This window comes from Triticum dicoccoides, chromosome 7B, assembly GCF_002162155.2.
Source record: "Triticum dicoccoides isolate Atlit2015 ecotype Zavitan chromosome 7B, WEW_v2.0, whole genome shotgun sequence".
NCBI classification, from domain to species: Eukaryota; Viridiplantae; Streptophyta; class Magnoliopsida; order Poales; family Poaceae; genus Triticum; species Triticum dicoccoides.
In genome coordinates, this window is record NC_041393.1 from 504,278,687 (window position 1) to 504,350,775 (window position 72,089).

The 72,089-nt window shown below is 45.3% G+C and overlaps 1 protein-coding gene, 1 long non-coding RNA gene and 2 pseudogenes across 3 annotated transcripts; 2 read left to right on the forward strand and 2 right to left on the reverse strand.

Annotated features, from left to right (window-relative positions):
- The first annotated feature begins 19,148 nt into the window (after positions 1–19,148).
- On the forward strand, positions 19,149–19,237 carry LOC119342373 (annotated as a pseudogene).
- An 8,875-nt stretch (positions 19,238–28,112) lies between these two features.
- LOC119339289 lies at positions 28,113–30,306 on the reverse strand. Of its 2 annotated transcripts, none has more exons than XR_005164165.1 (3): positions 29,043–30,306; positions 28,669–28,843; positions 28,113–28,582 (listed from the first exon to the last, which is right to left on the reverse strand). It is a non-coding gene; the product is annotated as an uncharacterized LOC119339289 (long non-coding RNA). The 2 variants fall into 2 exon arrangements; XR_005164166.1 differs by having other exon boundaries at positions 28,669–28,891.
- A 1,947-nt stretch (positions 30,307–32,253) lies between these two features.
- On the forward strand, positions 32,254–32,907 carry LOC119336829 (ethylene-responsive transcription factor 13-like). The gene has a single exon (XM_037608910.1). The coding sequence runs from the start codon at positions 32,254–32,256 to the stop codon at positions 32,839–32,841; it is 588 nt and encodes a 195-aa protein (XP_037464807.1). The 3' UTR covers positions 32,842–32,907.
- A 10,818-nt stretch (positions 32,908–43,725) lies between these two features.
- Positions 43,726–45,989, reverse strand: LOC119335698 (annotated as a pseudogene).
- Between the last annotated feature and the right edge of the window lie 26,100 nt (positions 45,990–72,089).

Below are 72,089 nucleotides of genomic sequence, written 5' to 3' on the forward strand. Positions count from 1 at the left end.
GTGCCCGAGGCCATCCGAGGCGACCTAGCACGACGGGTGGAGGACAACGTGGATGCGCTTGTTCGAGCCTTCACCTCTGATGATGACGGGGTGGTTCTCGCTGCAGATGAAGGCGATGTGGTGAACGGCAGCGAAGACGGTGCCAACGACAGCGAGGGTGAGGCCAGCGATAGTGACGGTGGCTCCAGCGACGCCTCTGGCAGCGACCAAGAGGATGCGGTGAGCGACATGTCCGATTGATCCTACGCCCCCCTGCTATTTACCCTGCATAGAAAAAGCTCGGGCGTGACCCTGAAGGTTGTAAGAGCATTTTGGGAGGGGAAGCCCCTCATGTAAAAAGGATTGTTGTCCACGCGTTATCAAGGACAGCACCGAATGGGCGCCTGTATGATGTCATGGTTTCCACAACGAGTTGGTCGCCGTGATTTTACCTTTATCTTGGCGAGTTTCAAGTAGGCTTGCGGCGACCTCCCGGGGGTCCCTCGGGAGACCTGTTGACCATGCGGCGAGAGCCTGGTGAGGGCGAGCGCCGGCCGCGGGATGGCAGGCGCGTGTGCTGGGCCCGGCCCTGCTCGCGAGGGGCTCGCGAGAGGGAGGCGGTTAGTGCGAATTCCAATGTGAGCAGAAAACAGAACACGAGAAAGCACGCGAATAAGACAAGACTCCCCTCCCCGCATACGCAAACACAAATTCAACTTCAACTTTGATCCGAAACGAGAAAGCTTGACCACACAAAAGGAAGCAAAAGCAAAAGGCCGCGTCTGGCACCTAGTCTAGTCTTCGACATCTTCTCACCAGCGCGGAGCTAAGTGCTGCCACTGGGCGTGGGAGGGAGCCCCCGAGGGCCGAGGGCGGCTCTCCGGAGACTCTGGGGCATGTACAACCCCAACTCATTATTACGTGAGAGTGTCACGAGCGGCGAGCTTCACAGGCACTGGGCCTTCTTCATAGGAACCGACCTTGCTTCGTATTGCCAGATGAGGACCCCGCCTTGCGCCTCCCTTGACCACCATTGACGGCGACCGAAAACCAGGACGACACCAACGGGGAAAAGGGGACGCTAGCAGTTCCCCCAACGACCGCGGGTCCTCTGCCGGGGGCAGGCCTTGCGGCACCGCCCCGACAGAGGGCCTACCTCCGAGGGGAGGAGCCTGGCTCCCGGCCCCTCTCCTGCAGCCCCTAGTGCCCTCCTCCTGAGGGGAGGGAGGCAGCAGCACCGGGGCAGCCATCCACTGCAACGACCTGGACTTCCTGCGATCCATGGTTAGCATAAGCTTGCTCCTGAGGGATTAGCGGTACCCGATAACTGCTGCCACTGACGCGACTATCGAGGCTTCCTTGGGGTTCCTGAAAGGGCTCGGCTTCTAGCATCTCTTCCTCCCAACCTGGCCCGAGGAACGAGTCGTGGTCTTCTTCTAGTGCGTACTTTCGATCCACCATGTGGGGCACATAAGCCTCCGGGGTCGCCGCCCCAAAGGCCTCGTTGTAGTGCCCCACGCGCCATGCAGTTCGGCTTGAAGCACCATCCTGGGGGCGGTAGGGCGGAGGCCCGCCCGGGCCGTAGGCAGCGATGCGCATGCCCTCGCTTACTAGGGGCGGTGCCGGTGCATCTTGTCGCCCGGCGCTATCGGCCGAGCTGGTGTTGATGAAGCCCTGAGGTACGCCCGGGGGCGCGTGGTCATGGATGGGCCCGCCGTGTGATCCGCCCGGGGCCTGGGGTGGAAGCTGGACGCAAAACGGAGGTGCCCCTGAAGCAGCGGCATCCAGGAGCTCAGTGACGCGCTCCAGCAACACATCGCGGCCGCTTTCTTGCAGTCTGCACCGTAGCAGTTCTCGAGCCACCGTAAGCGCGCCCTTCATGTTCGCCTGCTCCCGTTGGGTGTGCGGTGCTGTGGCCGTGGCGTGGTTTGAGGCCCTTGCTGCTGCTCGCACCTGCCGTGGGGTGAGGGCAGGTAGTGCTTGGCCGCGTCGCCCACGCCCCATAGTGTTCTACGGAGCGTGGGCTGCCTGAGGTGTGGGATTAAGGTCACCTTGGGCAGGCGGCGCGGCGTGGCGGGCAACACTGCCCAGCGGTCGGCGTTGGCCGTCGGGTCGTCGAACATGGAGACGACGAAGCAGTGGAACACGGGACGGCGTAAGAAAGATTCCGACACACCGCTACCTGGCGCGCCAAATGTCAGATATCGGGTTCTGGCAAAACCCTTAAGGTTCGAACTCTGGGGTGCACGCGAAGATATTCCCCCTACCAATCTATGTCTGAACGCCTCACTGAGAATCTAAGCTAAACGATGAACAACACGAGGGACGCAAGATTTATACTGGTTCGGGCCACCGTTGTGGTGTAATACCCTACTCCAGTGTGTGGTGTGGTGGATTGCCTCAGGGGCTGATGATGAACAGTACAAGGGAAGAACAGCCTCGCGAGAGGTGTTCTTGGGCTGGTGCGATGAACTACTTGGGTGAGTTTGATCGCCTCTGGATATGATGAGGACTCGATGAGATGCCCTCTACTATGGTGGCTAGCTCTATATATATAGGCCCTGGTTCTCTTCCCAAATATTGAGCGGGAAGGGCGCCAACAACGGCCATTTTAAAGGGGAACATCTAGTACAAGTTATCCTGACTAAAGTTGGTCTTCGGCTGCCAAAGGCACTGTCGATGACGCCGTCTTGGGCTCCACAGTGACCTCCGTCCTGCCGCTCTGCTGGTCTTGGTCTCGTTGCACCAAAACGGTAACCTTTGCCTGATGCCTCAGTACTCCACGCATGTGCTTGCCCCCTTTGCACCAAAGAGGAAACAAGGACACTGCACAGGCCGGCGCCCGCCTGGTCCCGATCGTCATGGCTTTCGTCATGAGCACCTCGCGAGGTACCCCTGCCTTGATCTCTCCGCCTCCTCACGAGCCTGCCTGGTGAGGCCGCTCCTGAGGAAACCTTGTGTTATCCACCCCGCGAGGCTTGGCCCCTCGCGAGGGTCTTGAGCTTGAGTTGATGAAGATGGGCCGTACTGGGCCACCACTTGAGCCACGCCGTAGGCCGCAGGTAGGCAAGTCTGGGGACCCACGTTCCCAGAACGCCGACAAATATCGAAAAGGTTGGGGTGAACAATTCTTGATTTGAGATCTTCATTATCTTTTCCAGAAGATTCACCCTTATTCTTAGGAACATAAGTAAACTTGGCAATCTTAGTAGGGGGAAGGTTTTGTGTAGTTTTAATAGAGGAAAAAGCGGAACCCAAATTGGTAATAATATCTTCAAGTTTACCAATTCTAGTAAAATCTTGGTCTATCTATTCATTAGCTATGGGTTCCTTTTCTCTAAGATTCTTTAAAGTAACTCCTATTTTGGATCCATATTCAAAAATCTGATTATGAATCTTTTTATCCAAATTTTCAATCAATTCTAGAGTAGAAATTTTATTCTCAATAATATCAAGCCTTTGCATCACATGTTCCAAGGTTAAAGTAGTTCCATTGATCAAAAGAGGTGGGACTTGACTTCACATAGATCTCCCCGGCAACGTCGCCAAAAATTCTTCCTACTACCTATTGAGCTTGCGTTGGTTTTTCCCTTGAAGAGGAAAGGGTGATGCAGCAAAGTAGAGTAAGTATTTCCCTCAGTTTGAGAACCAAGGTATCAATCCAGTAGGAGATAAGACACAAGTCACTGAATACCTGCACAAACAATCAACAACTTGCACCCAACGCGATAAAGGGGTTGTCAATCCCTTCATGGTTACTTGCAAAAGTGAGATCTGATAGTGATAGATAAATGGTAAAGTAAATATTTTTGGTATTTCTGGTTTATAGATCGAAAAGTAAAAGATTGCAAAATAGTTGATCGGAAACTAGTATCATGTAAAAGAGATTCAATATAATAGAAAATAGATCCGAGGGTCATAGGTTTCATTAGTGGCTTCTCTCAAGATAGCAATTAATACGGTGGGTGAACAAATTACTGCCGAGCAATTGATAGAAGAGCGCAAACTTATGACGATATCTAAGGCAATGATCATGAACATAGGCATCACGTCTGTGTCAAGTAGACCGAAACGATTCTGCATCTCCTACTATTACTCCACACATTGACCGCTATCCAGCATGCATCTAGATTATTAAGTTCATAAAGAACAGAGTAACGCATTAAGTAAGGTGACATGATGTAGAGGAATTAACTCAAGCAATATGATGAAAACCCCATCTTTTTATCCTCGATGGCAACAACACAATACGTGCCTTGCTGCCCTACTGTCACTGGAAAAGGACACCGCAACATTGAACCCAAAGCTAAGCACTTCTCCCATTGCAAGAAAAACCAATCTATTAGGCCAAACTAAACAATAATTCGAAGAGACTTGCAAAGATATCAAATCATGCATATAAGAATTCAAAGAAGACTCAAATAATATTCATAGATAATCTAATCATAAATCCACAATTCATCAAATCTCGGCAAACACACCTCAAAAGAATATTACATCGAATATATCTCCAAGAACATCAAGGAGAACATGGTATTGAGAATCAAAGAGAGAGAAGAAGCCATCTAACTACTAGCTATGGACCCATAGGTCTGTGGTAAACTACTCACGCATCATCGGAGAGGCAATGGTGTTGATGTAGAAGCCCTCTGCGATCGAAGCCCCCTCCGGCAGGATGCCGAAAAATGTCCCTAGATGGGATCTCACGGGTACAGAAGGTTACGGTGGTGGAAAAGTGGTTTCGTGGCTCCCCCCGATGTTTTCAAGGTATAAGAGTATATATAGGCAAAGGAACTAGGTCAGGAGACCCACGAGGGGCCCACGAGGCAGGGGGCACGCCCTACCCCCATGGGCGCACCCTCCACCCTCGTGGCCGCCTTGTTGCGTCTCCGACTTCATCTTCAAGTCTCCTGGTTTGCTTCTGGTCCAAGAAAGATCATCGCGAAAGTTTCATTCCGTTTGGACTCCATTTGATATTCCTTTTCTGCGAAACTCTAAAACAGGCAAAAAAACAGAAACTGGCACTGGGCTCTCGGTTAATAGGTTAGTCCCAATAATAATATAAAATAGCATATAAATGCCTATTAAACATCCAAAACAGATAATATAATAGCATGGAACAATCAAAAATTATAGATACGTTGGAGACGTATCATAAAGTAATATGGAAGTAACAGTAACGGTGGCAAAAGTAATAGTAGCAGTTTCGTAGCAATTGTAGCAGTGGCAACGGAAAAGTAACTAGGCAAAGATCAATATGAAACGGGCTCGTAGGCAATGGATCAATGATTGATAATTATGTCGGATGGCATTCATCATGCAACAGTTATAACATAGGGTGACATAGAACTAGCTCCAATTCATCAATATAATGTAGGCATGTATTCCGAATATAGTCATACGTGCTTATGGAAAAGAACTTGCATGCATCTTTTGTCCTACCCTCCCGTGGCAGCGGGGTCCTATTGGAAACTAAGGGATATTAAGGCCTCCTTTTAATAGAGTACCGGGCCAAAGCATTAGCACTTAGTGAATACATGAACTCCTCAAACTACGGTCATCACCGGGAAGTGTCCTGACTATTGTCACTCCATGGTTGCCAGATCATAACACGCAGTAGGTGATTATAACTTGCAAGATAGGATCAAGAACACACATATATTCATGAAAACATAATAGGTTCAGATCTTAAATCATGGCACTCGGGCCCTAGTGGCAACCATTAAGCATAGCAAAGTCATAGCGACATCAATCTTAGAACATAATGGATACTAGGGAACAAACCCTAACAAAACTAACTCGATTACATGGTAAATCTCATCCAACCCATCACCATCCAGCAAGCCTATGATGGAATTACTCATGCACGGCGGTGAGCATCATGAAATTGGTGATGGGAGATGGTTGATGATGACGACGGCGACAATTTCCCCTCTCCGGAGCACCGAACGGACTCCAGATCTGCCCTCCCGACGAAGAACAGGAGGTTGCGGCGGCTCCGTATCATAAAACGCGATGAATCCTTCTCTATAATTTTTTCTCCCCGAACGTGAATATATGGAGTTGGAGTTGAGGTCGGTGGAGGTCCAGGGGGGGCCACAAGACCAGAGGGCGTGCCCCAGGGGGGTGGGCGCTCCCTCCACCCTTGTGGATAGGGTGTGGGTCCCCTTCGGTTGATTCTTTCACCAATATTTTCTTTATTCCAAAAATGATCTTCATGAAGTTTCAGGTCATTCCGGGAGCTTTCATTTATGCACAAAAGTAACACCATGGCGATTCTTCTGAAAACATCGCCAGTCCGGGTTAGTTCCATTCAAATCATGCAAATTAGAGTCCAAAACAAGGGCAAAAGAGTTTGGAAAAGTAGATACGATGGAGACGTGTCATTTATCATCACCCTTGCCCCTCCAATGATGCATGAGTAGTTTACCACATACCTACGGGTCCGTAGGTAGTAGCCAGATGGCTTCTTCTCTCTTTTTGATCTTCAATACAATGTTCTCGTTGATGTTCCTGGAGATCTATTTGATGTAATAAACTTTTTGCGGTGTGTTTGTTGGGAACCGATGAATTGTGAGTTTATGATAAAATCTATTCATGAATATTATTCAAGTCTTTGTTGAACTCTTTTATGCGTGATTGTTATAGCCTCGTATTACTTCTCCTAAACTTTGGTTTGGTTTGGCCAACTAGATCGCTTTTTCTTGCAATGGGAAGAGGTGCTTTGTGATGGGTTCAATCATGCGGTGCTCATTCTGAGTGACAGAAGGAGAAATGACATGCACGTATTGTTGCCATTAAGTATAAAAAGATGGGGTCTATTCCTACATGAATAGATCTTGTCTACATCATGTCATCGTTCTTATTGCATTACTCCATTTTCCATGAACATAATACACCAGATGCATGCTGGATAGCGGTCGATGCATGGAGTAATAGTAGTAGATGCATGCAGGAGTTGGTCTACTAATCTTGAACGTGATGCCTATATCATGATCATTGCCTTGGATATCGTCATACTTATTTGCTCTTCTAACAATTCCTAATAGTAATTTGTTTACCCACTATATGCTATTTTATTTGGTCGACTGGTCATTAGCGACAGATCCGCACGACTAGTTCCTACGTGATCATTATCATCCCACGCTCGCTTCCACTGATTTTTTTCCTTCTCTCAAAAACCGTAGATGGAAATAATAAATCGCTAGTGGCTTTTTTGGGTTTTTCGCTGCATAATATGAGAAGAAAATAAAAGTGCTTGAAAGAGGATTCGAACCCAGGTCAATGCAATAGCTATTGAACTGAATAGCCAACTTAGCCACCTTTAGTTGTTGTCTTTTGTAGATAAACAACGTTATTTGAACCTTTGTTATTTCTGCCATATCAGAAAAATAATAAACTTTGCCTTGGTAACTTTGGCATGACCAGTGTGATAACTATGGTATGAGCAACATGACAACTATATCATGATAGGGCTGATAACTACAGTACGAGAAGGTTACAACATGATAACTTTAGCATGGGGAAGTATGATAATTTAACATAGAAATTACCGGTGAATGTTTCAAAAACTTTTTCCCTTGGATGAAAGATACCATGATGTTTAAACGTAAGATAGCAGGTCTGTCATGCATAGAATTTTCATAAACTTACATGGAAGTTATCGGAGGAGTTATGTTTCAACGTTTTTTCCTCGAAGTCAAAAGTTAACATGGTGGTTGAACGTAAGTTATAATGTCTTCGATAACATGGTGGTTGAACGTAAGTTATGAGGTCCGCGGTGCATAAATATCATGTCAAAGTACCATGGTCCTAGAAAGTTACCATGGGGGGTACATAAGTTATCATGTCTTCGATATGTAAAATATCATGTCATTTGCACAGAAGTTACCGTGATATGTTTCAACAACTCCCCACCCCACCTAGGTCGCCAAAGTTTCTTGGACCGGGGTACATATGTTATCAAGTGTGCGGTGTGCGAGTTACCATGCTATTCACACAAAAGTTACCGAGAGGATATTTCATCAACTCACCCCCCCCCCACCCATGTCGCCAAAATTATCATGACCGGGGTACATAAGTTATCATGTTTGCAATGAGTGAGTTACCGCGCTATTAACATTAAAGTTATCGTGGGTACATTTTATCACCCCCTCGCCAAGGTTATTAGCACCGAGGCACATAGGTTATCAGGTCTGTGATGTGTGAGTTACCATACTATTCACGCAAAAGTTACCTGGGGATATTTCATCAACCCCTCCCCCCATGCCAAAAAGTTATCAAAGACCGAGGTACATAAGTTATCAGGTCTGCAATGTGTGAGCTACCATGTTATTCACATAAAAGTTATCAGGGGGATATTTCATCAACCACCCCTCCCCCCACACCCCCCACGCGCCAAATTAATCAGGACCGGGGTACATAAGTTATCAGGTCTGTGGTGTGTAAGTTACCATGCTATGCACAAGAAAGTTACTAGGAGTTTGTTTCATTAACCCTGCCTCCCCCCCTGCCTCCTCCGAGGTAGTGGAGGGAGCGGCCCCACGCATTCTTTATCGCGGGCGGCAAATCCTCGTTGTCGAGATGGTGGCGCGTGCATGCGGTCATACTGGATGCGTGGCAGGAACGTCGACTCCTCCTTGAGCCGGCGTCCAATCTAGACGTCGCGGTGGTGCGTGGGAGAGGTCGGTTCCTCCTTCATGTGGTGTCCGATCTGGACAGTGCGGTTGTGTCGGGGCGAGGTCGGCTCCTTCTTCATAGGATGAAGCGGGGACGCTGGCTCGTGCTTCACGCGGTGACGCGACGGGCACAACGATTCCTCCTTCACGCGCGCTGGCGATGGTGGCGACAGGCCCATGTAATGGAGCGACCGCTCCGTCATTATCTCGATCTCACGGATGAAATCTTGGTTCGTGAGAGCGGCCTCCTTGAGGAGTCGGGAAGGCCGTTGTGGTGGCTGTTCGGCGGTGCCTGGTCCTCCTCATCACTGGAGGAGATGACGATCTCCTCCTTGGTGGAGGAGCTGTCCGCCGTGCACACCGACGGGTCAGGAGAGCATGGGCGAGGGCATTCAGACTATCTGACGACCTACCTAGCCATTCGGAAGGAGATTCATGATGATTAGGGCGTTTAGACTTGTTGCAATATTGAACTGGTTTGAACGATAGATTTGTCGGATGTGTTTTTAACAACTTTTTTTCTCAGGTCAAAAAAGTTATCATCAGGTTTGTGCGTAACTTATCGTGTTTATGGTGCGTATATTACCATGATGTTCTGCATTATATTTTCTTTGGTGAAAAAAGTCGTTGAAACAAGAAGTCGATGGAAAAATTGTGAAAATTTGCACGCAGGAGCAAAATTGATGAACATGCATATAACGTGAGGTATAGGACTAAAGTTGCACAAAAAACGAGCCCAAAAACTGAAAAAAGCCTGTGCTAATGCAATAGTCAAAGCGGGTCAAAAGGGTAACCTTCCTATGTCAAACATGAAGAATGGCGTGGTGGGATGGTGCTTGCTTTAAGATAAGAGCGAGAGCTCGCGGGTTCGATTCCTCCTGCCCACCTATTTTTTCTCAGTTGCACTGTTCCGAGTGGGAAAAAAATATGTCCGTCCGATCTGAAATCGATGGCACTAGATGCGTGCGGATCTGTTGCAAACAGACAATCAGCAGGAGAATAGCTTTATCGTTTTCTATAATATTATTTTCAGATATATTCTTCCAAAAACCCAAAAATACCTTGTTGTACTTTCTTTAATATTTTTTTGTTTTTGCCAAATCTATTTATCAAATCTCATAAAATTTAATCTATCTCAATACCGAGGAGGGATTGACAACCCGGTTCTCCTACTGAATTGATAACCTTGGTTTCATAACTGAGGGAGAAACTTACGGTTGTTGTGCTGCATCATCCTCTCCTCTTCGTGGAAATACCAACACAGATACAAGCATGTTGTAGATCGTTGCAGGAATTAAAAAATTTCTACGCATCACCAAGATCAATCTATGGAGTAACTAGCAACGAGAGAGAGGGGAGTGCATCTTCATACCCTTGAAGATTGCGAGACGGAAGTGTTGCAAGAACGTGGATGAAGGAGTCGTACTCGAAGCGATTCAGGTCGCGGTGGATTCCAATCTTAGCGCCGAACAACGGCACCTCCGCGTTCAGCACACGTATAGCCCGGTGACGTCTCCCGCGCCTTGATCCAGCAAGGAGGAGGGAGAGGTTGAGGAAGAGGGCTCCAACAGCAGCACGACGGCGTGGTGGTGATGGAGTGGCAGTTCTCCGGTAGGGCTTCGCCAAGCACTTGCGGAGGAGGAGAGGTGTTGGGGAGGGGAGGGGTTGCGCCTTGGATGTGGTGCTACAGCCCTCCCCTCGCCCCTTTATTTATAGGAGGGGGTGGCCCCTCTAGATGGGATCTAGAGGGGGCGCCAGCCAAGGGGGGAGGGGGCTTCCCCCCAAGCAAGGGAGCCCCCCCCCCTTAGGGTTCCCCCAAACCCTAGGCGCATGGGCCCTATGGGGGGTTTGCGCCCAGCCCTCCAAGGGGCTGGTTCCCTTCCTTCTACAGTCCATGAGGTACTCCAGGACAGGTGGCCCCTCCCGGTGGACCCCCGGAACCCCTCCGATGGCCCCGGTACAATACCGGTATGCCCCCGAATATTTCCGGTGACCGTATGATGACTTACCATATATAAATCTTGACCTCCGGACCATTCCGGAACTCCTCATGACGTTCAGGATCTCATCCGGGACTCCGAACAACATTTGGTAATCACATACAAATCTTCCTTATAACCCTAGCATCATCGAACCTTAAGTGTGTAGACCCTACGGGTTAGGGAATCACGCAGTCATGACCGAGACAGCTTTCTGGCCAATAACCAATAGCGGGATCTAGATACCCATGTTGGCTCCCACATGTTCCACGATGATCTCATCGGATGAACCACGATGTCAAGGATTCAAGCAATCCCGTATACAATTCCCTTTGTCAATCAGTATGTTACTTGCCCGAGATTCGATCATCGGTATCCCAATACCTCGTTCAATCTCGTTACCGGCAAGTCACTTCACTCGTTCCATAATACATGATTCCGTGACTAACTACTTAGTCACATTGAGCTCATTATAATGATGCATTACCGAGTGGGCCCAGAGATACCTCTCCGTCACACGGAGTGACAAATCTCAGTCTCGATTCGTGCCAACCCAACAGACACTTTCGGAGATACCTGTAGTGCACCTTTATAGCCACCCATTTACGTTGTGATGTTTGGTACACCCAAAGCATTCCTACGGTATCCGGGAGTTGCACGATCTCATGGTCTAAGGAAATGATACTTGACATTAGAAAAACTCTAGCAAAACGAACTACACGATCTTGTGCTATGCTTAGGATTGGGTCTTGTCCATCACATCATTCTCCCAATGATGTGATCCCGTTATCAATGACATCCAATGTCCATGGTCAGGAAACCATGACCATCTGTTGATCAACGAGCTAGTCAACTAGAGGCTCACTAGGGACTTGTTGTGGTCTATGTATTCACACATGTATTACGGTTTCCGATCAATACAATTATAGCACGAATAATAGGAATTATCATGAACAAGGAAATATAATAATAACCATTTTATTATTGCCTCTAGGGCATATTTCCAACAGTCTCCCACTTGCACTGGAGTCAATGATCTAGTTACATTGTGATGAATCGAACACCCATAGAGTTCTGGTGTTGATCATGTTTTGCTCGCGGAAGAGGTTTGGTCAACGGATCTGCGACATTCAGATCCATATGCACTTTACAAATATCTATGTCTCCATCTTGAACATTTTCACGAATGGAGTTGAAGCGACGCTTGATGTGTCTGGTCTTCTTGTGAAACCTGGGCCCCTTGGCAAGGGCAATAGCTCCAGTGTTGTCACAGAAGAGAGTCATCGGGCCCGACGCATCGGGAATAACTCCTAGGTCGGCAATGAACTCCTTCATCCAGATTGCTTCATGCGCTGCCTCCGAGGCTGCCATGTACTCCGCTTCACATGTAGACCCCGCCACAACGCTTTGCTTGCAACTGCACCAGCTTACTGCCCCACCATTCAAAATATACACATATCCGGTTTGTGACTTGGAGTCATCCAGATCTGTGTCGAAGCTAGCATCGACATAACCCTTTACGACGAGCTCTTCGTCACCTCCATAAACGAGAAACATATCCTTAGTCCTTTTCAGGTACTTTAGGATATTCTTGATCGTTGTCCAGTGTTCCATGCCGGGATTACTTTGGTACCTTCCTACCAAACTTACGGCAAGGTTTACATCAGGTCTGGTACACAGCATGGCATACATAATAGACCCTATGGCTGAGGCATAGGGGATGACACTCATCTTTTCTCTATCTTCTGCCATTGTCGGGCTTTGAGCTGAGCTCAATTTCACACCTTGCAATACAGGCAAGAACCCTTTCTTGGACTGATCCATATTGAAGTTCTTCAATATCTTATCAAGGTATGTGCTTTGTGAAAGACCTATGAGGCGTCTCGATCTATCTCTATAGATCTTGATGCCTAATATGTAAGCAGCTTCTCCAAGGTCCTTCATTGAAAAACACTTATTCAAGTAGGCCTTTATGCTTTCCAAAAGTTCTATATCATTTCCCATCAACAGTATGTCATCCACATATAGTATGAGAAATGCTACAGAGCTCCCACTCACTTTCTTGTAAACGCAGGCTTCTCCATAAGTCTGCATAAACCCAAACGCTTTGATCATTTCATCAAAGCAAATGTTCCAACTCCGAGATGCTTGCACCAGCCCATAGATGGAGCGCTAGAGCTTGCATACATTGTTAGCATTCTTAGGGTCGACAAAACCTTCTGGCTGCATCATATACAATTCTTCCTTAAGAAAGCCGTTAAGTAATGTCGTTTTGACGTCCATTTGCCATATCTCATAATCGTAGAATGCGGCAATTGCTAACATGATTCGGACGGACTTCAGCTTCGCTACAGGTGAGAAGGTCTCATCGTAGTCAACCCCTTGAACTTGTCGATAACCCTTAGCGACAAGTCGAGCCTTATAGATGGTAACATTACCATCCGCGTCCGTCTCCTTCTTAAAGATCCATTTATTTTCTATCGCTCGCCGATCATCGGGCAAGTCTGTCAAAGTACATACTTTGTTTTCATACATGGATCCTATCTCGGATTGCATGGCTTCAAGCGATTTGTTGGAATCTGGGTCCGCCATCGCTTCTTCATAGTTCAAAGGTTCAACGTTGTCTAACAACATGATTTCCAGGACAGGGTTGCCATACCATTCTGGTGTGGAATGTGTCCTTGTAGACCTACAAAGTTTAGTAGAAACTTGATCCGAAGTGCCTTGATCATCATCATTAACTTCCTCTCTAGTTGGTGCAGGCACCATAGGAACATCTTCCTGAGCTGCGCTACTTTCCGGTTCAAGAGGCAGTACTTCATCGAGTTCTACTTTCCTCCCACTTAATTCTTTCGAGAGAAACTCTTTCTCCGGAAAGGACCCGTTCTTGGCAACAAAGATCTTGCCTTCGGATCTAAGGTAGAAGGTATACCCAATGGTTTCTTTAGGGTATCCTATGAAGACGCATTTTTCCGACTTGGGTTCGAGCTTTTCAGGTTGAAGTTTCTTGACATAAGCATCGCATCCCCAAACTTTTAGAAATGACAGTTTAGGTTTCTTCCCAAACCATAATTCATACGGTGTCGTCTCAATGGATTTAGACGGTGCCCTATTTAAAGTGAACGTAGCTGTCTCTAGAGTGTATCCCCAAAATGATAGTGGTAAATCGGTAAGAGACATCATAGATCGCACCATATCAAATAGAGTGTGATTATGACGTTCGGACACACCGTTGCGCTGAGGTGTTCCAGGCGGTGTGAGTTGTGAAACAATTCCACATTTCCTTAAGTGCGTACCAAATTCGTGACTCAAATATTCTCCACCACGATCTGATCGTAAGAACTTTATTTTTCTGTCACGTTGATTCTCTACCTCATTCTGAAATTCCTTGAACTTTTCAAAGGTCTTGGACTTGTGTTTCATCAAGTAGACATACCCATATCTACTTAAGTCATCAGTGAGGATGAGAACATAACAATAGCCTCCGCGAGCCTCAACGCTCATTGGACCGCACACATCGGTATGTATGATTTCCAATAAGTTGGTTGCTCGCTCCATTGTTCCGGAGAACGGAGTCTTGGTCATTTTGCCCATGAGGCATGGTTCGCATGTGTCAAATGATTTGTAATCAAGAGACTCCAAAAGTCCATCAGCATGGAGTTTCTTCATGCGTTTGACACCAATGTGACCAAGGCGGCAGTGCCACAAGTATGTGGGACTATCGTTATCAACCTTACATCTTTTGGTATTCACACTATGAATATGTGTAACATCACGTTAGAGATTCATTAAGAATAAACCATTGACCAGCTGGGCATGACCATTAAACATATCTCTCATATAAATAGAACAACCATTATTCTCGGATTTAAATGAGTAGCCATCTCGCATTAAATGAGATCCAGATACAATGTTCATGCTCAAATCTAGCACTAAATAACAATTATTGAGGTTTAAAACTAATCTCGTAGGTAAATATAGAGGTAGCATGCCGACGGCGATCACATCGACCTTGGAACCATCCCCGATGCACATTGTCACCTCGTCCTTCGCCAGTCTCCGCTTATTCCGAAACTCCTATTTTGAGTTACAAATATGAGCAACCACACCGGTATCAAATACCCAGGAGCTACTACGAGTACTGGTAAGGTACACATCAATACATGTATATCACATACACCTTTGGTGTTGCCGGCCTTCTTGTCCGCTAAGTACTTGGGGCAGTTTCGCTTCCAGTGTCCGCTTCCCTTGCAATAAAAGCACTCAGTCTCAGGTTTGGGTCCATGCTTTGGCTTCTTCCCGGCAACTGGCTTACCGGTTGTGGCAACTCCCTTGCTATCCTTCTTGAAGTTCTTCTTACCCTTGCCTTTCTTGAAACTAGTGGTTTTATTGACCATCAACACTTGATGTTCCTTTTTGATCTCCACCTCCACTGATTTCAGCATTGAAAATACTTCAGGAATGGTTTTCACCATCCCCTGCATATTGTAGTTGATCAAAAAGCTCTTGTAGCTAGGTGGGAGCGACTGGAGGATTCTGTCAATGACTGCGTCATCCGGGAGATTAACTCCCAGCTGAGACAAGCGGTTGTGCAACCCAGACATTTTGAGTATGTGCTCGCTGACAGAACCATTCTCCTCCATCTTACAACTGTAGAACTTGTCGGAGACTTCATATCTCTCGACCCGGGCATGAGCTTGGAAAACCATTTTCAGCTCTTGGAACATCTCATATGCTCCATCCTGGTCAAAACGCTTTTGGAGCCCCGGTTCTAAGCTGTAAAGCATGCTGCACTGAACCAGGGAGTAATCATCACTACGCGACTGCCAGGCGTTCATAACGTCTGGAGTTGTTGGGAAAACGGGTGCTTCACCTAGCGGTGCATCTAGGACATATGCTTTCTTGGCAGCTATGAGGATGATCCTCAAGTTCCGGACCCAGTCCGTATAGTTGTTGCCATCGTCTTTCAGCTTGGTTTTCTCTAGGAACGCGTTGAAGTTGAGGGCAGCATTAGCATGGGCCATTTGATCTACAAGACATATTGCAAAGATTTTAGACTAAGTTCATGATAATTAAGTTCATCTAATCAAATTATATAATGAACTCCCACTCAGATAGACATCCCTCTAGTCATCTAAGTGATACATGACCCGAGTCAACTAGGCCGTGTCCGATCATCACGTGAGACGGACTAGTCATCATCGGTGAACATCTTCATGTTGATCGTATCTTCTATACGTCTCATGTTCGACCTTTCGGTCTCTTGTGTTTCGAGGCCATGTTTGTACATGCTAGGCTCGTCAAGTCAACCTAAGTGTTTTGCATGTGTAAATCTGGCTTACACCCGTTGTATTCGAACGTTAGGATCTATCACACCCGATCATCACATGGTGCTTCGAAACAACGAACCTTCGCAACGGTGCACAGTTAGGGGGAACACTTTCTTGAAATTTTATGAGGGGTCATCTTATTTATGCTACCGTCGTTCTAAGCAAATAAGATGTAAAACATGATAAACATCACATGCAATCAACTAGTGACATGATATGGCCAATATCATTTTGCTTCTTTTGATCTCCATCTTCGGGGCGCCATGATCATCATCGTCACCGGCATGACACCATGATCTCCATCATCATGATCTCCATCATCGTGTCTTCATGAAGTTGTCACACCAACGATTATTTCTACTACTATGGCTAACGGTTTAGCAATAAAGTAAAGTAATTACATGCCGTTATTCAATGACACGCGGGTCATACAATAATTAAGACAACTCCTATGGCTCCTGCCGGTTGTCATACTCATCGACATGCAAGTCGTGATTCCTATTACAAGAACATGATCAATCTCATACATCACATATATATCATTCATCACATCCTTTTGGCCATATCACATCACACGGCATATCCTGCAAAAACAAGTTAGACGTCCTCTAATTGTTGTTGCATGTTTTTACGTGGCCGCTATAGGTTTCTAACAAGAACGTTTCTTACCTACGCCAAAACCACAACGTGATATGCCAATTGCTATTTACCCTTCATAAGGACCCTTTTCATCGAATTCGATCTGACTAAAGTGGGAGAGACAGACACCCGCTAGCCACCTTATGCAACCAGTGCATGTCAGTCGGTGGAACCTCTCTCACATAAGCGTACGTGTAAGGTCGGTCTGGGCCGCTTCATCCCACGATGCCGCCGAAACAAGATAAGACTAGTAGTGGCAAGCAAATTAACAAAATCGACGCCCACAACAAACTTGTGTTCCACTCGTGCATAGAAACTACTCATAGACCTAGCTCATGATGCCACTATTGGAGATCGTTGCAGAAATTAAAAAATTTCTATGCATCACCAATATCAATCTATGGAGTAACTAGCAACGAGAGAGAGGGGAGTGCATCTTCGTACCCTTGAAGATCGCGAGACGGAAGCGTTGCAAGAACGCGGATGAAGGAGTCGTACTCGAAGCGATTCAGATCGCGGTGGATTCCAATCTTAGCACCGAACAACGGCACCTCCACGTTCAACACACATGCAGCCCGGTGACGTCTCCCGCGCCTTGATCCAGCAAGGAGGAGGGAGAGGTTGAGGAAGAGGGCTCCAACAGCAGCACGACGGCGTGGTGGTGATGGAGTGGCAGTTCTCCAGCAGGGCTTCGCCAAGCACTTGCGGAGGAGGAGAGGTGTTGGGAAGGGGAGGGCCTGCGCCTTGGATGTGGTGCTGCAGCCCTCCCCCACCCTATATTTATAGGAGGGGGGCCGGCCCCTCTAGATGGGATCTAGAGGGGGGCGGCGGCCAAGGGGGGAGGGGGCTTGCCCCCCAAGCAAGGGAGGCGCCCCCCCTTAGGGTTCCCCCAAACCCTAGGCGCATGGGCCCTCAGGGGGGTTTGCGCCCAGCCCTCCAAGGGGCTGGTTCCCTTCCTTCTACAGCCCATGAGGCCCTCCGGGACAGGTGGCCCCTCCCGGTGGAGCCCCGGAACCCCTCTGGTAGCCCCGGTACAATACCGGTATGCCCTCGAATATTTCCGGTGACCGTATGATGACTTCCCATATATAAATCTTCACTTCTGGACCATTCCGGAACTCCTCGTGATGTCAGGGATCTCATCCGGGACTCTGAACAACATTCGGTAATAACATAAAAATCTTCCTTATAACCCTAGCGTCATCGAACCTTAAGTGTGTAGACCCTACGGGTTCGGGAATCACGCAGTCATGACCGAGACAGCTCTCCGGCCAATAACCAATAGCGGGATCTGGATACCCATGTTGGCTCCCACATGTTCCACGATGATCTCATCGGATGAACCACGATGTCAAGGATTCAAGCAATCCCGTATACAATTCCCTTTGTCAATCAGTACGTTACTTGCCCGAGATTCGATCATCGGTATCCCAATACCTCGTTCAATCTCGTTACCAGCAAGTCACTTTACTCATTCCATAATACACGATCCCGTGACTAACTACTTAGTCACATTGAGCTCATTATGATGATGCATTACCGAGTGGGCCCAGAGAAACCTCTCCGTCACACGGAGTGACAAATCCCAGTCTCGATTCGTGCCAACCCAATAGACACTTTCGGAGATACCTGTAGTGCACCTTTATAACCGCCCAGTTACGTTGTGACGTTTGGTACACCCAAAGCATTCCTATGGTATCCGGGAGTTGCACGATCTCATGGTCTAAGGAAATGATACTTGACATTAGAAAAGCTCTAGCAAAACTAACTACACGATCTTGTGCTATGCTTAGGATTGGGTCTTGTCCATCACATCATTCTCCCAATGATGTGATCCCGTTATCAATGACATCCAATGTCCATGGTCAGGAAACCATGACCATCTGTTGATCAACGAGCTAGTCAACTAGAGGCTCACTATGGTCTTGTTGTGGTCTATGTATTCACACATGTATTACGGTTTCCAATCAATACAATTATAGCATGAATAATAGACAATTATCATGAACAAGGAAATATAATAATAACCATTTTATTATTGCCTCTAGGGCATATTTCCAACAAAGCAATCAATGGTTCACTTGGTGGGAGCACGGGTTGGTGAGCAAAGGAAGATTCACTCCGAAATCCATTGAGTCAAACCTCAGGAGATACATCAGTAAGTGTCCTCACCCAATTTCATTGCTTCCATGATGCATGGGTGCCCTTCCTAGAACAAATGGTTTCCTCAATTCGGTAGGCTGTCTGTGACCTTTTGCATCTCCTAAACCTTTCAGATGTGGATGCCATCTGCAATGGAAGTAAGCGCCATGATACCACTATAACCAAGGAAAACCGTCTCTTCTTTCTTTGTTGTGAACTTGCGATCAGGTAAAATGTCATATTTTGGCACACAAAAGCATTTATTTGGTTACACCAGTCTCCTTCCACATGATTTGTCAATCCCCTGTTGAACATTTTGCTACTTATCACCACATATAATTCCTCGTCTATTTCTATTTTTTACTAGATTCAAATTCATCATGCAATAACCCACCTATTGTTTCTGCAAATGATGAGTTGTAACTTCATTGCCTACGTTGTTTGACAAATACTTTAGTTAGTCAATAAAATTGCAATGACTGAGGCTTAAACAATGTTAATAGTTGTACCATGGACCACCTTTTTATTTTTCTCTATCTAAGAATGTGTTACTCAGGAATCCTATTATAGTTGCATGCATTCCGCATTAATAGCAAAAAAATCAGCTTGTGGAATCATGGTTTTTTCTATCCCTCTATCTGTAACCCTAGAACTTGACAACTATTGACTGATATGGAGACTTCCCGTGGAACTAGGGAACGATTGATTCCCATCAGGGATGGTGGCCTTTCTCCAACATGTTCCCTGGCGGAACAACCATGCACGGACCTCCCATTCCCTATTCTTCTTTTCTGTCGCTTCTCTATGAATTTGAGGGTCGGGATTCTTGGTCCCATACGGTTCTTGATTTCTTGATTAGTTGAGTAGGGTTCTGGATTGTGTTATTCAGTTCTCCGATAGTACATGCTTTAACTTTTTCTCTTGTTGTCCAAAATTCCAAACTAGAATAAGTTATAAGTTCATAAAGCTAAATAGGTAGATTCCTCAAATGTCTATCCCTATATACTAATCACATGTTTAAACCTCCACTATATATTTTAGGTCCTGAGTTGTGCATGAAACATTGAGTGCATCCCATTATTATTTTCAACCATGAACTAAATCTGCACTATTGTGTGCAATCACTCACTCCTTACTAATAGTAACTTTAACTACAAAATCTTCTCTATTCAGTGACAAAATTCCTGGTGATGAAACATTAAACATCGCCTAAAATCATATTCTGTGACGATTGTTTTCCTCATGGGGCAGCGCCTTTGGTAACTTCTGTGACATTCCAGGCTGATTTTTGGCGAAGTATTTGGCCGTCACTAGGCATGTCCATTTTTTGGGATGATTTGTAGTGTCACAAAAAATCTTTGGCGGGTTAGAAAAATGATTAAAATCATGTGTTGGCGTTCAGAACGTAGTACCATAGAAATTATATAAATTATGCCACTACAGAGTTTATAACATATTAGAATCAATTTTTCAGGTTTTAGGGTTCGAATGCTCATATCAAAACCCATTGATTATTTTTCCGTGCTTGCTCTCATTGTAGTGAACTACGAGAGCATGATCGAGAAAATATGATCAAATAGAAATATATTGCATTATGTACGAGTTAATCTAAAATGTCTTCAAGACGAAACATGGTTAACAAGAAAGTTGTTCATTTCCTACAAGCAAACGTCTTTGCCTTTTGGATCATCTCAATCCCATGTCATGCAGATGCCGTCCGCTTGCATCCGTAGTCAGACAGTACTCCACATGTATAAATTGCAGTAGCACATTTCAAAGAAAAAAGAACACAATGCCATTTCAATGACTCTACACAAATACCAGAAGTATTAAAAGGTTAAAGTTCCAGTATTACAAGGCTCAAAAGATTGCAAGGTTCAAACTAATATTTGAAATGAAATTCAGCTTCTGTAGAACCTTTGACATGAAACTATAGACGTCCGGGCTGATCAGCTGATCACGAACATATAAAAAAGTTCAAACAGATATTACATATAGTTCCTCCATTCCAATATTCCTATGAAGGGATCAATCACTAGAAATCATGTATCAGCTTGACATAATGACTTCCGAATAATCTGTCACTTGAACTTCCAAAGTGAAATTCAGCTTCCGTAGAGACCTTTTTCATTCAGCAATAGACACATGCACTGATGAGCAAACCATTCATTTTGCATGCACTTAATATATGGCAAACCTCATTACCTTGAGCACACTTGCTTTATGAACAAAGAACCTGGCGAATTTAATCTCTGGTTTGGTGTCTCGGTACTCGCTCAAAGGAATTTCTGTGAGATAGAGATCAAGGCATTCGATGAGATTATTATATTGCGCCACATTTTCTACTTTCAGGCATGTTTGTATTTGCAAAGAAGACACAAATAGAGTGAGCTGCCATCTTCAATCGTACATATTGACCTCTCAACAAAGATTGGCTTGAATTTAGAAGAGCCCTGAAATAGGCCTGGAATACAGAGACTTAACAGAAAACCTCCCAGAAGCAGAGTGATGCCAAACTACATAATCTTCCTCCTCCAAGAGCAAAGGAAATAAGGCAGCAAGACGATGCCAGACGTCCAACTCTACAGGAGACAGTGATATTCTGAAGGCCAGGTCCCAATTATTACGGGAGAGCTCAAAGATTGAGATCATTGGAGCAGAGCAATAAGAAAACAAAGTGGGGAAAGCAACAACTAATGTAGAATCACCACACCACCAATCAAGCCAGAACCATGTGGAACCACCATTGCCCACTACAAACTTTAACATGATCCCTAAAAACGTCGCGAACTTTGACCAGATCTCTCCAAAACTAGGAGCCACCCGCGATAGAAGAAAAAAGGGGGATGTCATGTGGGAAGTATTTAGCTTTAAGAAGCAAAAACCAGACAGTACCAGGCCCCAAAGTCACAATCTTCCAACACCACTTGATAATAAGACACTTGTTCATCACCGAAGTATTCAAAATGCCCACCCCCCCAAGGTTTTTTGGCCTACACATGATATTCCATTTGACCATCCTATATTGTGTCGATTGTCCGCATAATTCCAAGAAAAAACACCCCTATGCTTGTCAAAACCGTCAGGTATCCCTTCTGACAGACAATAGAAGCCCATAGTAAAAATAGGAAGAGAAGAAAGACAAGTATTAACAAGACACACCTTGCCCGTGTTGGTATATCTGTCGTGCCATGGCACGGTTCCCAACCTTAGCCACCAAAGGTACAAAATCCTTGGAACATAGCCAAAACGGAGCAATAGGGGAGCCCAAGGTATCTGAAGGGAAAGGATCCCAAACTATAGTTAAGAAGCTGTTACACCCACACTGCCTCATCTGTTGACGCGCCATTTACTATAACCTCACTCTTAGAAAAAATGATTTTAAGCCCTCAAAGAGCAAAAACTTAGGATGTAATGCAAGAATTGTTAAGCTCCACCATGATGATCATGTCATCCGCATACTGCAAATGAGTCACCCCTTTCAGAATTAGATGAGGAACTAAATGAGTAATGTGCACCGCTCGGCCAGGGCATCTGCAACAAAATTGAAGAGCAGGGGAGATATGGTATCCCCTTGCCGTAGGCCCCTGCCATTGGTAAAGTACTAGTTGATGTTCCCATTAGCTACCACATCCCTATGCCCACCAGTCACAAGTTGCATGATACGGTGAACGTAGGCGCTATCAAATTCTTTGCCAAGAAGAACTTGATGCGGAAACTCCCTACTAATAGAATCGTAAGCTTTATAAAAATCAAGCTTAAAAATGATGGCTTTGGTATTCCTCACCCCGAGGTCATGCACAACTTCATGAAGACTAAAGATCCCATCTAAAATGAACCGACCCTTAACAAAGGCCGATTGGGTCGGGCTAAGCATCCAATGCGCCATAGGGGACAAGTCGCAAAGCCCTTTTCTAGAAATTTGGCAAAATTGTTGATGAGAGCAATGTAGCCAAACTGAGTGATAACATAAGCACCTTTTACCTTGGGAATAACGGAGAGGATCTCATAAGTCAACATAGAAATATCCACCAGGCACAAACAAAAACCCTAGATAACCACAAAGACAAAGTTGCGCAAGACCGACCAAAACCTCTTAAAGTGGGGATCGAAAAACCATCCGGACCCGATCCAGAGTTAGCATTAGCAGAATTGATGACCGCCTCAATTTCCTTGTTAGACAGAGGCAACATAAGAGCTTCATTTTCTTCGGCAGACACTCGCCAACGCTGGGACCAGAGGAATGGGGAGATAACAAAGCCTGAAGCAGGACTCTTAGCAAGGAGGGAAGCAAAAAATTCTTGAACATGATTGAGAATGATCTATGGGTCTGAAACCCTGACGTCATCCACTACTTAGTTATCAATAACACACCGATGACTCCTCCTATTAGCAATGGCAATAAAGGGCCGTGGGTGAGTCCCATGTAAGTGTCCAATTAGTAGTGCCTCTCGGTGCCAATATACTTCCGCATGATGATGCAACTGTTGGGGAACATTGCATGAAAACAAAAAAAATCTACGCACACGAAAGATCTATCCATGGAGATGCATATCAACAAGAGGGGAGACTGTGTCTACGTACCTTCATAGACCGTGGAAGCATTTAGTAACGCGGTTGATGTACTCGAACTTCTTCGCGATCCAACTAATTGAGTACCAAACATGCATCACCTTCGTGTTCAGCACATGTTCAACTCGATGACGTCCTCGCCTTCTTGATCTAGCAAGACGGTTGAAGTAGTGGATGAGTTCCGGTAGAACGACGGTGTGGTGACAGTGGTGGTGATGCTATATCCGCATGGCTTCGCCTAAGCACTATGAAAATATGACCGAGGGATGAAACTGTGGAGAGGGGCACCACACACGGCTAAGAGATTTATCGTGGGTTATGTGTGGCGCCCCCTCCCATGTATATATAGGTGGGAGAGAGAGGGGAGGAAGCCGGGAGGCGCCCCAAGTGGGGCCAAATCCCACATGGGCTCTTGCCCCAAGCTGTGCCCCCCTTCCTTGTTTGTGTGCGGGAGGAAGGCATGAAGAGGTGCCGTCCCCTTTCCTTTCTCCCATGAGGAGGGAAAGGCAGGAGGAGCCAACCCTTCCGCTTTCCTTCCCCTAGGGACGACGACAGGAAGAGGGGTGCGCCAGCCCCCTTGTGGGCTAGTGTGTCCCTTCTCTTGGCCCATTAGTCCCATAGACCTCCCTAGGTGTCCAGAACCCCTTTTGGCGATCCGATGACTACCCGGTGCACTCCGAAACTCTTCTCGTGTCCAAATAGTATCGTCTTATATATCAATCTTTACCTCCAAACCATTTCAGAGCACCTCATCATGTCAGTGATCTCATCCGAGACTCTGAACAACATTCGGTCACCAAATCATATAACTCATATAACACTATTCATCAACGAATGTTAAGCGTGCGGACCCTACGGGTTCGAGAACTATGTACACATGAGCGAGACACCTCTCCGGTCAATAAACAATAGTGGAACCTGGATGCCCATATTGGTTCCTACATATTCTACAAAGATCTTTATCGATCGAACCTTATGACAACATACGTAATTCCCTTTGTCTGTCGGTATGTTACTTGCCCGAGATTCAATCGCCGGTATCTTCATACCTAGTTCAATATCGTTACTGGCAAGTCTCTTTACTCGTTCCGTAATACATCATCTCATAACTAACTCCTTAGTCATTTTGCTTCCAAGCTTATTATGATGTGTATTACCAAGAGGGCCCAGAGATACCTCTTCGATACTCGAAGTGACAAATTCCAATCTCTATCCATGCCAACTCAATAGACACCTTCGGAGATACCTGTAGAGCATCTTTATGATCACCCAGTTATGTTGTGATGTTTGATAGCACACAAGGTATTCCTCCGGTATTCGGGAGTTGCATGATCTCATGGTCGAAGGAACATGTATTTGACATTCAAGAAAGAAGTAGCAATAAACTGAATGATCATATGCTAAGCTAATGGATGGGTCTTGTCCATCACACCATTCTCCTAATGATGTGGTCCCGTTATCAAATGACAACACATGTCTATGGTTAGGAAACCTTAACCATCTTTGATCAACGAGCTAGTCTAGTAGAGGCTTACTAGGGACACGGTATTTGTTTATGTATCCACACATGTATTTAAGTTTCCGGTCAATACAATTCTAGCATAAATAAATAACCTTTATCATGATTAAGGAAATATAATAATAACCATTTTATTATTGCCTCTAGGGCATATTTCCATGAGCAACTGCATTAGGAGATCTTTCAAGCTATATCTCAACTACCAACCACCCTGGGACAACCCATACACGCCCGCCTCAAAGTCCAAAGCACTAATCTGGCCCAACAAGTCAGGCTTTTTCCTCCGGGCCTCCACGGCCTATTATGGCCCCAACCTTTCAGAAACTTCCAACACCTATAGGAACAAAAATGCCAATCATCAACTGACCCAAAAGAATGCAGACCCAAAGAGAGCAAGGAGGAAATCTTATCAGACATGAGAGACGGGAAACCCTCAACAAGAAACCAAGACGCGTCAAACCGATACCTAGTGGAGACATAGGGAGAAGAAATCACCAAGCCCAACAGCAACGGAGAGTGCCCAGACCCCTTGTGTGGCTGGGTGGCGAGGGAAGCATGAGGAAATAGCGAGTCCCAAACAGAATTAATGAACGCACAATCAAGAACAGGTCGCACAGGGTTGGCATGATGATTGGACCAAGTGAAACAACCACTGACTCTCGGTATCTCACGCAGAGCACAGTCGCGAATGAGTCTGCTAGCAGCCCTGAGAAATAGCAGTTATCATTATCAGTAGGAGACAACAACAAGTTACCCCCCGCCCCCTCAATAAGCAAAGGAAGATTACAGGAATCAACCTGGGAAGTTAGTTCATCAAGAAAAAGAGTAGACAAAGAATGATTAGTCGGGTCATACACTACGATGACCTCCCAAAGAACATTAAGGTGCTTGTGCAAAACCACCATCACTAGTGCAAAAAAGCCTAACTATAACGTGCCAAAAACAACCTTGCTGGCGTAGAAGCTCGACGCCACCAATATGGCACTTTTGTTAAGAAATAGTGGTGGCGCTGGAGGCTACGCCAGTAGTATTATACGTGTTGCTGGCGTGTGATGTTTGCAACGCCACCACTATATTCACTCATCTAGCGGCACGCAATGTAATTTGCACGCCATGAACGTTTCGTGCACCAGAAAAAAGGTTTGTCAACACCATGTAACATTTAGCATTTCACATTAAAACTAAGTACATGCGATATAACATTACACAGTAGAATAGTACCAGATAATAGAACATTATGAGTTGATATTTAAGTGGATGCTAGCTAAATCTCACAAACATTACCAGTTAATAGGAACAATACGAGCTAAAACAACACTAGTACACAGCGCTAATACATAAGCAGTTCATTTAGCATCTACTGCCCCGCCACACACTTAGTTCTAAATGAGGTCGATGACCATCATCATCCTCAAGCCATGGCGCCGGGTGTTCCTGATGGTGACTAAGACGGCCTGTCCAACCTGAATATTCTTTCCAGCAAGGAAGTTGTTCCATCCCGCGGCGCTGAACACAGTGCGGCCATCTGTGTCCACTGCATAAACACAGTTTGTGATGGAACCCCTTGCGGTAAGGGGTAGTCCAGCAATGACTGCTTCATCCGGCTCAATGCCACAACTCTTACTTAGCCTCTTAGGTAATTTCTAAAAAAACAAATATGATAAATGAGCATGTCACATTACTACACACTAAGCATATCCTCAAATTCTACATTAAGCATATATAGATATCACAACACATTAGTAGACTAAGCATACCACATTACTACACACTAAGCATATCACAACATTAGTACACTATAAGCATATCACATTACTACACACTAATCATATCACAACATTACTACAAGCATGTCACAACTAAGATATATATATATATATATATATATATATATATATATATATATATATATATATATATATATATATATACATATACATATACATATACATATACAGTCGGTCTATTCTGCTAATATTAGCAGAATAGTTATTCTGATAACACTTTCGCACTGCACGCTCAACGCGAGAGCACTGCACTTTCTATAGTAACGGCACTGCAATATAGACTAGTAAACTTCGTGTCGAAAAAAATTGCACGCGGTATTTTTCTGGTACTATTTTTGCTCTAGTTTTTTAACCGTCTATCGGAACGAGGCGTATAATATATCGTTGGTAAGCTATGGATTAGGCGCAACTTCTCCATGTTGAACACTTTTCGATATTCCTCGCGGTTTAAGAGCAGTTTCAAAAATGATGCGGCGGACGACGAGTGGCAACGTGCGTATTTTCGTGATTTTTTCTAAATCGCTCATCGGAATAAGGCAAATAATACGCCGTTGGAAAGATATCGTCGAGGCGCATCTTTTTCATATCTATTATTTTCTCTAATTCGTTACGACTTAAGAGCAGTTTTAAATTTATTAAATCGCGGAATTACGTTTTTCAAAATTTTGCAATTTTTGGTACTGTTTTCGCTTTACTTTTTGAAACGTTTGTCGAAACAAGGTGTGCAATATGTCGTTGGAAAGCTATGGACAAGGCGCAACTTTCATATGTAGAAATGGTTTTGAGATTCCTTACGGTTTTAAGTTAATTTTGAAAATGGTGCGGCGGACGACGAGTGACAGCGGTCGTTTTTCATGAAATTTTTACAAACCGCTTGTTGAAATGATTCAAATGATACAGCGTTGGAAAGATATCAATGAGACACATCTTTTTCATTTAGAACACTCTCTTTAATTTCTTACGGTTTAAAAGCAGTTTTAAAATTAGCGAAATGCGGACACTATTTTTCGCGACACTAAAATTGACGAAATGAACTCCATCTGAGAGAAAAGAGCACTGCTTCATATGTAAAAGCGCACTGCATCCGACGGGCAAGTGAAATGCATGATTTCTTTTTGTCTTTATTTTCGTTATTCTTTTTTTAGTCGGACACCACATGAGTTGCATCCGACGGCCAAGCGCACCGCAGTTTCTAATCAAGTTGACTAATTCCGCACTGCATCAGACAGTCAAGTGAACTTCATGATTTCTTTATCGAACGTAAATTTTTTTGACAAGATTTTGTTGTCTTTTCTTTTTCATTTTTTTAAACGAGAGTGGACCGTAGTGAGGAGGCAAGTGAACCGCGACATATATCGAAGTGAACCTCATTACTATCTTTTGTTGTTGCGCTAAATTTTTAGCACTTCCATTTTTTGGGCACAAGTGAACAACATCACTCTCAAAAGTAAACCACATCCAAGGACCAAACACACTGCAAGTGTTAATATAGTCGACTGATTTTTTAAACACACGAAACAAATTGCACTTCATACATAGGGGTAATGAAACATCATTCTTTTTTACACAAACTGAGTGCACTTCAAAAGAAATCTCCAAAAAATGCAAAACATGGATGGAGTGAACTACGTCGCGCATCTTTTTCATGAAAAAAATGTACTGCACGCATGCGCGGGGTGAGAGGCAGACTACACGCACATCCAGTGGGACTACAAGCAGACTACACGCACATCGAGTAAACTGCATGGTGAGCCATCGAGGTGAATGCGATTGAAGCAAACTTCAAAATTTGTCATAATCCCGACGATGTGAGCCTCACAGTACAGAAGTGCACTGCATGGCGAGTCGATGATGGCCACATGCGCTTGCTTTGTGGACTGCTCCAGGGAGACCTTGCGCTACTGAACCCAGAGAGGAAGAATGTGCACGGTTTCGCCAACGAAGGGGACGAAGTGAGCTGCAGTTCAAGAAAAATATTACCATGCGTGAAGAAGTGAGCTGCAACTGTACATGCACAATACCGAAGTACACATGCATACATACTTAACTGCACAACAAAGACCGGTGAAGCTCGTCTCCAACTTTGGTGTAGATGTCGGCCGGCAGGCGTCCAGGAATGCCAGGGAGGAGGTGATTGCACGCACGCTACGCTGGTACTGCATGCAAGCCGTATTGCACTGCACCTCGAGGGGTCGAACACAGCCGTTTTTGCTCTAAACTGCACCGCGGAGCATGCACATAATTAGCATTTTATCACCCGGTCAAACTGCAATTGAGGACAAGAAATTTTTGTTATAATGAACTACAATCCACAAGCACCACCAAATTTGGGGTTTGCCGGACTGCCACCACCGCACTGAATCTGCTCGACAAGGACTGCAGAATCCAAAATCTACATAAGGGAGAGCAAAACAAACCTTTTTATGAACTGCACACGGGTAGATGCTGCTCTTCAAGAGCATTGTTGCTGTGTCATTGACCAAACCACGCCACAACTGGAAATACTGCTCTTCCAGGGGCGTTTTCTACTGCATTGAGACTTTATGGAACTGCATTAGAGACTTCAAGTGCACAGGCACCGAACCGCATCATGCGTGCGCCCGAGCTGAACCGCATAACTCATGCCGCCGTGTAGATGGAGGCCGAGCGGGGTGGAGATGATAGGCACAGGGGGCGCTGCCGCACTACTCGCCTGCGGGCTGGAGCATTGCAGGAAAAAGACGGGAAGGAGGTAGTGTTTTGGGGACGGTCGTGTGCTGGGAACGGCGACGGGCGGAGATGGTGCGGGCCGGAGCCAGCGACGGGGTTCCTCTGCAACCGGAACTGCTCGTGGGCCATACGGCCTGTGAGGAAGTAGATGCCCGGAGAGGCGCCGGTGGGCTGGGCGGCTGCTGAGATCCAAAGGTGTGTGGCGGCAGCACATATGCTGGGGACAACGACGGGCGGAGGTGGTGCGGGGTAGGGAGGGGCGGCGCAGGTAGGTGCCGATGCGGGTTGGGCAGGCTCACCGGAGGAGGAAGTTGTCGGGGGTAGGTGGGGTGCCAGAGTGGTGGGCTCCCGGCGATGAATCCGAGCCGTCAACCTCACCGGAGAGGAACTCCTTTTTCGGGATCAGATCAAGGCAGTGGGGGCACCTCCCCCGCCCTGGTCATTGTAGGCGCGCTGGAGAAGGACCCTCTCATCGCAGGGGAGGGGGGATCCGGTGGTCTTCGTACTCCATGGCCATCAGGGAGGTCGTATCCGGCGAGTTCGCCGGTGGCGACGCGGGATCCCGTGGGCGCAGTGAGCGTGGATCTTGCTAACGGATCCAGCGAGGGGGGAGATGGTCACGCATCGGCCCTTGGGTAGCCGACCACCGGAGAGAAAGGAGGCGGCTGTGGGGGAGTCCGGCGCCCGCGGTTGGTGGAGGCATCGGGGGATTGGGACGCATCGGCCGTGGAAGGTAGTGGGGGTTAGGGAGGGTGGAACGGGGCGGGGTGTGGTGGAGGAGGGCATCCACATCAGTGCAAAGAGGGGCCTGGGTGGCGCGGCGATGCGGGCCATGGCTTTGGGCGGTGCGCGGGGACTGTGGAGGCAGTTTTTGCGGCGGCGGGGAAGGCGGGTCGAGCCGGCGCTGGTTCCATGGGCACCCGGGGGAGGGGGCGCGCGGAAGAAGGTGGAGGTGGAGTGGGGCTGTGTTCGTGCCGGAGATGGGTGGTGGGTTGTTTTGTTCGATCGGGGGCTGGGTGGGATGTTGGTGTTATCAGCATAAGAATAGTGTTACCAGAATAAGAGTCTTAAGGATGTTATTAGAATAGACCCACCATATATATATATATATATATATATATATATATATATATATATATATATATATCATCAAATTTCTACACTAATAAGTAACATACCCGGACATGGCGGTTAACATTTGTCCTTGTCAGGTGGGTCACGAATGGCATCCGGACATAATTATCACGTGGACGAAGTATGTAACAGAGGTTGCTCGATTCGTCCTTGCTTAGCCTGGTTCCTTCGGCATAGAGGGCTTCATCAAATGGGTCATCATCTTCGTTCTCCGAATTGATGTAGATAACAGCTAGCCTTGGAGGTTGTCTTCTGAAGGAGAAGCTGATAAGTTCACCCCCAGTGAGATACATGTGGGCGATGAAACGATTCCATTCATCTCCTCCAATCTGGGATATTTTCATCCCTTGTGGACCTCATAGTGTATCCCCCCTGGAGCATCGAAGATCACAGTATCTTCGCTAATGAGCTCATTGAACTCCAACCTCACATTGCAAGGGACCACCTGTGTAAAAAAAACCAAAAACAAACACATTGCATTACGAGAAATAACAATAAAAACAAAAGAACAAACTGTTAGAAGGTTCATGTAATGGGTTACCACTGCAGGAACAAAGCACGACTGAAAGTAGATGCCAAACAGCGTGCCACTTGCAAGGTCGGTTGCGCACCTTGACTTGCACACAGGACATGATGGCGGTTGCGCCATTCTACATAAAATATAATTGAAACTAAATATATAAACACTCTATACACTAGTAAATCAATTAATGCCAAACATACCACAACATAAACTAAGTATATAATTCTACGCTAGTAATTGCATACACAAATAAACAAAATTCACGGAGGGAGACACACAAGTAATCGGATTATAATCAAAATGCATTATAAATATCGGATTCTACATAATAGCAATCGGATTATCACTACAATTTCTACACAAAGCAATCCATGCAACTAACTTTGGATTCTACATGACACAAATCAATCCATGATATATATACTGAAATTTCTACACAAATTAAAGCAATCCCCTAATCAACCACATGAATCCCAATGGATCCCGGCCGAGTGGCGTGTTCGTGAATGGAGGACGCGGGAGAGTCGAGAGGAAGGAGATGCGATGTGAGGAGTAGTGGATCTAACCTTGGTGCTGGCGACGGGCGCCGACGGGGCGGCAATGGGGCATAGACGAGGCGACGGCAGCAGCTTTGGTCCAGGAGGAGGGGCGTGAAATGAGAGAGAGCGGTGGCTTAGGTCTTTTACTAAGTTGACTCGGATAGGTTATCGCCGAAGTTGGAAAAAAGGGCAACGCCATAACTAATAACAGATCAAATAAAAAAACACTAAGATTAATGAAAGACTTGATAAAATAAAAGACTCGGAATTTGAACTGGTAGTAAAGAAATAAAATTCCTAAATTGATAAATAGTAAAATAAATGAAGACAAAAACATAATATATTTTTTAATGATTTTGTGACTAGTATAATAATTAAATACTTAAAACACTTGATCAAATGTAAAAATGTTTCTGGCATGCAAAGTAGACGGACGCCAGCACTAAGAGCATCTCCAACAGGCGCGCCCGCGCGGTAAAATTGTTTTTTAGCGCGCGCGGCCGGTTTCGCGCGCTCCAGCGGTGGCGGTAAACTACCGCGCGCGGGAAGTGTTTGCACGCGCGCGCGACAAAGCGGCAGCTGGAGCGGTAGATTTGGCGCGCCCCTTCGTGCGCGCCTATAAAATCCAGCGCTCGCCACACGCTCAACCACACTGCCACGTGCCCTTCTCCTCGCCACCTCGCCGCTCTTTCTCGCCGCTTTCCCCGCCACCACCGCGCCACCATGCCGCCGCGCGGCCAGGGTTCTTCGGGCTACCGCGGCGTCCGCGAGCGCCCGAGCGGCTGGTACTCCGCCGAGATCCGGTCTGGCGACGTCCGGCTCGGCCTCGGCTCGTTCCGGACCGCGCACGAGGCGGCCCGCGCGTACGATGCGGCGGCGTGGCACTTGGAGAGGCCCCCATCGCAGATGAACTTCCTGGACGTCTTCAAGCGCGAGCAGGCGCAGCGCCTCGCCCCTCCGCCTCGTCTTATCACTGACCAGGACCGTGCGGACCACATTCGGCAGCAGTGCCGCCTTCTCATCACCGAGGAGGTCGAGCGAGCCATGGCGGAGAGGCGCCGTCGCCACCCAGAGGACGTCGCCGCCGAGAACGCCTTCTGGGCAGAGAGGACGGCAAGGCGCCACGCGAAGCGTGTCGACATGCGTCGGCGCAAGGCATTGGCCTTATCGCAGTGCGATATCGTCGAGAACGGCGGGAAGTCGATCTTCTCCTCCAATGATCTGCGTTGGGATGACATGTGGCTCGATACCTCTGACAACACCACCGAAGATGATGATGGTGATGATGATGACGGCTGGGAGTCACCGTAGTTTTTCTCGTTGCACCATAGTTCTATCTATATATGCTTTGGAACTATGTAAAATATCTTTGTATCCTTTTTTATCTATGCTATGAACCATATATTTTTTTATCTATGCAAAGTTTATTTAGAAAAAATGTTGTGCGAGAACGCGCGCGCTGCATTTTAGCGCGCCTACTAAAGCCACACGCGCGCGATGCATTTTAGCGCGGCCGTTGGAGCCAGCGCTGCACACCGCGCCAAACCTGACGAAGGGCACGCCGTAAATCAGAATTTAGCATGCCGCGCGTTCGGCGCTTGTTGGAGATGCTCAACAAATTAACTATGGCATGCAAAGAAAACCAACGCCACCAGTGCATTCCAAATGATGAGTGCATATCGGCCAACCAATTTGTGGCGTTACCAAAAATGTAAAGCTGACGTGTTGATCTAGCCTACGACAACACTATTTAAGAAAAATAGTGTTAGCGTTGATGGGAACTGGCGCGCCACCAATGATAGTTGTGGCTAGCCATTTTTCCACTAGTGCATGCTGGCCCAAAAATCTCCATGATCAAAAGCAGCAAAGTCTAAAGAGTCCACTTTAGCCCCAATAAGAATACCACCAGAATGCCCAGACGTAGGCAAGCACCTCCAATAAAATCTGTCAGCCCCGCAATGGAAGATGAATAATTACTAAAGAAGGAAGCTTTAAAAGTTTCAATTAAACAAACTAGATCGACATTTGCATCCCTGGTCATATCACGAATCTGATCTCCACGCCCCTAGCGCCCAAACCTCTAATATTCTAAAATAAAGTTTTCATTTAAACGCTATTTTTGATGTGGAGGCTCGACCTGCACGGGGCAACACATGATTTGGCACATTTATAGTGCACCCTTTGGCAAGAATCATAGATGGTTGGCCACTATCGGCCACCAACGGACCAACCACCTCACCCGAGGCAGCCGACATCTTCCCCGCTGTCGTCTCCTTAGCCTTAGGAATGGCAGTCTGCGCCACCTCATCGATGGGCCAATGCGAGGAGGGAAGAAGGGGATCCAACATTCACATCAAAAGTAATCCCAACATCCGTAAAATCTTGACCAAATGACTGTCAGGTCAAGCAGGCAGCACCAAACTAATAGGAGAGTACATGGGGGGGAGGGTACCTAGGTGGATCGCATCCTTGGCAGCAACCAACCGAGTCGCCCGCTGCGAGACAGGTTCCCCACTATCCCAAACCCGCCAGCTCTTGCGGGCGGTGGACACCGGAGAGTGAAGCAAAGTTGAGCGCGCCACCGGCGACGACGCAGCCCCAGCAGAGACAGCAGCCGCCGCCGCACCCAAGTCAACATTCAGCCGCCTACACAGACCAACCACATACTCCTTAGAGTCTTATGTGTCCCTACTCTTGACAGAGAACTTCTTCACAGAGGACTTCTTCTCCTTGATGACTTGGCCCGAGGCAGCCGGAATCAGGGAAGGAGGCACATCCACAATCCCAGAGAGCAAGGGAGATGCCGGGCAAGCTGACGCATTGGAGCAAACTGCAGAAAACGGGGTGCCCATACCCTTCTCAGCAGGAACAAAATGAACCTCGGTGGGCAGAATAATTATTCTTCTTTGTAGAGATGTTGCACATGATAATACAAAAGATGTATTTCTATATATGTTTATTTCTATACAATGAGAAGCCGTGGTGAGAGAATAATTGTTCTTTCTAGAAATAAGGTGTATTTCTATATATGCTTATTTCTGTAGATTATGAGAGAGGAAGATGGATTGTGTCGGCGTTCAAAAAGAAACCAATCGACAAGGCTCCCAAGACGAAGTCATTGGAAGGGGTCATAAATTCACCAAGTTTCATATATATATATATACACATATATATACATATACATATATATATATATACATACATACATATATATATACATACATACATATATATATATATATATATATATATGCAATAAAATAATTAAAAGGACCGTCGCGACGCACAGACATTCTAATGATAAGCCGTTATGTTTGGGTTGCGCTAAACAGCAACTCAACGTCTTCTGTGTCATGGTTTGTTTCACCTTTTGTTTCTGTTTGGCTGTCGCCAAAAGATTTGTTTCGCTGTCGTTGAAAGATTTGCATCGCCTGACGTTACAGCTTGACTAGGCATAATCAAGCTAGACTGTTTTAATTGTGTTGCTTTCCTTCTACGTATGCCATGCATGTTAAGTAATTGTGAATGGTGACCGTGTCCCTGTGGTACGTTTCAGACTAGTACCCCCTCCGTAGATACTACTTTCTTTATAGAGGGAATAGTGCTTTTTATTCAACTCAAAGAAAAGTAGTGCTATATTCGGTGTTTGTCTTTCTGTCTCCATGGAACTAAACGAAGATTATACTAGGGAGCTCCTATTCGCCGCGTTCTGCGGCAAGTAGTCGTCCCTTTACACAGGGCGCGCGCAACTGGGCCGACCCATTCGAGTTGAACTGAAGCGACCTGTCTGGCGGAAAATGGACAAAAATAATGTGACACGGGAGCTGGGATTCAAACTCAGACCAACTACTTGTGCATGTATTGGGATAACCAGTCTACCCGGTGACTGTTCTTGACATACTGAGCAGAGGGATCTTAAAACACTTTCTTCAGTAGCGGAAACTAAACATTACTTAAAAAATTGCAAACAATGATACAAATTTCGAACATTTTATTGAAGTTACGAATAAATTAAGAAACACGAATAAATTTGTAAAGTTCTCAACATCTGTTTAAGCTACGAAGAATTTTTCAAATTATGGAACATTTTTCAAATTTGTAAACAAAACTTGGAAAAAGGAACATCTTTCGAAATTTTTGGACAATTTATTTAAAACTCGATTGTTTTCTAAAATTTTAGAAGATTTTTTGAAAACGTAATTTTTTTGGAATTGGTGAACAAAATTTTAAAATGGGGACAACTTTTTAAATTCAGAACAGTTTTTTTAAATGATATTTTTCTTGAAAAGGAGAAAAACAATTATATACATGACCAAACAATTGAAATGGAAACTTTTTTCTAATGGTTCGAACATTTTTTGAAAGGGCGGACATTTTTTATATAGGTGAACATTTTTCAGCTGCGTAAACTGAACATGACTTAAAAAATTGCAAACAATGTTTCAAATTTCGAACACTTTATTAAAGTTAAGAATAATTTAACAAACGTGAATAAATTATTAAATTCCTCCTCATATTTTGAAACTATGAAGGATTTTTCAAATTATGGAACAGTTTTTCAAAATCTGAAGAATTTTCAAATTTGTAGACAAAACTCGATAAATGCAAAATATTTTCAAAACAATTTATTAAAACACCAACATTTATAATTTTTTTAGAACATTTATGAAAACATGAACATTTTCCTGAACCACTTTTGAAAACATGATTTTTTTTTTGAATTGGTGAACAAAATTTTAAAACGGGGACTACTTTCTAAATTCAGAACATTTTTTTTAGATTGGGAACAATTCAAAAATCCTGAACAATTTTTAAAAGGTGAACATTTTTTATATACGTGAACAAACAGTTGAAACGGAAACTTTTTTCTAATCCTCCGAACATTTTTTGAAAGTGTGAACGGTTTTTGAATTGGTGAACACAATTTGGAAATGGGAACAACTTTTGAAATTCAGAACAAAACTTTGAAGCTGAGAACAATTTGAAAATCCCAAACATGAACTTTTTTAATTTGCGAACATTTTTTGAAGAAATGAACATATTTTGAATTTGTAAACAAATTAAAAAAAACTGGAGTATTTTTTGAAAATCGTGACAATTTTTGAAATTATGATATATTTTTTCAAAACATGAACATTTTAAGTAATTCCCCAAACATTTTCTGAATTTTGAACAAATTTCAAAAACATGAACATATTTTGAATTTGTGAACAAATTATGCAAACAGGAACATTTTTGAAAGTCACGAACATTTTTCGAAATTATGATATTTTTTTCTAAGTAACGAACATTTTATCAAATTCCCAGAATATTATTTGAATTTCTGAACAAATAAATGTATACTTTCTTCTTAAATGAAAAATAAACTTGAAAAGGCAAAAAAAGTGAAAATGAAATAAAAAAGAAAAGCAAAGAAAAGAAAAATGAAACAGTAGAATAAAATAGAATACGAAAATAAAAATATAAAACACATAAAAAGAAAAGAAAACGTTCAGGATAATTCTAGATGGTTCCCAAACCGGAAAAACCCGGCTGGAAACCTCTAGAATGTTCCCAAAATCGGAAACACAAAGCTTGGTCCGGCCCAGTGTGCTCGGTGCTGATGGCTGCCTATGCGTTGCGGCGACACTTTGCCGCAACGTGCGGCAAATAGGAAAAGCCATTATACTGGCACATCTCTATTTCTTTAGGTGACCAAAGTGGCCCTTTCCAAGTTTAGGGCCCAAACTGACCCATTTGCCAAACAGAAAGGGCCTACTCTAGTCTACTAAACTCTTCCCTCGTGATTTGTAGACCAAATGTATGCATTATTATCTTTGAGTAAAATTCTGGTATAGTCACCGAGCTCATTTTATGGGTGCAAAATAATCCGCTGAACTCGGGAGTGCAACTTTCGGGTTGACAAAGTTGTTCGTGTGCACAGATATTGTCACTGACATGTTTTGTATGTATTTCACCTACATGTCATCATCTGACTCGGCGCATGAAGCCACCTCGGCGTATGGGGGACCGCAGCGTGATAGTTAGCATCTAGCAGGGCTGCATGTGGCCAGAAGTACCAGACGAGATCACACACACGGGGTTTACCCAGGTTCGGCTCCTCATCGTAGAGGTAATGTCCTACTCCCTTTTTATTTGATTGATGTGGGAAAAACACCTCGTGTGAAGGGGTCACAATATATGTGGAGATGTTGCTATCAAGACCATGACCGAATGTCAGATGATTCAAACTACCCTTGGCATCACCTATAACAGGGGATGAGGCCTAGGGTCACATGTTATCAACCGTCCCAGAATCCGGATGAGATGAGGGGTCCCTGACTTGAATGCTATGGTAAGATTCTTCCAGAAGGAAGCCTTCTCGCACGACTAGGGACCCAGTGGACATATTGGGCCCTAAGGGCGACCCATCGTTCGGCTTGCCAACCGACAAGCTAGCCTTGGTGTTATAACCATTAGAGCCTACTGAGAGAACGCGAAAACAAAGAGACGATCTCCATTTTTTTTACATATAGGCCCTGCTTATCATGGACTACAATAATTCCTTCCCAGTAATAAAAAATTTACAACACATTTAATTCACTTCGACTTCATCTCTAATAAATTTGGTTGAAACTATAAACTAATTATCTAATAGTTCTGGCGGCAACGATTGGAGTTGCCAGCGGGGCATAGTTGCGGCCATGGTCACAACCACCACCTCCATGGCGACCAACTCCACGACCACCACGCCCAGGACCACGAAGGGGGTAGGGCGGGGTCAGGGTCAAGTGGGGATGGGACAACGCGGGCCTCAATGCCCCCAAAGATGGACTTGTCACGCTCATCCAATACTAGTTATGATTCCATGGCGATGGCGGCGACGACATTGTGGGTCTCAATGCTCCGGAAGATAGCCTCAATGCGATCGTCCCAAGTCGTCCATGGTTTCGTGGCGGCTGGGGTTAGTGTGCGGCCCGAAATCAACAGTCTCCTTTCCGCCTCATTCTACATGAGCTCGGGATGACGTAATCCAATTTGCTCCCAGAAGGGTTACAGGGCATCCGACAGCGTTTTTCGAAACATGTTTCGGAGGGGAAGATTTGGAAGGCACCCGAGAGGGCAATATGAGAGAGGGAAGGAAACAATGACCTTTTAGGAGGCCGCAGGCGGCGGGCGGCCATCAAGGGACGCGCTTCCCGATGAGAAACACGGCTTTGCTCGTACGCCTCGGCTGCTCGCACGACAACTCCTAGCACCTTCACATTCGAACTAGGAGATGAAGTCGTCTGGCGTTCATCCGGCGAGCTGGTCACGGGGTGACGGGAATCCAAGGGAGTGGCCATGACATTAATGGTTGGGTCCCCGTAGCGGGTGGTGAGAAGGAAGAAGTTGAAACTTCCAGACATGGGGCCCTGTTCAGGCACAAAGGAGAAGCTCCAGGGTGGATGTTGGAGACAAGACTATGCTGGAAATAGCTATGGAATCCAAAAAAGTGCAAAACCTTGAAGAGCCTAAAGGAAACTTCAAAGGTACTATTAAAACCAATCCTTTTGATAATTTTTATGATCCAGTATTCATTTCTATAACTAAGAAAGTAGGCATAGAGATTGTTGAACCAGAAACTTCCTATGCTAGCATAGTAACCAAGAACCATCCTGCTCAAGAGCCTGAGGGGCTCAAGCAAGGAGAAAATAGAATGGTGAACATCTCTAGTGAGGAAAATGATATGATTGTAGATCAAGACATGGACAAACCTGCAGGGTTGAAATGTCCAGATAGTATAACTGAGTCCCCTAGTACACCTATGGGGTTGAAAGGGGTCTTCTCCAGTATAGAAGATCAGAGTGAGATCTGGACTAAAATCTCTAAACATGGGCGGGGCAAGCACCCCAAGAAAGTCCTTTTTAGATGAATTGTCTTTTTTGGAATGTTAGAGGGGTCACTACACGTGGAAAAAACCCATGTATAGTTGACACTCTCAATAAAACAAATGCTAGCATAGTTGCTTTTCAAGAAACTAAGAAAGAAGAGCTCTCTGCTTCATTCCTGAAATCTATTGGTGGTAGTAAAAACTTCCAGTGGCACCACCTCCCTGCAGTGGGAACAACAGGAGGTGTCTTGGTTGGAGTGGATGTAGACATATTTGAATTCCTGCAATGGAGCTCCCTCAATTTCTCAGTATCTTGTAATCTTAAAGTTAAAACTAGTGGTGTCTACATTAGAGTAGTGGTTGTATATGGTTCCCCATATGATGAGGGAAAAAGATGACTTTATCTCAGAGCTTCATAGCTTATTTGTAGATGATCATCTTCCCACTCTATAGGAGGGGAATTTAATTTGGTTAGATATCAGCAAGACAAAAACAATGGTAATGTAAACCACCATTGGGCTGACAAGTTTAATGCTTGGGTAGAAATTTGGAGTTTATTAGAGATTAGGATGTCACGTAGGAAATTCACCTGGGCTAATAACCAGGGGGATCCTGTCATGTCTACTATTGATAGGATCTTTTGTACCACAGAACTAGATGCTATTTTTTCCCTGAGTACATCCCAGGCTCTCCCTAGAATAGGTAGTGATCATACTCCTATGCTCTAGATTCAGGCATGGGAAGCTCACCTAGAGCATCTAGCTATAAGTTTGAAAAATGGTGGCTCTTACACCAAGACTTTAAAGAGCTAGCTGCAAAAAACTGGACTGCTCCAGTTAAGATGACTAAACCTATAGATGTGTGGCAGGAAAAGGTAAGATGGTTTAGAAGATTTTCTAGAGGCTGGAGTAAAAACTTAGAGGTTGGTATTAGGAAGAAGAAGAATGAGCTCACTGCAGAATTTGATATGTTAGATGTCAAATCTGAAACTGCACATCTGTCTGATGTGGAGAATGGCAGGATGCAAAACATCCTTAAGGAGCTTCATGCCATTTGGCTGAAAGAAGAAACAAAAGCTAGGCAGATATCCAGAGATAAAGAAATCCTAGAGGGAGATAGGAATACTAAGTACTTTAATGTTGTAGCTAATCAGAGGAGAAGGAAGACCCTGATTAATGCTCTAGATGGCCCAAATGGCACCACAACTGACATCAATGAGATGTTGAAAATAGCTGCTGACTTTTATAAAGATTTGTTTTAAAAAGAGGATAGACAGGGCTTCACTCTAAGGCGGGATTTCTTCTCCCCAGATGAGAAAATCTCCGATGACAAAAATGAAGCTGTTCAAGCCCCATTTACTGAGGAAGAGGTGAAAGAGGCCATATTTGGTTCTTACTCTGATGGGGCTCCTGGACCAGATGGCCTCTCTTTCATTTTCCTCCAAGAATTCTGGGTGGTCATCAAAAATGATGTAATGGCAATGTTTAGGGATTTTCATTCTGGTAATTTAGACATCTACAGGCTTAACTTTGCCATGATCACTCTTATGCCAAAAGAGGAAGATGCCACCAATATGAAATTTTTTAGGCCTATTAGCCTGTTGAATTGCATCTTTAAGGTCTTCACCAAAGTGCTAACCAATAGGCTTGCTGTTCTTATGAATTTCCTGACTTCTAACAATCAGTCAGCCTTCATAAAGGGGAGATTCATTCTGGAAAGTGTGGTGACAGTCCATGAGGTCTTGCACTCCACTTACCACTCTGATAATCCAGGTCTAGTGCTTAAGTTAGATTATGAGAAGGCATTTGACAAAGTTAATCTAGATTTCTTAATAGAAATTCTACATAAGAGGAACTTTGGTCCTGTTTGGATCAATTGGATCCATCAGATCACTCATATGGGGTCTGTAGGTGTTAAAGTGAATGGAGTGGAGAGCAATTACTTTGTTACTAACAAAGGACTAAGGCGGGGAGACCCTGCTTAACCTTTGCCCTTCAATCTTGTTGTAGATGTTTTGACAAGAATGCTTGCTAAAGCATCCTCCCATAGTTTGATTAGAGGGCTAGGTTCTAATCTCATTCCAGGGGGGTCATCTGCTTGCAATATGCAGATGATACCATCCATTTCATGGAAGAAGATAAGACAAAAGCAGCTAACCTTAAAAAAATCCTAACCTGTTTTGAAAGAGTCTCAGGGATGAGAATTAACTATTCTAAAAGTGAGCTCATCCTTCTAGGTGTAGATGAGGGAGAGGTAGCATCATTTGCTGAGATATTTGGGTGTACTGTAGGTACTTTTCCCATAAAATACCTAGGGATTCCATTACACTATGATAAACTGAGAAGAGAGGACATCCAACCAATTATTGATAAAATCCTGAAAAGGATGGCTGGGTGGAGAGGGAAGTTGCTTTCTTACTCAGCTAGGCTTACTCTGATTAAAGCTTGTTTAGCAAGTATTCCAGTTTATCTGTTATCCTTCTTCAAATTCCCAAAATGGGCCTTAGACTTAATTAACAGTCAATTGGCACATTGCCTGTGGAGTGATTTTGAGGGGAACAGGAAGCTTCACCTAGCCAACTGGCACTTAGTCTGCATGAAGAAAGAGCATGGAGGCTTAGGTGTGCCAAATATCAAAGATGTGAATCTTTGTTTACTTGGGAGCTGGGTTAAAAGATATTCTCAAGACAATGGGAAAATCTGGAAGACTATTATAGATAATAAGTATATTAGAAATGCCCCCAATATTTTTGGTAGCAGACCACAAGCAGCCTCAAAATTTTGGCAGGGTGTGATGTGGGCTGCCAAAGCTTTGAAGTTTGGTTATAGATGGAAAATTGGGAGTGGAAGGAAAATCAGATTTTGGGAGGATATCTGGTTTGGGACCTCACCTCTCTCTATGCAGTTTTGGCATTTGTACTCTATTTACCACCAACAATGTGTAACAGTGTCTGAGATCTGGGATGGGGAGAATATCAAGTTAACCTTTAGGAGAGTGTTTACCACTGCTATGATGGAGGATTGGTACTGCCTTGAGCAGATCATTAAGCAGACCCCCCCCTTTCTGATGAGGATGATGCTATGATCTGGCAGTATGAATCAAAAGGGATTTATACCTCTAGCTCACTCTATGCTATTATTAATTTTAGAGGTGTAAAACATGTCTATATTCCATCCATTTGGTCTTTAGTAGTACCACCCAGAGTGCAGGTATTCCTGTGGTTACTCGCCCACAACAAATTAATGACCAAAAATAACTTGCTCAAAAGAGGGATAGAAAAACCTCCAGAATGTGTTTTCTGTCTAGAGCAAGAAACGGTAGATCATTTGTTCTTTGATTGTGTGGTTGCCAGGAAAATATGGAGTGATATATCAAAAAAATTCTCTATTGATTTAGGGTCAAATTACCTATCCATTGCCAGGTTTTGGCCGGCTAACAAGAAACACACAGCTATGAATGCCTTTGTGGCTTGTGTCTTGTGGAACATATGGAAAACTAGAAATAATCATGTGTTCAATAATGCTGTCTGGTCTGACTTGAAACAGATATGGTGGCAAGTCTGGAGGATGCTCAAAAGATGGATGATCTTGTACAAAGGGGAAACGCTGGAGAAGCTTAAGCAAATCTCGCTCTCGATATCCAGCATCCTCGCAGCGCCCTTTCAGTTGACATAGGGGTGAGTAATGAGGAGATTGACATTAAAAGTGTCTCCCAGGCCTCTAAGCTTGCCAACCTGTCACTGAGGACAGGTGAGGATCTTTGGAAACAAAGCACTACCCGGGCGCAGGATGCCTCGCTGAGAAAGTTGCTCGGATCACATCAAGCCCAGTCACTCCTTTCGAGATGCCTGGCTCGTCGACCCAGCCGCTCAAGAAGATGAGAAGTGATGTTGTGGAGCAAATCAAGATGGCAAGGATGATGCTGATCACGCGAGACAAGGCGACATGGCCAGACTGTGCTACCCCCCTCCCCCCTCTGAAGGTGCTGAACCAGAGATGTTGCCCTGGGAGTAGGAAATTCTCTTAGAGGGATCACTCTTAATGTAATATAAAGTCTTAAAAAAGTAGCGTGGCTGGAGGCTGATGCGATTTATGTTTTAGTTTATGGTGGTTTGCAATATCGGGACATGCTTCGGTTGGAAGTGTGATGTAAGACTTTATGGTTTCATTTGCAATGGAATCGGGGCCCCAAAAGCCCCTTATGCTCTAAAAAAGCTGAAACTTCCTTTCTGCGCTGACCGTTGGGTTGTGAGTGAACTCCACACTGGCCCTCCACAACCTCTGAATATGGAGGATGCGAGCTTGCTGGGAGCTCCACAGATTATAGCAATCTACAGCTATATATCGACTCTATTAAAGTAATATATTTTTTTTGTCAAAAGGACCACATTAACGAGTTGCTCTTAATCGCCACAAGAAGCGCGGTACCAACGGTGACCGGCGAATCCTGATCGAATAATAGAACACTACTACTACAACATTACTGCTGCATTGCCAGGTCACGAAGCTAGCTGCTACCACTAGCTTCGTTTAGGTACGATAAGACTACGGCTACTGCTAATACTAATGCTAGTGTCTCTGTTTATACTCGACCGCTACTACAGCATAGCCAATTTCTTGACGTTGATGGGGTACGCTTCCCGCGGCGACTCGGAGCCGAATCCCTTGCGCGCGATCCTGGCGTTCACCACGTCTGTCGGGTGGAGCCCGTCGAAGAAGACGTACTTGGTCCGGTCGCTGCAGATGGGCCCTCCCTTCCTACACAGCACCCCGGATGACCCCAGCTCACTGCAGCAAGCCCGATACGTCTCCCTGATGCCTGACACAATCAAAATTCAAGCCAAATAAGCTAGAGATCCACATGACCAATATCGTCGTAACCGATCGATACAGGCGTCGATATCGTACCATGTTTCCTTGGGTGGTCTAGCATGTCCTTGATGATCTTGTAGGAGTCCACCACGGCGAAGCTCGCGCCGGGCGCGGCCCCGCGGCGTCGACGAGCGACCTCAGCTCGCCGTTGAAGAGGAGCGCCGCGCCGTTCACCGGCTCGACGCAGTCCGCGCCGGTGACGTTGAGGGACGCCCTCACCACCGGGGTGCACCCCATGGGCTGGATGGAGAAGATCACAAACTTCCTTGCCCCCAGAGCATACAGCCTCTGCACGCACGTACATGGTGCCGTAATCAAACGTCTCACTAAAAACGGCAAAAAAGAGGTACTGTACCACGAGAAGAATAAAACCAAATGGCGCACGTTAGCCAGCTGCCTACTCATTCAATTCCTTCACTTGATTTTCATTTCATACTACATGTACTAGGAACCGTACTTCTGCAGGCAGTACGCTCCTTCAATACAGTTTGCAATGAATGGAGAAGGAAATGCTCTGTATAGTAAGCAGCGCACAGGAGTGTGCATTAACTAACATGCCACTCACCTGAAGATGGGCCGAGAGCTTGGTGATGAGTGAGCGTGTGAAGTCTGACAATTGGGGCCTGGCTGTATTTCTGGGCCGGTAGTAGTTGAGCAGGTAGTCGTTGCCACCTGTACCGATCACGAATAGGCTCTTGGGCAGGAAGCAATCGTGCAAGAAATCACGGCCCTTCATCTGGCGAGTGCTGGCTGTCGTTGCCCGAAGGTCGGGGAGAGTCACTGCCTCGAAGTTGCTGATTTGCTGGTTCAGGCTCAACACCTTGCCCTAAATGTGCACCAAACACACATCACACACCCATCTTCTATAGCAACAAGAAAGTTTCAGTACGTAGTATAATCTTTTTTTTACGAGAAACAGTGGTATAATCTTTTATTCATAAAAAATATATGTTATTGATATGATTTATGATAAAAGTTAAACTTTTAGGATGCGTGCACGGCTTGTTAATTGAAACAGAGGGAATAGTTGATCAGTTGAAGCTCGAACACGCATGACAAAAGTTGAATTTTTAGGATGCGTGCACGTCTTGTGCATTAAAACACAGGGAATAGTTGATTAGTTGAAGCTCGAACACGCAACCAAGTAAAGAGCAGCAGTACTAGCAATGGCACTCACGGTGTCCTGTCCGGTGCGGTCGAGGATGCCAGAGCCGCCGGACGCGAAGTTGACGCCGTGCAGCGCGGCGCGACCCCTGGTGGCCGGGTCGGCGAAAGGCGGGATGCGGCCGCCGCGGGGGAGGCGGAGAAGCTCCCCGAGCGCGTCGATGGTGTTGCGGCCGTTAGAGAAGCGGCCGGAGGGGCCGAGCGGGAAGTCGACGCCGTAGGGCAGGTAGTCGGCGCGCACGCCGGTGCTGTTGAGGAAGTTGTTGTTGCCGTTGTCCACCAGCGAACTCCCGAACACGAACACGGCCTTCACCATCGGCCTCGCCCGGCCGCCGCCGCTCCTCCCGACCGCTCTGACGCCGTCGCAGCTCGTCGAACCGCCTGCACCAGCAGCGGCAGCTTCGCACCGTGTTACCACGATAAATAGGTAGAGCGACGCCACGACTGCGGCGAGCTTGGCCATGGCCATCGTCGGTGAAACGAACTGAGATGAGGCCGGCAGTAACCAAACAAACTCGAGGTAGCGATAAGGTACTGGAACTAACGGTAACTCGGGAGCTTTACTCCATGACACAGAGGTACTACTACCAACGGTGACACAGAGAGGGTTGCTACTTATAGGCAGAAGAGGTCAAGAGGGGGGTGCGCGTCGGGCTGATTAAATGCTGGTAGGTTTGTGCACCTCGAGAGGCAGGGGGATCTGGAGATCTTCATGCAGTAACTGCATGCGCGCGTACAGTAAAAACTCTTCTCTGCGGAGTGCATATGCATGAGCACGTAGTAGTTTTCGATCAACATGAGGGATCTGGGGCACATAACTTCCTGAGATCTTACCGGGTGCGTGCATACAAGGAGCGATGTGATATATCGAGCCGGTGGATAGGTGTTGGCACTCAATGAACACTTGACCAAACGTTCGTCAAACAGAAACTTGCCTGTTGCTCTTAGGCGCGCCATAGAAACTGGGGTGATACCATATTTTAAAACTCAATTTTTTATGTTTCAAAAAATTCTGATTTTTTTTGAAGTTCTCAAGACCTGTGTCTACAATTCCTCAAAAATTCAGATCCAAAATCGAAACATACAAGGAGAAACAAAAAAAAAGACAATCGACATGTGAACAGTGTCGTTTTTGCATTTGTCATTTTGTGTCTTTTTTTTTCAATGTGTGTTTCGTATTTGAATATGACTTTTAGAGATAGTAGACATCTGTCTTGTGAACATTCACAGAAAAATTCAGATTCTTTTGCAACATGTAAATTTGAATTTTATGACATGGTATCGCAGGATATCTTCGCATAGATCCGACCTTTTTTAGAGCATCTACAGCCGCGCAACTCAAATTCCCCATATATGTCTGCACAGACGGCTCGGTAAGTGACTAGTCGTGAAAATACGACCCAACCACCCTCAAACCGGCTCTATATGGTCTGGTTAGTGACCAGTCGCAAAATGCGACCGAACTGTCCCCTCAAATGGGCGCTATACTTCTGTGTTGTCCCGCACTCCTCAAACCCAGCTCATATTTGGAATGAAAATGTGGAGGTCCGGGTACGTCCGGACGCGTCCGTCACATTGACTGATGGGAGGGACCCCCATGGAAAGTCACACATCTGTCTGGCACCTCCTCTAGTTTGGCGAGGATGCATTCATGGTGCCTACCCGGTGTGCCACCCGAGGGGTTAAATCCGGCTATTTAAGTCGGACGACGAGGGAACCATAGCTCTGTCCCTATTCCCCTCCTCTTCCTACCGCCTACCGTTGCTCCCTCCTCTCCCTCTTCCACTTGCAATCCGAGCTCATCCACATCTGCCATGGTCCAACAGAAGATCATGTTTTATAAGATGTTCACGCCCAAACGGCGGACGAAGATCCAAGCCGAGATGTGTGCCGCTCAGGAGGCACGCTGCGTCACCGAGCTTGCAATGATGGAGGAGGAGCTGTCGAAAGCGATGGTCAAGGAGGAGCCACTATAAAACGGAGGACTTTTAGCGATGGTTCACTTGTGTCACGTAAAACCATTTTTGGCCACCGAAAATGTTCTGGTGATGTTTTTCAGCCGTCACCCCCACCGTACTGATAAAAAAGATCTTGATGGTTCCACTTTTTGCGGTACTAAAAATGATAGATATACGTGGGTGGTATAGATTGAACTTGATAGGCTTCATTCCTTGCAATTGTTTTACGGTATTTGAGTAAGTGATAGTTGATTGTGTGGGTAAATAGCCGATGTTAAGTATTGAATATCTGCACTAAGGTTTGTGTGTGGCCGTACATTCATTAATTTACATAAAAGTGGAAGCCGCTAGTATTAGTGGTGAGGTCGGAGTTAAAGGCATCTTAAAGTGTCACTCACGTTGTGTACTGATCGAGGAGCGCGTGATGATTGGCTTTTCCCAACCTCTCCTCCTAGGGGCGCGGGGTTTGATACGTCCATTTTGCATCATGTTTTTCTAATGTTATTTATAGTGTTTTTTTGTTGATTATAACACTTTATGGAATAATTCTAATGCCTTTTCTCTTATAATATGCAAGGCTTACACAAAGAGGGAGAATGTCGACGACTAGAATTCTGGACCTGGAAAAGCTATGTCAGAGATATCTATTCTGCACATCTCCAAATGAGTTGAAATCTCATGGAGAATTATTTCTGGATATATACAAAATATTGGAATAAAGAACTACCGGAGGAGGTCACCCAGGCGCCCACAAGGCACCAGTGCGCACCTCCCCCCGTGCGTGCCCTGGTGGGTAGTGGGGGGCCTGGCCCACCTCCGATTCCCATCTTCTAGTACATAAGGTCTTTCTTACTAAAAAAACTAAGGGGAGGACTTTCGTGACGGAGCGCCACCGTCTCGAGGCGGAACTTGGGCAGGAGCACTTTTTCCCTTCCGGAGGGGGGAAATCGAAGCCATCGTCATCACCAACAACCCTCTCATCTTTGGGAGGCCAATCTTCACCAACATCTTCAACAACACCATCTCATCTCAAACCCTAGTTCATCTCTTGTATTCAATCTTTGTATCAAAACCTCAGATTGGTACCTGTGGGTGACTAGTAGTGTTGGTTACATCTTGTAGTTGATGCTAGCCGGTTTATTTGGTGGAAGATCATATCTTCAGATCTTATGATATTTATTACTCCTTAGATTTTGAGCATGAATATTATTTGTGAGTATTTACCCTTGTTCTTGAGGTTATCGGCGTTCTGGGAACCAAGGTACCCATACTTGCCTGTCTGCGGCCCACGGCATGGCTCCATCAACGACCTGGTACGGCCTATCTAGAGCACCAACACGACAATACTCTCATGAGGGGCCAAGCCTCGCGAGGCGGGCGACATCAAGACCTCCGAAGGGAGCGGCCTTCCCAGACTGCCTCATGAGGGGCAGAGATTTCTATGCAGGTGCTCAACCTCATGAGGGTGACGCAAGCCATGACGAACAAGGCCAGGCGGGCGCCAGCGGGTGTAGAGCAGCAGGTTTCCTCTTTGGTGCTAAGGAGGCAAGCGCAGGTGCGGGGTCCTGAGGAATCTCCCAAAGGTTTATATTCCCGTGCAACAAGACCAAGACCTCCTGGACAGCAGGACGGATGTCATCGCCGAGCCCACCGCAGCGTCGCGACCAGGAGCTTTGCAGGAGAAGACCACCTTTTGTCAGGATAAGATGTACTGCTTGTCCCATTTGAATTGGCCACTGTGGGATCACTTCCCGCCTACGTTTTGGGGGAAGAGGACCGAGGCCACTATAAATATAGGCTAGGCACCACCATAGCAGGGAGAGATGACATCGAACCCCTTCAGCTCACATCCACACTAGAGCAGACCTCACGAGGTTGTTCCTTGCTGCTTCATGAGCTTGCGTTGGTTTTTCCCTTGAAGAGGAAAGGGTGATGCAGCAAAGTAGAGATAAGTATTTCCCTCAGTTTGAGAACCAATGTATCAATCCAGTAGGAGACAATGCACAAATCACCGAATACCTACACAAACAATCAAACAACTTGCACCCATCGCGATAAAGGGGTTGTCAATCCCTTCACGGTTACTTGCAAAAGTAAGATCTGATAGATATAGATAAACGATAAAGTAATTTTTTGGTATTTTTAGTTTATAGATCGAAAAGTAAAAGAATGCAAAATAGTAGATCGAAAACTAATATGATGGAAAATAGAAGATCGGAAACTAATATGATGGAAAATAGACCTGGGGGCCATAGGTTTCCCTAGATGCTTCTCTTAAGATAGCAAATAATACGGTGGGTGAATAAAAAGCAATTGATAGAAAAGCAAAAAGTTATGACAATATCTAAGGCAATGATTATGAAATATAGGCATCATGTCCGTGTCAAGTAGACCGACTCCTGCCTGCATCTACTACTATTACTCCACACATCGACCGACTCATGCGTGCATCTAGAGTATTAAGTTCATGAAGAACAGAGTAACGCATTAAGTAAGATGACATGATGTAGAGGAATAAACTCAAGCAATATGATGTAAACCCCATCTTTTTATCCTCGATGGCAACAATACAATACGTGCCTTGCTGCCCCTACTGTCACTAGGAAAGGACACTACAAGATTGAACCCGAAGCTAAGCACTTCTCCCATTGCAAGAAAAATCAATCTAGTTGACCAAACCAAACCGATAGTCCGAAGAGAATTACAAAGATATCAAATCATGCATATAAGAATTCAAAGAAGATTCAAATAATATTCATAGATAAGCTGATCATAAATTCATAATTCCTCGGATCTGGGCAAACACACCGCAAAAAAGTATTACATCGAATAGATCTCCCAGAACTTCAAGAAGAACATGGTATTGAGAATCAAAGGGAGAGAAGAAGCCATCTAGCTACTAGCTATGGACCCGTAGGTCTGTGGTAAACTACTCACGCTTCATCAGAAGGGCAATAGAGTTGATGTAGAAGCCCTCCATGATTGAATCCCCCTCCAGCAGTGTTGGGGATATAACTACTAGGTGTAAACCGCCCAGGAGGGGCCGGATTACACTCACAAGGAGCCATGCATAAAGAACCCATGAAGACGAAGTACATGGCGCTTTAACAATGAAAGCTTAGAGGCCCAGATCCCAAAGGCGGGTTAGGGCCCATAGTAGTAAACTGCCATACATGTATAACTTGTATTGTAAGTTAGGGAAAGGAAGAAACCGAGCCGGACACTTGTATGAGCCGGCCTCGGGATTCTGTAGACCGGCCGGGCGTTAACCTATGTATATATAGGGACGACCGGCGGCGGTTCAGGGACAAGAAACAACAACTCGAGAGATAGGTAAAGCAGATTCGCTCCCTGCTCATCGATTTCAATCAATCCCACAATAACTAGATCATAGGCTTTTACCTTCACCGCAAGGGGCCGAACCAGTATAAACTCCCCATGTCCTTTGTTCCGGTTTAACCCATTCAAGCTAATCTCGTTGCGATGGCTCCACGACTAAGTCCTTTTGTTAGGACATCTGACGTGATAATTCCACGACAGTTGGCGCCCACCGTAGGGCTATCGCACGATGGTTTCGAGTTCTTGAAGGGCAACTTAGAGGGAATCAAGGGGTACGCGGTTAGCCGGATGACCAAGAGTCATCGCGGCAAGCTCTACATCGACGACACAGGCTGGGGCCCCGAGGCCGGCTCAATTGAGTACGGTTACCGGGTCCCCTTCGGAGGAATTCATGTCTTCATCGGCAAGATCGGCGAACCGGGCCCTGAGCCGGACATCTGCACCGACCTCGTCGAGACGGCTCAGCATGCAAGCCCTACCCGGGTTCAGCCTGCCAGGAAGCGGGCGTTCGTAGGATTCATCCACGGTACCGAATCTGAACCGGTATCTGACGATGAGACGACTATCTACTCCGACGGCGGATCATCTACTGAAGAGACTGAGTCGTTGTATCAAGTTGAGGGTGGCCTGTTTGGGGGTTATTCCGATGGCAGCATTATTCCGGACTCCCTTGAACCGCCAAACCGGGTTGCAATCTTCATGGCCGGTACACAGCCAGCATTGCAAAATTCAACTGCAGCAGCAATGATTTCCGGATCGGCAGCTGGGGCAGGAGGCCCCGCGCGCCAGCCGGCTCAAGTTCTTTTCGGTTTGTTGGACACCTGGACGACGTTGTTGACCACGGCAGTTACCCCAGAGACTCAAGATCGGCATAACGTGGAGGTCACAAAACTGCGGGATCAGATAACTCAGGCTAAGGAGGACTTGGCGGCTGAGGAAACCAGGATGGCTGAGGAACGGGCCGCTTTAGATGCCCAGTCACAGAGGATTCAGGCCGAAAATTATCGACTCCTGCTGGATCAGAACGCTTCGAATGACGTATTGAGGAGGAGGCATCAGTCTCGCCTGTCGACGGATTACAATGCGATGAATCTCTTCAGTACGCCAGGAGCAGGGACCAGCAATCCAGCAGCGGTAAACTGGACTGCAGCGCCTAGGACCGGAATGTCGGATCAGCCACGGGTGATGGGCCCGCCTCGACGAACAGATAACCCGCCGGATCAGTAGGCTCATTCATACAGCCGAGACAGGATTCACTCAACCCCTCGCCCGAGCAAGAGCTACAGCAGGCACATGGATGAACCGGTTGTATCAAGCAGTGCGTGGAACCGTGACGCACCTCGAGGGCCTAATCCGGCGCGCAGTGGTGCAAATGCTCAGGACGTGGTGGATAATGGCAGAGCACGAAGGGAGGCAGCATTAGCAGCACAGTAGGCGGGTCATCATCAACCCGCCCCGGTTCAGCCAGCGGCGTCAGTAGAACGAGGACTTGCTTTCAGCTCCTGGGGAGTGCCGTGTCTTACCCCGGCTCTGCGCAATGTGCGGTTACCCAAGGATTTCAAGGGCCCGTGTAAGGTGCCTAACTACACCGCCGATTTACCCCCTGAGTCATTGGTTGAGAGCTACGGTATGGCTATGGAGATGCTGGAAGTGGATGAAGCAGCATGTGTAAAATAATTCACCATGATGTTGGAAGGAACAACTCACACTTGGTTAAAGAGCCTGCCCGCTAACTCCATCGGGTCATGGGACCAATTGAAGGCCCGATTTATAGCAAACTTCATGGATACGTGCAAACAATCCATGTCCATTGTGGATCTAGCTGCTTGTGTTCAAGGAGAGAACGAATCAACAACTCATTGGGTGCGCCGGGTTTCACAAATCCTGCATTCATTGGACCGCATCAATGCTGATACAGCAATCGTAACACTGGAGGGTAATTGCCGGTTTAAGTCGCTGAAGATGAAGTTGGGATGGCTCAAGCGCCACTACAACGATATGGGAACACGCATGGCAGCTCTGGTTAAATATGCTGATTCTGATAATACCAAAGATCCCGATTCTGACAAAGAGAAAACGAAGAAGGGAAAGAAGAATGCCGGTACAAAAGGACAACATAACCAGGCGAGCCACGGGAACAATGGTAAGCGTAAAGCGGATAATTCGGATTTTGTGGCTAACACCAATGTACAGGGCAATGCGCAGCGTCATAAGGGTAAACCGCCCCAGCGCGGTGGAGGCATGAATTTGGAGCGCTTGTTAAACCAGCCCTGCCCAAAGCACGGGACGAAAGAGGTTCCAGCCACGCACCTCTGGAAGGATTGCTTCATTATGAAGGAGTTCAAAAATTCTGAACTCTTCCGGTATGATCAGAGTCCATCTGGCGGTTCAGGTCCAGGATTTCACGGGCCGGGTTACGACGGCGGCGGTTCAAACTCTGGATTTCAGAATAATCAGGGCAACCAGAACAACCAAAGTGGTCACAACCAGCAGAACAATCAGGGGAATTAGCAGCAATCAGGTTTTCAGAGTCACCCAAAGCAGTTGAATGGCGGGCAGTATCATGTTTTCACCACTAGCTTGTGTAAGCATGATCAGAAGCTTCACAAGAGGGCAGTTAATGCTGTTGAACCGGTAGTACCCCGTTACTTGCGTTGGTCCGAGCAGCCCATTATGTGGAGCAGAGAGGATCATCCGCCCCGGGTTGATAATCCAGGTCATCTGGCTTAAGTGGTGGCACCTCAGGTCGGGGGTTATAAGTTCACCAAAGTACTCATGGATGGAGGGAGCGACATCAATATCCTGTATTATGAAACCTTCCGTCGCATGGGATTGACGAATAAGAATCTTAAACCGTCAAACACTATTTTTCACGGTGTGGTACCAGGTAAATCGGCATATCCAGTTGGCAAGATAGCTTTGGAGGTTGTGTTTGGTGATGAGCATAATTCCAGGTCAGAAACTTTGACCTTTGAAGTGGTAAAAATCCAGAGCCCATATCACGCCTTGTTTGGACGGCCGGCTTACGCAAAGTTCATGGCGAGACCCTGTTATATTTATTTACAGCTCCAAATGCCGGGTCATAAGGGGACCATCACGGTGCACGGGAGTCGTAAGATCGCTTTGGACTGTGAAGAGGGTGATGCGGCCTATGCTGAGTCGGTTTGTGCAACAGAAGAGTTGAAGTTCTACAAGGACAATGTTGATCCGGCAGATATGACTCCTCTGAAAAAGCCCACCATAGAGCATGACCCGACCCTAAAGTTTACACCGACTGATGAGACTAAGTTGGTTGACTTTGTTCCTGGCGATTCATCCAAACAGTTTAGTATCAGCACCACTCTGGATCCGAAATAGGAAAGCGCGCTCATCGAGTTCATCCGTGAGAACCAGGACATCTTTGCATGGAAACCTTCTGACATGCCTGGTGTACCGAGGGGACTCGCTGAGCACAATCTCAATATTAATCCGAAGTTTAAACCGGTCAAGCAGTTTCTCCGCTGTTTCAATGAAGAATGGCGCAAGGCTATTGGTGAGGAGGTAGCCCGGCTCTTGGCAGCTAGGTTTATAATTGAGGTTTTTCATCCGGAGTGGTTGGCTAATCCGGTATTGGTACTTAAGAAGAATGGCACTTGGCGCATGTGTGTGGATTACACATACTTGAACAAAGCTTGTCCGGGTAATCCTTTTGCTCTCCCTCGTATTGATCAGATCATTGATGCTACGGCGGGTTGTGAGCGTTTGAGTTGTTTGGATGCTTATTCTGGATATCATCAGATTAAGATGGCAGTTAAGGACCAGGAGAAGACAGCCTTCATCACTCCCTTTGGAGCCTTATGCTATGTATCTATGCCCTTTGGGCTCAAGAGTGCCCAAGCGACTTATCAGCGATGTGTATAGAATTTTCTTCATACTCAGATTGGGCGCAATGTTCATGCTTATGTGGACGACATTGTGGTGAGATCCATGAAGAAGGAAACGTTGATAGACGACCTCAAGGAGACCTTTGACAATCTTCGAGTTTATAAAATGATGCTCAATCCGGACAAGTGTGTTTTCGGTGTTCCGGCAGGCAAGCTCTTGGGTTTCCTGGTATCTAACAGAGGCATTGAAGCTAATACAAAAAAGGTCAAGGCTATTACGTCTCTGGCGAAACCGGCGTGCATCAATGATGTTCAACGACTGGCAGGTCGTATTGCGGCTCTAAGCCGGTTTATCAGCAGGTTGGGAGAGAAGGCGATTCCTCTCTATCAGATGTTGAAAAAGACAGACAATTTTGTCTGGAGTGATGCTGCTAATGCGGCGTTTGAGGATTTAAAGAAGCAGTTGGCTGAACCACCGGTTCTTGCTGCTCCGGTTGATAAGGAGCCGCTGTTGTTATACGTAGCTGCTAATGCCCGGGCTGTCAGTGTAGCCATTGTGGTGGAGCGCAAGGAGGCTGGGAAGGAATATCCGGTTCAGAGGCCGGTTAATTATATCAACGAAGTGCTCATTGAGTCAAAGCAAGGATATCCGCATTGGCAGAAGCTGGTGTATGGGGTTTTTATGGCAAGTCGGAAGCTTAAGCAGTACTTTTAGGGCCATCCCATCAAAGTGGTCAGTTCCGCTCCTTTGGGGGATATAATCCAAAACAGGGAGGCATCTGGCCGGGTTGCTAAGTGGGCTATTGAGCTTGGACCACATAGTTTGAAATATATGCCTTGAACAGCTATCAAGTCCCAGGCTCTTGTGGATTCATTCAATGACTGGACAGAGTTGCAGGCATCAACAGACAAACCAGATAACACATACTGGACTATTCACTTCAACGGATCCAGGCAATTGGAGGGCTCGGGGGCTGGATTTGTCCTTACTTCCCCTCGAGGTGATAAAATTCATTATGTTCTCCGCTTAATGTTTCCTTGTACTAACAATGTAGCTGAGTACGAGGCCTTACTCCATGATCTTTGAGTGGCTAAGGAAATGAACTTAAGCCGGGTACGATGCTTTGGAGTCTCCGATCTAGTGGCTCAATAAGTTTTAGGTACTTGGGATTCCAAGGATCCACTCATGGCGGCTTATCGACGAGAGGTGGATATTGTTGTTGGTTATTTCAAGGGTTATCAGGTTGAGCACATTGATTGGCGTAAAAATGAAGAAGCAGATGCTTTAAGCCGGTTGGGATCTCAACATAAACCAGTTCCACCAAATATCTTTCTGGATGTCTTGCATAACCCGTCAGTTAAGCTACCTACACAGGAGGACCTGGCTATTCCTGATCCGGAGGCGCAATTGGTGTCCGCTTTACATATTATTCCAGATTGGACGGTTCCATATTTGGCATATATGAACCAGGGCGAGTTGCCAGAAGATGCAGTTTTGGCAAGGCAGATAATACGGCGATCCAAGTCCATGGTTATTCACAACGGCGAGTTACACCACTGCAGTGTCTCAGGTGTGTTCCAGCACTGTGTTTCCCCTGAAGAAGGCCATGAGATTCTATGTGATATCCACGAAGGAGACTGTGGTCACCACGCCGGTTCAAAATCCTTGGTTGCTAAAGCTTTTCGTCATGGTTTCTACTGGCTGATGGCTCATGCTGATGCTGAGGACTTGGTAAAGCAGTGCGACGGTTGTCAGAAGTTCTCACGACGAGCTCATGTTCCGGCTCAGGAGCTACGGATGATTCCAATCACTTGGCCATTTGCTACTTGGGGGCTTGATATGGTAGGGCCTTTTAAGCGATCCAAGGATAAGAAGACCCACCTGTTGGTAGCGGTTGACAAGTTTACTAAATGGGTTGAAGCGGAGCCCGTAAGCAAGTGTGACGCAGCCACGGCGGTTCAATTTATCAAAAAGGTGATCTTCCGCTTTGGTTTTCCACACAACATTATCATAGATAATGGCACAAACCTCTCCAAAGGCGAGATGGAGGGCTTTTGTCAACGAGAGCACATCCGGCTTGATGTGTCATCCGTGGCTCACCCGCAGTCTAATGGTCAAGCTGAGAGAGCTAATCAAGAAATCTTGAAGGGTATCAAGCCCCGGCTTATGGTTCCTTTGAAGCGGACGCCAGGTTTTTGGGTGGAGGAGTTTCCATCTGTGCTGTGGAGCATAAACACCACCCCAAATCGATCTACGGGTTATACACCTTTCTTCATGGTTTACGGGGCAGAGGTGGTACTCCCAAGTGATATTCGTCATGACTCGCCCCGAGTTGCCAATTATGTTGAAGCGGACAACAAGCAAGCACGTCAAGAAGCACTGGACCTGTTAGATGAAAAACGGGACATGGCGTTGGCTCATTCGGCGGTTTATCAACAAGACCAGCGACGTTATCATAGCCGCTGGGTTAGAACAAGAACCTTTCAAGAAGGCGACTTAGTGCTCCGGCTCATCCAGGATCAGACCGATATGCACAAGTTATCCCCACCTTGGGAAGGTCCCTTTGTGGTCAGCAAGAATCTGCACAACGGATCATACTACCTCATCGACGTTCGAGAGCACAAAGACTCACGTAAATCGGAGGAGGAGACCCGCCGGCCGTGGAATATAGCTCATCTTCGACCTTACTACACCTGAGCCATAGGCTTCCATTATGTACATATTTTGACAATGTATATATTATGTTCAATATAATAAACCGGCATCCTTGCTACAAGCAGGGCCTCTGCCGTTCTTCCAATATTTATTGTTTACAAGGGGGCTTCTACTTATAAAGCGACGTCCTATTTGTTCATTAAACCGGCTTTCATGCCACAACAAAGCTTGGGAGCTTCACACCCAAGGGGCCAAAGAGAGTGTTGTTGCTAAGCACAACTCAAACATAGGCACCCATTGAGCACAACTCACAAAGTTCCTTGGGGCTCTTTGTGCCAAGCAACAAAGAGTTTGAAAGGACCCTTGTAATTGGCTATCAAGCCATGGCTTGGAAGCCTGGTGTATTCACCTAAAACCCCGGGTTAACCTGCCTTCATCAAGTAAGCCACTCATGTCCAGGTAATCCTGGTATGACCCGCCGAACGTTTGACAAGTCAATCTTATACAAAACCTGAACTTGTCAAAGTTAAAACGACGATTGGTTAATTGGAGGCCCATCTTAAAAGGCTTTGTCAAATGGTTTAACTCAGCGGCCTAGCAGCCCAGGAAAAGCCTCGAATTTGGGCCTGGCAGCCCTTGAAAAGCCTCGACTACATGTTTTTAGTTGATTTTTGCAAAGTTTTCTCTCCTTTGATAAGATTTTGAGTTAAACCGGCGTCTCTTGACCCGGCCTGACTATAAGTCATTTCATCGACCCGGTGTTTCTTAAACCGGCGTCGCTTTCAAGTATCAGTTGTTAGCACATAATCAATTATAAACCAACATTTCGTAGCCCGGTCTGGCATTGACTATAAGTCGCCAGGATGATCATCCGGTGTTTATCATAACCCGGCATGGCTTATTATGCACCAGCACAACATGGTGGGAATTATCAACACTCAAGATTTGGGTTATCACCCTTACTACGTAAATTGGTAAACCAACGATGTGGTTTCTATCACATGTATGATATATTTCATATGTTGTTGCTTTACAGCCATGGTTATAAAAACTCTGGTTCTGTATTGGATATCATAACCCGGCGATGGTAAACCGCTATGGCGCATTTAAGTTTCTCAAGTGCAGAAGGCATGATTTTATATGATCAAGCATAGCAACAATCATGACGGATTGCACAGTGTCATGTAGCAGTGCACGATGGCACAAGATCAAAGTATTTCAACTAGCCTATTACAAGGCGCTTTGATGCCCAAAAGAATATCTGTTTGTTGCACAAGCTATAATCTGCGAAGCTGAAACCGACTATCGGCTTATGACTCATCACCAGGTTGACGAGAAGTTGATGGGTCATCTTGCGTCGTTTCAACCTCCTCCTCCCCACCCAGTGGCTGGAAGTCAATGGTGGCCCAATCAATGCGGGATAAAGCTTGGAAGACAGCTTCATCACTTATAAGATTGGACAGTTCAACGTCAGGGGCATAGGTGTGCTTACAGATTGTCGGGATAAGATTCTGCACTTCTTTCACAGCTGCATCAACCCATTTGTTGTCCGCATCATAGCTGGACCGATGGACAGACAAGTCAACTTCTTTGGCCAATTGGCTTGCAAGCGAGCGCATCTCCTTGGTCAAGGTTTTGAGGGCCTCATTATCAAATTCTGACCCATCTTCTCGTTCGCCAGGATAGCCCTTTCCGATATCTGCGGGTCAAGATCAGCTATCCAAGCTTTGGCCCGAGTCAGTGCTGATAAAGCGCCAGCCCTTGCAGCAGATCATTTTACCTCTTCTATCTGGGCAGGGGTCATAGATAACTTGGCCAGTGTATCTTTGAGTAACGTTGGCGGTGGTTTGTTGTATGAGGCTGCACACATGACTCGTTGAGCGCCGGTATACAGTTGTTCTATCAAAGTATAAGCTACCTTCAACTTTTTACGCATATCAGAGCCCAAATGAGCAACACGAGTACCTGCAACGGTTTAAAAGATTGCTGGTAAACCGGCAGTGTCAAAAATGTTTACTAGAGAGCTGAAGAAGAGTACTTACCAAATACAGCAGAAGTCATCGCATTGATTTTCTGCTTTAAGCCGTTCAGCTCTTCTGCTACCAGTTTAAGTGCCGCTTCAGCATCTTCTGCTTGTTTCAGCAACGCGGCTTTCTCAGTTTCCCAGCCTGCACGCTCGTTCTTGAAGCCATCCTTCAGTTGCTCCATGGCTGTTAAAGCGCCTTTCAGTTCATTCTTTGCCTTGGATGCTTCGGCTTGCTGGGACTTGATGTTTTCTTGAAGATTGGCAATTTGGGAATTTTTGCTGGTTAAATCAGCCTGCAACACACAGAACAAGTAAATTGGCAATATTTTCTCAAAGTCCCAAGCACATAACAAAGTTATACACTTGGCACTTGGGGGCTAATGCAGATTGCTTTTTCATAGTTGTTATTTGAAGTCCCAAGGATTAATACAAGTATTCATCTTGGCACTTGGGGGCTAATACCTAATTGATCGGACTAACCGGATGTGAAGGAATTGATCAAAAGTTAAGTTTTACAAAGACCCGGATCATCTCGGAAAGATAAACCGGTCCTTGGGGGCTACACAGTTGAAACTTTTCTTATCAAAGTCCCGGTTCATCTTGAAGAGATAAAACCGGCCCTTGGGGGCTACACTGGAGTTGATATAAAGCGAAAGGAAGGAAGAATTATGAAACAAGAATTACCTCATAGCGTTCTTTCATCAAATTGACCAAACCAGCCTCATAATCACGGCTTGTGTACATGCAGTTTAGAAATCTGGAATGGAGCTCCTGAGCATTGAGGTTAACGCAGCTGGATAAGTCTGTTTTCCACTTCCCTTTGTCCATAGCAGCAAATTCTTCCTTGACACTATGTTTGGATAAGGCGACCGGGTTGCCAGGGACAGTGTGACCAGTACCAGTAATAACAACATCATCATCGCCACCTTTGGACGGCTTGGCGGATTGTCAGTATTCCTGGCTGGGCTTGGCAGATCTTCATGCTTGGCTGGGCTTGGCTGATCAGCATGAGTGCTAGCCGGGTTAACCTCCGGCGGATCAACATAAGTGTCCTGACCTTGTGGCACAGGGTCATCCAGAGCAATATCAGCATTCTGATCATCAGCTTCTGAAGTCCTTTCCGGTTTAGTAGTAATCGGATTATCATCAGTTGGAACAGTCAGTTTAGCCTTCTTGCTAAGTCTGGCTTTGGCACTGAAAAGAATAAGAGTACCGAGATCAGTACAGTAAACCGGTGCAACACATACACATAAATCTGTTATGCTTACCCAGGAATAGTCTTGAGTGGAGGCATCTGTGCGGTTGATGAATCGCCAGAGGATGAATTTTACATTCCCTGATAATTCGAATCAGATGGATTAAGAGGGTATCGGAAGCAACCCGCCAAGGGATAAGATTTATTAGAAGAACAAGAGACCTCTAGACGACGTTTCCAAACCGGTGTGTCTGGTAAACCTGAGGAAGTAACCTGATGACCACTATGCCGGGTTGTGCGATGAGCTTCATGTTGTTGTGTCCTCAAAGAAAAGTGTGGATCCAAATAAGCAAGGGGATGTGAACGTTTTACTTTCCGGACTGCGCGGCGAAGTTTTTGTATCGGCACATGATCTGAATCGGTGGAAAGGGAGATTACCTCTACGTGGTCAGCGCGGCTGCCTTCCGCGTCATCCTGATAATGATCATTGTCAATAAGGTGCATGAAAAATGAACCAAGGGAGTAAAGTTCTACCTCTAGTTCCGAATCATCAACATCTTCGAGCAGATCAGAGGATTCGGTGGTTCTCTTCTTGCTGGCCTCTTTGTAACCTTGGTCTTGTTACGAGTCGCTCTCGCCGGTTTGTCTTGCGGTTTTGACCGTTTGTCTTAAGATTTCTTTTTCCAGAATGGATCCTTTTCCTGCAAAGATAAAACAGAAGGCTATCAGAAAATGATAATAGGAAGACGGATAAGCAGAAGGATAAACCCTTACAGCTGGCGGTTTGTTGGAGGCATAAAAGGGACGCAACCCAGTTTTGCTGCACTCAGTTATCGGTTCATCTAACATCTTTTTAACAGACTCAGTAACCTCGTCATCAGTCATCTATATTTCAGTGTGCCGTTGAGGATCCTTGGCATCCCCAGTATATTCATACATTAATCCGGGGCGACGGCTTAAGGGCAAGATTCCCCATGAAACCCAGCAACGGACAAGGTCAATACCAGTTAAATTGTTTGCCATAAAAGCCCGGAGCTTAGCAAGTTGTGGTGCATACTTTGATCGTTCTCTGGCAGTAAGCCGTTAAGGCAGTGGATGTTCATTGCTGAGCCGATGAGCATGATAACCCGACAGAGGATTTTCGTCTTCAGGAGCGGTGTTCCGGCAATAGAACCATGTCTGATTCCAATCCTTAGGATGGTTGTGATGTTTGGCATGAGGAAAGTTGACTTCTTTCCTTTTTTGAATCGATACCCCACCAAGCTCTGTATTGGGGCCGTCAGTGAACTCAGTACGGCGGTTCAAGTGAAAGAAGTCTCTGAACAATTAAATAGTTGGTTCTTCTTGCAGGTAAACTTCACAAAATACTTGGAAGTTACAGATGTTGGACACAGAGTTCGGTCCAATATCTTGAGGGTGGAGTTGGAAGCTGGCAAGCACATCACGGAAATTTTTTGATCTGGGAGGGCTAAACCCTCGGTTCAGATGCTGCATAAACACAACCACTTATCCATCTTGAGGTTCAGGACGACTTTTAGTACCAGGGACTCTCCAATGAATGACCTCCTTCTTGGCTAAAGCGCCAGTCAGAACATACCCAGTAAGTTGCTCTTCTTTGATCTGGGAGGGAACCCAATTGCAAGAAGAGAATTGTTTGGCCATTTTTGATGACAAACTGTAAAGGAATTTCAAATGATGGTTCACGGTTCAAGATTGATGTGCATAAACCGGGGGATTTAATCAGATCATGTACGCATGTTAAACCGGATACTAATGCTCAAGTAAAGATGGCGGTTTACGTGAGGGCTAATGGTGCCTGGCGGATTATCATTTTCTAAAGGTTAAACCGCCTATGGTGGTATGGACGAAAACAGATCTGAAAATTGCTAAGTGCTACACAAACAAGTTTCACAAGCTAAGGTTATCATTATGGATCTAGCACAGTTCAGGAAAAGGAAAAATATCAAAGCCCTAAAATGGCGACAGCAGAACAGAAAGGAACCAGATGGGATATGCTCGTAGCCGAAAGGATATTATGGCGAGGCAAAATAAACTACAGCTCCGGCCGCAAAGGAAAGATGTCAAGCTTATCTAAAATCGATGAGACGGTAAGGTCGAAGCAACGAACGCAGATGAACACTGATGAACACGGATGAACACCAAAACCCTAATGTAGATCTAGGGTCGAAGGAAGGAAGTTTACCGGATTCGCAGGAGTGGCGGAGAAGTGTCACGGATCTCTGGTACGTTCAGGTCGATGCAGCGGCCAAGGATGATGCAGAGCTTGAAGGTTGAGGGCGGCGGCGGAGCTCGGGCTCTTCAGAGTCGTGAGGAAGAAGAAGAGACGAGAAGGCACGAAAGGGAAAAGAGAGAGACCGTCTGGTCCTATTTATAAGGAAATGGATAAGTAAGTCGGTGCGGAAATCGAGGATCTTAAAAAGGGGATATAGGGCACAGCTGTCGCCTCGATATTCGGAGGCCAATTAATAAAAGAGGAATATATATGAGTTTTTTATGCAGATGGCGTCACGGCGGTTTACGGTGATTTCAGAAGATGACGTCATGGCAATTTACAAGGATAACACAAAGATGTTCAAATCAAAATTTCTCTAAGTTGAGGATTGACATGAACAGGTTCAAATCAATTCGGGGCCTAATGTTGGGGATATAACTACTAGGTGTAAACCGCCCAGGAGGGGACGGATTACACTCACAAGGAGCCCTGCATAAAGAACCCATGAACACAAAGTACATGGTGCTTTAACTATGAAAGCTTAGAGGCCCAGAGCCCAAAGGCGGGTTAGGGCCCATAGTAGTAAACCGCCATACATGTATAACTTGTATTGTAAGTTAGGGAAAGGAACAAACCGAGCTGGACACTTGTATGAGCCGGCCTCAGGATTCTGTAGACCGGCAGGGCGTCAACCTGTGTATATATAGGGACGAACCGGCGGCGGTTCAGGGATAAGAAACAACAAATCGAGAGATAGGTAAAGCGGATTCGCTCCCTGCTCATCAAGTTCAATCAATCCCACAACAACTGGATGATAGGCTTTTACCTTCACCGCAAGGGGCCGAACCAGTATAAACTCCCAGCGTCCATTGTTCCGGTTTAACTCCTTCAAGCTAATCTCGTTGCGATGGCTCCATGACTAAGTCCTTTCGTTAGGACATCTGACATGATAATTCCATGATAGGCAGGGTGCCTGAAAAGGTCCCTAGATGGGATCTCACGGGTACAGAAGGTTGCGGCGGTGGAAAAGTGTTTCGTGGATGCCTCTGGTGGTTTTGGGATATATGGGAATATAAAGGCGAAAGAATTAGGTAGGAGGGTCACGGGGAGGGGGGGCACAAGGTTGGGGGAGTGCCCTCTGTTCTTGTGGCCGCCTCGTGGCTCCTCCGACTTCATCTCCAAGTCTCCTGGTTGTCTTCTGGTCCAAGATAAATCATCACGAAGGTTTCATTCTGTTTGGACTCTTTTTGGTATTCCTTTTCTGCGAAACTCAAAAACAAGGAAAAACAGGAACTGACACTGGGCTCTAGGTTAATAGGTTAGTCCCAAAAATAATATAAAATAGCATATTAATGCATATAAAACACCCAAAATATAGTGGAACAATAAAAAATTATAGATACATTGGAGACGTATCAAGCATCCCCAAGCTTAATTCCTGCTCGTCCTCGAGTAGGTAAATGATAAAAACAGAATTTTTGATGTGGAATGCTACCTAACATATTTATCCATGTAATTTTCTTTATTGTGACATGAATGTTCAGATCCATAAGATTCAAAACAAAAGTTTAATATTGACATGAAAACAATAATACTTCAAGCATACTAACAACGCAATTATATCTTCTCAAAATAACATGGTCAAAGAAAGCTTATCCCTACAAAATCATATAGTCTGGCTATGCTCCATCTTCATCACACAAAATATTCAAATCATGCACAACCCTGGTTTCAGCCAAGCAATTGTTTCATACTTTAGTATTCTCAAACTTTTTCAACTTTTACGCAATACATGAGCGTGAGCCATGGACATAGCACTATAGGTGGAATAGAACATGGTGGTTGTGGAGAAGACAAAAAGAGGGAGATAGTCTCACATCAACTAAGTGTATCAACGTGCTATGGAGATGCCCATGAATAGATATCAATGTGAGTGAGTAGGGATTGCCATGCAACGGATGCACTAGAGCTATAAGTTTATGAAAGCTCAAAAATAAAAACTAAGTGGGTGTGCATCCAACTTGCTTTCTCATGAATACCTAGGGCGATTTGAGGAAGCCCATCATTAGAATATACAAGCAAAGTTCTATAATGAAAAAAAATCCCACTAGCATATGAAAGTGACATCATAGGAGACTCTGTATTATGAAGATCATGGTGTTACTTTGAAGCACAAGTGTGGAAAAAGGATAGTAACATTGCCCCTTCTTTCTTTTTCTCTCATTTTTTTATTTGGGACTTTCTCATTTTTTGGCCTCATTTTTTTATTTTTTGTCTGGAGTCTTATCTTGACTTGTGGGGGAATCATAGTCTCCATCATCCTTTCCTCACTCGGACAATGCTCTAATAATGAAGATCATCACACTTTTATTTATTTACAACTCAAAATTACAACTCGATACGTAGAACAAGATATGACTCTATATGGATGCCTCCGGCGGTGTACCGGGATATGCAATGAATCAAGAGTGACATGTATGAAAAATTATGAGGTGGCTTTGCCACAAATACGATGTCAACTACATGATCATGCAAAGAGCAATATGACAATGATGATGTGTGTCATAATAACCAGAACGGTGGAAAGTTGCATGGCAATATATCTCGCAATGGCTATGGAAATGCCATAATAGGTAGGTATGGTGGCTGTTTTGAGGAAGGTATATGGTGGGTGCATGGTACCGGCAAAAGTTGCGCGGCACAAGAGAGGCTAGCAATGGTGGAAGGGTGAGAGTGCGTATAATCCATGGACTCAACATTAGTCATAAAGAACTCATATACTTATTGCAAAAATCTACAAGCCATGGAAAACAAAGTACTACGCGCATGCTCCTAGGGGGATAGATTGGTAGGAAAATACCATCGCTCATCCCCGACCGCCACTCATAAGGAAGACAATCAATAAATTAAATTTTGCTCCAACTTCATCACAAAGCGGTTCACCATACGTGCATGCTACGGGAATCACAAACTTCAAAACAAGTATTCTTTAAATTCACAATTACCCAACTAGCATGACTCTAATATCACCACCTCTATATCTCAAAACAATTATCAAGCATCAAATTGATCATAGCATCCAATTCACTTTCTATGATAGTTTTTTTATATCCAACTTGGATGCCCATCATTCTAGGACCAATTTTATAACCATAGCAAATACAATGATGAAGCGTGTCATAATAAACAGAACGGTGGAAGTTGCATGGCAATATATCTCGGAATGGCTATGTAAATGCCATAATAGGTAGGTATGGTGGCTGTTTTGAGGAAGGTATATGGTGGGTGTATGGTACCGGCGAAAGTTGCACGACACAAGAGAGGCTAGCAATGGTGGAAGGGTGAGAGTGCGTATAATCCATGGACTCAACATTAGTCATAAAGAACTCACATACTTATTACAAAAATCTATTAGTCATCAAAACCAAGCACTACGAGCATGCTCCTAGGGGAAGGGTTGGTAGGAATTAACCATCACACGATCCCCACCTCCACACAAAGGATGACAATCAAAAAATAAATCATGCTCCGAATTCATCACATAACGGTTCACCATACATGCACGCTACGGGAATCACCAACCTCAACACAAGTATTTATCAAATTCACAATTACTCCACTAGCATGACTCTAATATCATCATCTTCATATCTCAAAACAATCATAAGGAATTAAACATTCTCATAGTATTCAATGCACTTTATATGAAAGTTTTTATTATATCCCTCTTGGATGCCTATCATATTAGAACTAAATTTATAACAAAATCAAATTAGCATGCTGTTTAAAAAGACTCTCAAAATAATATAAGTGAAGCATGAGAGTTCAACAATTTCTATAAAATAAAACCATCGCCGTGCTCTAAAAAGATATAAGTGAAGCACTAGAGCAAAATTGCCTAGCTCGAGATATATAAGTGAATCACATAGAGTATTCTAATAAATCACGATTCATGCGTGTCCCGCTCAAAAGGTGTGTACAACAAGGATGACTGTGGCAAACTAAAAAGCGAAGACTCAAATCATACAAGACGCTCCAAGGAAAACACAATCATGTGGTGAATAAAAATATAGCCTCAAGTAAAGTTACTGATAATCCCCACGTGCAGGGAATTATCATAGCAATTCCCAAAGGTGGAAGTGATAAGAATGGAGTGTCGAACCCACAAGGAGCTAAAGGTAAGATCAATATTATCTCAAGTCCTATCTACCACTGATACGACTCTACGTACACCGCACATTTGCTTCCAACTAGAAACAAGAAATAAAACTATGTTGTGGGTATGAAGAGGATAACTTTGCATGATATCGGGGAGCTAAAATATAAAAGTAGGTGCTGTTATCATAAAGTTAGAATGTATTACTAAATATTATAAATAGCGAGTGTGGAATAATAATGGGTCGGTGTGCAGAATTGTCCTAGGCAATTGTTAACAAGACCGGTAGTCATCATTGCAATTTCATATGAGGGAGAGGCATAAGCTAACATACTTTCTCTTCTTGGATCATATGCACTTATGATTGGAACTCTAGCAAGCATCCGCAACTACTAAAGATCATTAAGGTAAAACCCGGCCATAGCATTAACATATCAAGTCCCCTTTATCCCATACGCAACAACCCCCTTACTCAGGTTTATGCTTCTCTCACTCAAGCAACCCACTATAAGCGAATCATGAATGTATTGCAACACCCTACAGCGGGAATCCCTCACGCTTGCGCGACACGGAGGAAACAATAGGACAGCACCAAAATAAAACAAACAACTCATACCAATCTAGATCATCAATCAACCCAATGACAAAGGATATCTACTCAAAACATCATAGGATGGCAACACATCATTGGATAATAATATGTGGCATAAAGCACCATGTTCAAGTAGGGATTACAACAGGATGCGGGAGAATGGACCGCGTAAAAGATATGAGGATGGTGATGATGATGGTGATGTTGATGAAGACGATCACCACGGTGATGATTCCCCTCCAGATGGCACTCCGGCGCCACCGAGAGAGAGGAGGAGAGGTTCTCCCCCTTGTGCTTCCTCCTCCATGGCCTTCCCCTGGATGGGGAGAGGTTCCCCCTGTGGTCCTTGGCCTTCATGGCGATGATGGCCCCTCCGAGATCCTTCCTCATGGCCTCCGGTGATGATGGCCCCCTCCAGCAGGGTGCTAGAGAGGGCCTAGATTGATTTCTCGTGGCTACAGAGGCTTGCAGCGACGGAACTCCTAGTCTAGGTTATTTTCTGGAGGTTTGGGCATTTATAAGAGAGGTTGGCGTCGAGGACAAGTCAGAGGGCCCCACGGGAAGTCCACAAGGCACAGGGGCTCGCTCCAGGGGGTGGGCGCGCCCCCCACCCTCATGGGGCCCACGGGACCCGCCTTCGGTAGATTTTTGTTCCAGTATTTTTCATATTTTCCAAAAAAAATCTTCGTTGATTTTCAGCGCATTCGGAGAACTTCTATTTCGCACAAAACAACACCACAGTAGTTCTGCTGAAAACAATGTCAGTCCGGGTTTGTTCTAATCAAATCATACCAAAATCATATAAAACTATTGTAAACATGGCATGAATACTTCATAAATTATAGATACGTTGGAGACATATCAGCATCCCCAAGCTTAATTCCCACTCGTCCTCGAGTTGGTAAATGATAAAAGAAATAATTTATGAAGTGTGAATGCTAGCAAGTGCTTAAGTTTGATCAATGATACTTTCAATCACTTTTTCTAGCATCTTTATATACCATAACAGTAGCTCAACTCATAAAACTTCTCATGATCAAGTAACAAGCTATTCACATGTTAAAGTATAGATCATAAACTTTCTTGAAAACTAACAAACCATGCTCTTAGTCATCAAACAATTGCAATTCATCTTATTTTCGGGAAGGGTCTATGTAAGAGCTTTGGTTCAGCAAACTCCACATACTCAACTATCAGTTAATATTTCACAATTGCTAACACTCACGTGATATTTATGGGTTCAAAGTTTAAATCGGACATAGAGAAAGATAGGGGCTTATAGTTTCACCTCCCAACCTTTTACCTCAAGGGTAATGTCAACAATAATACTTTATGAAAACCTACATCCAAGTGGATATATAATCCGGATCGCTCCAACACAAAGTGCTTGCCAAAGGAAAAAGTGTAAAAAGGAAAGGTGAAAATCACCATGACTCTTGTATAAGGTTAGAAGATAAAAGTAAAAGATAGGCCCTTCGCAGAGGGAAGCAGAGATTGTCATGCGCTTTTATGGTTGGATGCACAAAATCTTAGTGCAAAATAACGTCACTTTATATTGTCGTTTGTGATAAAAACCTTTATTATACAAAAATCTGTCGCTTTTATTTCTTCCCTATCACAAGTTCGTATAAAGCTTATTTTCTTCGCACTAATAGATCATACATATTTAAGGAGCAATTTTTATTGCATGCACCGATGACAACTTACTTGAAGGATCTTACTCAATCCATAGGTAGGTATGGCGGACTCTCATAGCAAAACTGGGTTAAGGAATGTTTGGAAGCACAAGTAGTATCTCTACTTGGTGCAAAGAATTTGTCTAGCATGAGAGGGAAAGGCAAGCTCAACATGTTGGATGATCCAAGACAATATAACATTTTGGATATAGGAAAACATAACCCATTAAGTTGTCTTCCTTGTCCAACATCAACCTTTTAGCATGTCATATTTTAATGAGTTCTCACAATTACAAAAGATGTCCAGGATAGTATAATTTATATGTTAAATCTCTCTTCCTTTAATATTCTTTCATGAACTGTTCAAGTGACCAATTATGTGTTTGCTAACTTTCAATAAGTTTACTACCTATATTATTATGTGTGAAGCCATTACTCCCCATGTTATAAGCATATGAAACATATATAAATTCAGATTTATGATATCCAATTCATTCAACCAGTTACTCATAGGATATAGGGAAGCACGTGACACTACAAAAAAAATACACTTCCGTGATGATACGTGTTTGTCACAGTAGGTCGCGTTTTTTGTCATGCATGTACATCCATGACAAATTTATGACAGAATCAAGATAGTCATACCTGTGCTGTCGTAGAAGTGTTCCATGACATTACCAAAATTATCATCACGGAAGTGTCCACTTCCATGACGATAAATCACGCGTCACAGAACTGCTTTCGTCAAGGGTGACCTACACGTGGCATCCACCGTAACGGAACGCCGTTAAGCTATTGGGTCGGGTTTTGGATCCGATAACCCGTTAACAGCCCCGACCAATGGGGATTTTCCATGAGTAAAATCATCATTGGCTGGAGGAAACACGTGTCGGCTCACCGTTGGGACAGAAGTCATCCACTCATTGGACAGAAGGCGCCTATGATACGTCGACACGTGGCACGGCCCAATAGAGGCCCATTCATGTGAAAAGGCCGGCCCGTTTGACTTGGTCAAAAGGTGGCGGGCCGGCCCACGGAGAGCCTGTTAACGGCCTGTTCGCATATAGGCCATTTACAGCCCGCTAACCGAGGGCCTGTTACGCCCTATCCGAATTAGGCCCAGTAGCGTCATCTGGGCCGTCTAATATGATTCAGCCCATTTTAACTTCCGGCCCATGTGTGGCCCATGACTTCTTTCGGCCCATATGAGGACCTTTGTAACTCTTGGCCCATTAATGGCCCGTTGTGAAACTGGCCCGTAATGAATAGTGCATCACTTTATACCCATTAACGGCCCGTTATTCTATTGGGCCGTTTCCAGCCCAAGTTATCTTTCGGCCTTCTCAGGGCCCATTGATTCTTGGGCTCATTTGCAGCATTCGGTTACATACGGCTCGTTACTGTCATTTTCTGCTTGTGGGCCAAATTCAGCCCGTCGTTACAGTCGGCCCGTTTGCGGACCATTAATACGTTGGGCTGTTTTCATGTCAAAAAAACCCGTTGGGCTGTTTTCATAGAGTTATCAAATACGGCCTATTAACGGCCCGTTATGGTCCATGAATAGTACGACCCATGATTGGTGAAATGATGATACGCCCCGTAGAAGGCCCATGGATCCTACGGCCCGTATGAGGCCCATGGATGGTACGACCCGTAGAAGGCCCATGGACCCTACGGCCCGTAGAAGGCCCATTGATCCCTAAGGCCCGTATAGAAGGCCGATGGATCCTACGGCCCGTATAGAAGGCCAATGGTCCTACGCCCGAACGAAGGCCCATGGTTACAACAGTCCGTGTGTTGCCATGATTATTTTGGCCTAGTTACCAAAAATAGGCTATTGTGGCCACAAGAAAAACACAAAAAAAGAACTGTAGTGACTACAAGCAAACAACTAAACAAGATAATAAGGAAATAGGTAAGCAAGCAATTAAGGCTAGCCTATTACCGCTATTACACATATTACATCCATTGGGCATCAAAGTTCGCCACTAGTGCAAATATAGGGAACAAAGCAGCATATTACATACACTTGGCCGTCAAAATTGGCCACAAGGGCAAATAAATGCGGCAGCAAAACAAGAGCATAACTGAAACAACTTCAGAAGAGCTCAAGAAACGTTATCCTGGGTATCCACCATGCTGGCAATAAGCTTAGCAAGCTGATTAGCTTTGTCCTGTTTGGCGTTAAAATCCTCCAACGCTTGCTGTTGCACCAGAAAGTATGCATCTGAATGCTCCAGGGACTTCCGCAGTCCTTCCGCTTCTTGTCGCAGCACAGCTGATCGATGTCTTTCATCTTGTAGTTGAGACTCAAGAAACCGAACTGATTCAGATAGTGAGTTTGAATAGCTTGTGCATGCGGTAGTGGTCAGTACCTCGAACACTAAACCAAGACAGGACTTTGGGGTTGTCTCGCTGTCTTCAAGATAGTCTTCCTTAGCTGTTTTATCAGCTTTGTTGGAGACCAACAGGGATGTGTCACTATCCTGAACCTTATTTGCATTACTTCCTTTACCATTGCTTAATAAGGCACTCTTCCCCAATATTCTTTCAGCATTCTAAAAGAAGGAACAAGCAGACACATAACAAGTTTAGCATGTACTACTATATGAAACTCATTTCGGTGAACCAGTTCATTAGTAAGGTGGACAGGATTGAACTACCAAGTCTTCTATTTCCAAGTACTAGTACATAATAAAAGCATCAAATAAACATATATCTATGTCCTATGGTCACTGCATTGTCTTGCCAAATCAAAATAGAGACACGGTTCAAATCATATCAGTTCAAGACAAAGCAGCAGTGAAAGAATACAAAGCGTGGGAAACTATACGGCACAACAAGATTTCAGATGGGTACCACGGGTCTACATGTACAACAACACTATTGGCTCTGTTGTGATGCTAGTAATGTGCATGATATGAAAGTCAATTGTATACAAAATTGAAATTGAAATCAACAGAGCTATTGATAAGAGC

Excerpts from the sequence above, each read along its gene's own strand:
- LOC119336829 (XM_037608910.1), top strand. The coding sequence starts at position 32,254 with ATGCCGCCGCGCGGCCAGGGTTCTTCGGGCTACCGCGGCGTCCGCGAG.